The following is a 61,504-nucleotide window of genomic DNA, read 5'->3' on the forward strand; positions in this document are numbered from 1 at the left end:
CTGTATTGTGACCTGCACCACTTACCATTAATGGTAATATGGTCAATTTTGTTTATGGTTTTACCATCAGGTGATTTCCAGGTGAGCTTGTGAATGTACTTGTTGTATCCTAAGATGCTGGGTTCTTTTACTGAAGACTCCGAAGCGTACTTATAATAATCAGAACTGATTTATTTCATGTTCTCCTTATCACATTCCAATCAACTACTCTCTACAGTGTCTTCAGCCCAACTCCCCAATACATCGTTGAACTTTTCCCGTCCTTGCATCTCGTAATCCAATCACTTCAATGCAAGAACGGAAATCCAATTGTCATTTGTTAATTCAAATAACTCAACTCCTGCATACAAATCCCTTTGGCTATTTGCAACCATTTTAAATCTAAACTCATTAACACATAATACATTTCTCAATACACCACACTCCTCCCCGGAAATGCTCACTTCCTCTGATAACATCCTTGATGAACATCATGGGTTTTCCAAAACAGTTTTTCACTTATCAACTCATATACAACCTGTTTACTGATCCAATCGGTCCGGAGGCCTTCTGACCCTGATCTCATGATGCTCTGGACCCTCAGGCTCACGGCCTGGCACAATGTGTGTCTCTGCATTCGTGCCCGTCACAGTCGTGGTGTCCAAGTCCCAATCAGAGATGTTCCACTCTGACACATTCAGGTCTTCTCTTTCATTGTGTTGCATCATAATTTGATCCACATGCTTCTTAAACAATTTTCCCTCAGTCTGCACCAAGTAGGTTACAGGACCAAGTACCCTTTTCACAACCCCGGGTACCCATTTCTCTCTCTCTCCTCCCCGGCACTTTGTTCCGACTGAAAGAAACAACGCTTGCCCACCCCCTTGTCCTGTATCTTATACTGCATGTCAGCTGAAAAGCTGGGTTTAACCAGTGATAATCTTGTTCTAACCTGTCTTTTTAGGAACAACTCTGCTGGAGTTTTTCCAGTTGTGGCATGTGGCGTATTCCTGTAGACAAACAGAAAGTTAACCACACTATGCTGTACAGACCGTCCTGATGACTTGCCCTTCTCTAGAGCCTGTTTTAGATTCTGTACAAGTCGCTCTGCTGCGCCATTTGAAGCTGCATGAGACAGAGCCGACTTGATGTGTTTCACCCCATTCAACTGGAAGAATGTCTCCATCTCTTTTGACACCAGCTGCGGCCCATTGTCTGAAACACACTCCTCAATTAACCCGTAGGCTGAGAACATTCCCCGGAGTGTCTCTACAGTGGCTGTAGCTGAAATATTACCCATACAGTTTACTTCTGGCCAGCGTGAGTATGCATCCGTAACTACTAAGAACTGGTGCTTTCCCTTTTGAGCAAAATCGATATGGATGCGCTGCCAGGGCCTCTCAGGCCATTTCCAAGGATGCACTGGTGCAAGTTTAGGCATATGTCTAGTAGACTGACACACCTGGCATTTCCTTACCATGTATTCTATGTCTGAGTCTAACCTGGGCCACCAAAAATGGCTCCTTGCAAGAGCTTTCATTTTTACCATGCCCCAGTGGTTTTCATGTAGCTCCTTCAGTAGGTTCCTCTGTAGAGTAGCCAGCACCACCGCTCTCATACCCCATAACACACAATCACTTTCTACAGTGAGCTCATCACCCAATAAGGCTTTAGTTCAGGATCAGTAACATGGTTAGGCCACCCTGTAAGTGTGAAGTGCTTCACTTTAGCCAAACCCTTGTCCTTGGTAGTTTCCCTGGCTATGTCTTTAGCTAAAATGGGTACCACATCTAAAAATGACACTCGATAGTTTGGATTGCTATCTGCACCCACCCCATATGGTGAGGCATCACAAGCCAATATTACTGGCATGTGAGGGTCGTAGTGCACTAACACTGAGGAGGAAGACAGTTGCGTCTTCGTTGTTTCAAATGCCTGCTGACATTGTTCTGACCACACCCAAGGTCTATCTTTCTGTAAGAGCTCTGTCATAGGTTTGATGAGAGTAGAGAGATTCTCCATGAACTTGCCATAGTAGGTAAGTAAAGCCAGATATGCTCTGAGCGCTGTCACATTCGTTGGCACTGGATCCTTTGCTATGGCTTCAGTCTTGTCCTGCACTGGATGTAGCCCCTGTTCGTCTATCCTGTGACCTAAGTAAGTGACGCTAGACTGAAAAAATGCACACTTGTCCCGGTTTACTCTTAACCCACGCTCTTGCAGCCTCTGTAACACTGCTTCTACGTTCTGTAAGTGGTCCTCTGACGATTTCCCTGTGATAAGAATGTAATCCAGAAAGCACACAACCCCAGGTAAACCCTGTAAGACCTGGTCCATAATACGTTGGAATATAGCTGGAGTGCTTGATACTCCATAAAACAGTCTATTCATCTGGAATAATCCCTTGAGCGTGTTTATTGTCAGGAAATGCTTTGACTCTTGATCTACTTCCACTTGCTGGTAGGCCTGTGTAAGGTCTAACTTTGTGAACTGTTTACCCCCGGATAGAGTAGCAAACAAGTCCTGGGTCTTTGGTAAGAGGTACTGGTCCACATCCACCCATGCATTTACAGTCACCTTGTAATCATGACATATTCTGACATCCCCATTTGTCTTTGGAACGCAAACTATAGGTGCTGCCCATTCACTATATTCTATGGGTGTGATCACTCCTTGTTTTTCTAGCTCTGTAAGCTGTTTGTCTACTGCCTATCTGAGTGCGTAAGGCACAGGTCTAGCCTTACAAAACTTTGGAACAGCTTTCTCTGACACTTGGATTTTGGCTTTAACTCCCTTTACCACACCCATTTCACCACTAAACACCTCAGCATATTTATCGTACAGCTGTGCAACTGGGTCTGACACATGGTTCACTCTAGACCAATCTAATTTTAGGTGCTGAATCCAGTTTCTCCCCATTAGTGTAGGACCCTTCCCTTTTGACACTAATAGGGGTAGTGGTAACACCTGATCGCCACATTTCACTTTAACCTCCAGCTTTCCCAATAACTGAATAGGCTGAGCTGAGTAAGTTCTCAAAACAACATCACATGGTTGCAGTTTATGCTTCTTAAATCTGTTGTTGTACAGCTTCTCTGAGATAATAAACATGGCAGCCCCAGTATCTACCTCCATCTTTATCTTTTCCCAGTTACATCTCACCATGACCATATATGGTTTCACATACTCACGATCACTACACACAGTAAGAAGTCCCAAGTCCTTTTCTGACTGGTGATTTCCGACTGTGCTGGACCCTGCAGGCAATAGCAGTTCTGCCTCCTCAACTTGATCTGTCGTCAAGTAGCGTGTCCCCTTCACTGGATTAGAGTGCGTTGAGAGCGTTGCTTAGAAAACGCGCTGTTCCCCGCAGATACTCTTCCCCTGCAAGCCCTTTCAAGATGTCCAGTCTTCTGGCACACTCTGCATTGGAACTCCTTGTAGCGGCAAGTCTGCTGTGAATGTCCTGTCCCCAAACAGCGAAAACAGGGCTTTGACGTCTCCCCCCTCTGGTCTGACATCCACTGTTTCTCCCTGGAGGATCCGGGTCGATGCCCCTCCCGTTTAGTGGTCAACTGATCCGTTCTCAGCTGAGACGGTGTCTGCTGGAATTTCTGCATACTCTGGGCTGTGCACTCAAAGTTGTTGACAATGTCCAATACTTTTGCCCATGTTAAATTCTCCCCGTATGCCGTGCTTAACATCTTGTCCCGCAGCTCCTTACTGGCAACTCCATAAACTAGCTGGTCCCTCAGCTGCTCCTCTAGTGTCACGAGTTGCTAAGCCAGAACCCAGAAGCAGACCAGGACAAGGTAAGTTGAAACGAAGGTGAGTGTTTATTTACAAGTTCAAGAGTGATGCTGAATAATCCAGGGAACAGAGCGGGCGGCGTTGATTAGTTGTTGGGGGTGCAGTGGTTGATCCCATCCTGGGTCGGCAGCCGCCGACCACCAGGCAGAGGTTGGATGAAGGTTCCGGACGGGTGACTGCAGATGGAACAAAACGGGGGTAAGTAAGCAACAAACCAACAAGGTGCAAAAACAACAAAACTAACGCTAGGCTCTAAGACTGATACTCTGGTAAACCTACTGTTCATGGCTAACGATCCGGCAGGGAATGGATGTTAGGCCAGAGCCTAAGAAGGGTGATGATCAGGACCAGGTGTGCAGATTGCTGATGGGATGCAGGTGCGGAAATCAAGAGAGCTCCCCGGAGCGTTCCAGAACCCTCGGGAAACTGGAGATCACGAACATAACAACTAGTCCACAGACAGGACCCGACTCAGACTGCCGGGATCGTTACATCTAGTGCAGCCCCAAACTCACATGTAGCCGCCAGTCCCTTTAGCGATGCTATATACTCAGCTAACGTCTCTCCCGCCAACTGTTTCCTATTCCGAAAAACATACCTCTCGCTCAACACGTTCCGTTTTGGCACATAAAAGTCTCTCAGAGCTGAAATTAGCTCCTGGAAGCTAGCCTCTCCCGGCTTCTTCGGCGCTACCAAATCTTTCAGCAGCGTAAACGTCTTTGAACCCACGACTGATAGAAACACCGCTCTTCTTCGGTCGTCAGCTATCTCGTTGGCCTCCAAAAAATGGCCTCCAAAAATCTCTCCTCATATGTGCTGAAGCTCTCGTTAGCCTCCTGGAAACACAAACCGGTCTCACTACTGAAAAGTGCCATGGCTCTCATTAGCCCACGCGCCTTTTCTTTCCAGCTGACCAGTTAATCTAACTTTTTAGCTCGTTCCCTCAGTTGGTCATCAGCAGTCTGAGGATTTTGCCTCAGAATTCCGTTATCCTCGTCGCCAGTTGTTGCATCCTAAGATGCTGGGTTATTTTACTGAAGACTCCGAAGCGTACTTATAATAACCAGAACTGATTTATTTCATGTTCTCCTTATCACATTCCAATCAACTACTCTCTACAGTGTCTTCAGCCCAACTCCCCAATACATCATTGAACTTTTCCCACCCTTGCATCTCGTAATCCAATCACTTCAATGCAAGAATGGAAATCCCATTGTCATTTGTTAATTCAAATAACTCAACTCCTGCATACAAATCCCATTGGCTATTTGCAACCATTTTAAATCTAAACTCATTAACACATAATACATTTCTCATAACACCACAGTACTTATGTGGGGAGATGGTCCCGCCAATGAAACGGTGGTGGTCATGAAATTGTCAGTCTGTTATTGTCATGCTAAAGCCTGCCGGTCTCACGGTAATTGACTGTTCATTGACATAAACATGTTTAGCATCTCCAGGCCTCCACCCATATATATTTTAGGTAGGTCTAAAGAAACATTATGATATGAATAAAATGTATTTCAGATTAACAGAATATGAGTTGGCCTATTACTGTATGTTGTCTGGCTATGTGGCATGCTGTAGGCTTGTTCATTTAGCAGACAATATATAATTATAAGAGCAGTGTTATATGATTTTATTATAGTAAGAATAATATAATTGAACTTAACTGAATAAAATAGAAAGGATATTTTTCCCATTTCAGGAGTGAGTGCCCATATGAAGAATATGTTGAGCATAAAAGTGATAATTTCAAACAGATCCTACAGACTACCCTAGATTTAGAGTTATTTGGCAACTTTAGTTGTTAATTATACAAACCTTAGAATGTCTTAGAAATCAAAACATATATGGGCCGCATAATGGGACTATAGGCTATTGATGATTTGAGAATAAGCCTGCCTCAGGTAGCACACACTGTTCTCTCATCAAGTGATCATATTATCATCAGACTATCCTCAATTGAATATTGTCTTTACTAATATGTTAAATTAGTTTCGATTTAGAATGGCCCATTATCAAATGGGCAGGAATAGGGGCAGGGGAAACAAATACATGTCATCCGTCTATGCACTCAAATAGTGAATGGAATGGAAGCCGCTTTCCTGCCTGTTTGTTTGCGTAGGCTACTCCGGTTATTTCACTCCATGCATCAACCACTGTTTGAGGAGCATGCACTCTCTCGCTGCGCGGCAGGTGATATTCCCCCCAAACATTGTATGCCATGGGCTCCCCAAACCTGTTCCTGTAGCTACCAAGTGCTTAATTTGGGAAACCAAGTGAAATCTGTTTGGGAACATCGATAGTAACATGTTTTCACAACCAAACATATTTCCTTAAACTGATGACAGCTCCTCTCTCTGTGCACTTGAGAACGTAATGAAGGAGAGAGGGGAGGACAAGAAAACGCACGGTGGTGAGATATTCTGTAGCTAAAGGTAGCCTAATGTGTCACCCTAATAATTATGAAAATATACAAAATTCCCTATTACTAGGCTATTCAAAATCAAATACAAATTCACTATTGCAGGACAATCAATGAACCAACAGCATCGCCTAGGCCTATATGTTCTCTCACAGATTCATGAATTGAAACTTTGGAGTGTAGCAGGGGCTCAACTTTCACTGGGGACGGGGGTCATTTCCCCCCCACATTCTGAAATTGCATTTTTGTCCCCCCCCCCCAGTTTATTTATTGCAATGTGACACAAAAAGAAGCAACGGTATGCTTTAGGACCATGCGGACACCACAGAGCTGGCTGACAGGCTCTGTGAAAGCAAAGCTTCTGGAAGGCTGGCTGGAACAGCACAGGAGAGTTGAGCATAGTTCAGTATGTTTGTGTTGCGCTCTTTCACCGAGTTGTAAAAGCAAGCAGAGCAGAAACTGGCTACTATTTAGTTGACTGATGTAGCTGGAAAGGTAACTGCTGTTTAACTTAACAGAAGAAAAAAAACCTAGTGTTTATTCGCATTGCTGAGTTAGTATTGTAACTGATATGTAACGTTAGCTAATGTTTCATCCCCTCTTGGCTGAGTTGAATGAATAAGCTACACTAGTTAGTAGCTACCACAGCCAGGTCAGCTCTAGCCTTTAGTTATCTGTCAGACAGTAATACTAGCCACCTCATATCGCTAACAGCTTTAGTTTGTATGGAAATATTTTGTAGCCTTTGTTTTGTCCCATTTCAGAAGTAAATGAACGTGGCTAGCTTTCGCCAGTTGATGTACCGTTAGAGAGAGAGCTAGCCAAAAGTTGGCTAACATTTTGTCAGTGCAATGTGAGTTTTATTAGTCAGTATGGCAATGTAACAGTTTCATCTTGAATTGATAGGTAACATACAGTAGCTACGGGGCAGCAGTTTAAGCTTAAAGCTACAGTCTGGGATCTGGGAATAATGATCATTTCAGTTATTGAACCATTGATTCTATTCTTGGATAATAAAATGTATACAGTGCATTCGGAAAGTATTCAGACCCCTTCACTTTTTCCACATTTTGTTACCTTACAGCCTTATTCTAAAATTGATTGAATTGTTTTTTCCCCCTCATCAATCTACACACAATGCCCCATAATGACAAAGCAAAAACAGAATTTTTACATAAGTATTCAGACGATGTACTCAGTACTTTGTTGAAGCACCTTTGGCAGCAATTACAGCCTAGAGTCTTCTTGGATATGACACTACAAGCTTGGCACGCCTGTATTTGGGGAGTTTCTCCCAGATCCTCTCAAGCTCTATCAGGTTGGATGGGGAGTGTCTCTGCACAGCTATTTTCAGGTCTCTCCAGAGATGTTTATCTGGTTCAAGTCCGGGCTCTGGCTGGGCCACTCAAGGACATTTAGAGACTTGTCCCGAAGACACTCCTGCGTTGTCTTGGCTGTGTGCTTAGGGTTATTTTCCTGTTGGAAGGTGAACCTTCGCCCCAGTCTGAGGTCCTGAGCGCTCTGGAGCAGGTTTTCATCAAGGATCTCTCTGTACTTTGTTCCGTTCATCTTTCCCTCGATCCTGACAAGTCTCCCAGTCCCTGCTGCTGAAAAACATCCCTACAGCATCATTTAAGAATGATGGAGGCTACTGTGTTCTTGGGGACCTTCAATGCTGCAGACATTTTTTGGTACCCTCCCCCATCTAACAATTGCTTAACACTATGGGCTATTGTAAATGTAAGCTTAATCTTAATCTCTATTGGACCAGTTAGGTTCATACTGGACTCTGGAGCATTATGGTGAAATGAAGACCACACAACTGAATAATTTAGGAAAAGAATGCCGGCTTGTATTTTGTAAATAAATAAAAATATTCACCTTTAGTAAATATTGATATGTGAAATTTGTACAATGAGATCAATATGAATTCATTACATCAACAGTACAATAGATTTAGGTATCGGCCATATATCCTGCCTCAGCTTTCAATGTTCAATACAAATACAATAAACATGAATCCACCGAAAAACACAACTCAATTCACAAATACCGACTTATTAACCACTTTGAGATGGAATCAAATGTGAGTGACTGTGCATATCAATAAACACTGTAAGGTGTTTAAATGTGGTATGTGCTTATGACAGTCCCACTGCAATGTATGGTGCAATGATGTCTTGCAACAAAGAATCCTACCACACCATAGTATGGCAGTGCACATTCAGTGTCCTCCAAGGAAAAGGAAAAATAGATCTTCGCATGCAAATCTTCTTACGAATGTCCTGGGTTCGGACGGCTCGCCATCCTTGGTGGAACTGAATCCATACTAAAAAAATCTGACCTGTTTTACAAACAGGATCACACAATACAGTGGGGAAAAAAGTATTTAGTCAGCCACCAGTTGTGCAAGTTCTCCCACTTAAAAAGATGAGAGAGGCCTGTAATTTTCATCATAGGTACACGTCAACTATGACAGACAAATTGAGATTTTTTTTCCAGAAAATCACATTGTAGGATTTTTTATGAATTTATTTGGAAATTATGGTGGAAAATAAGTATTTGGTCACCTACAAACAAGCAAGATTTCTGGCTCTCACAGACCTGTAACTTCTTCTTTAAGAGGCTCCTCTGTCCTCCACTCGTTACCTGTATTAATGGCACCTGTTTGAACTTGTTATCAGTATAAAAGACAGCTGTCCACAACCTCAAACAGTCACACTCCAAACTCCACTATGGCCAAGACCAAAGAGCTGTCAAAGGACACCAGAAACAAAATTGTAGACCTGCACCAGGCTGGGAAGACTGAATCTGCAATAGGTAAGCAGCTTGGTTTGAAGAAATCAACTGTGGGAGCAATTATTAGGAAATGGAAGACATACAAGACCACTGATAATCTCCCTCGATCTGGGGCTCCACGCAAGATCTCACCCCGTGGGGTCAAAATGATCACAAGAACGGTGAGCAAAAATCCCAGAACCACACGGGTTGACCTAGTGAATGACCTGCAGAGAGCTGGGACCAAAGTAACAAAGCCTACCATCAGTAAAACACTACGCCGCCAGGGACTCAAATCCTGCAGTGCCAGACGTGTCCCCCTGCTTAAGCCAGTACATGTCCAGGCCCGTCTGAAGTTTGCTAGAGTGCATTTGGATGATCCAGAAGAGGATTGGGAGAATGTCATATGGTCAGATGAAACCAAAATATATAACTTTTTGGTAAAAACTCAACTCGTCGTGTTTGGAGGACAAAGAATGCTGAGTTGCATCCAAACAACACCATACCTACTGTGAAGCATGGGGTGGAAACATCATGCTTTGGGGCTGTTTTTCTGCAAAGGGACCAGGATGACTGATCCGTGTAAAGGAAAGAATGAATGGGGCCATGTATCGTGAGATTTTGAGTGAAAACCTCATTCCATCAGCAAGGGCATTGAAGATGAAACGTGGCTGGGTCTTTCAGCATGACAATGATCCCAAACACACCGCCCGGGCAACGAAGGAGTGGCTTCGTAAGAAGCATTTCAAGGTCCTGGAGTGGCCTAGCCAGTCTCCAGATCTCAACCCCATAGAAAATCTTTGGAGGGAGTTGAAAGTCCATGTTGCCCAGCGACAGCCCCAAAACATCACTGCTCTAGAGGAGATCTGCATGGAGGAATGGGCCAAAATACCAGCAACAGTGTGTGAAAACCTTGTGAAGACTTACAGAAAACATTTGACCTGTGTCATTGTAAACAAAGGGTATACAACAAAGTATTGAGAAACTTTTGTTATTGACCAAATACTTATTTTCCACCATAATTTGCAAATAAATTCATAAAAAATCCTACAATGTGATTTTCTGGATTTCTTTTTCTCATTTTGTCTGTCATAGTTGACGTGTACCTATGATGAAAATTACAGGCCTCTCTCATCTTTTTAAGTGGGAGAACTTGCACAATTGGTGGCTGACTAAATACTTTTTTTCCCCACTATATGTCAGTGAAACTGAATTACATGCACTCAGAAATGCAGCCAGAATTGCTTTGACCTGAGATTAAGCAGTAAATACATCTGACTCTCTCAGGTTGAAACGAAAACCACCCATAATATTTGTACCGCAGTGACGAGCGTGAGAGACATGGCTTGAAAACTTACCTCAATCCAGGAATGGAAGATGTCGCTGTACTCCTAATTACGTTGTCAAGCCATATCTCACGCTCATCGCTGCGGTGCAAACCTTATGGGTGGTGTTAATAACAACCTGAAAGAGTCAGATGTATTCATCTGCTGAATCTCAGGTCAAAACAATTATGTCTACATGGGGGATAATGAAAATGAATTTCTAGATATTACATGTTTATTTAAATGTTTAAATATATTAAATGAGTCAATGAATGTCACGACTTCCGCCGAGGCTGCCTCCCCTCCTTGTTCGGGCAGGTTTCGGCGTTCGTCGTCACCGGCTTACTAGCTACTGCCGATCCCATTCTCATCACTCCACTTGTCATGTCTTGTCTTGTCAATCACACACACCTGGTGCTCATTCCCCTAATTAGTATGTGTATAAGTGTTCCCTCTGTTCCCCTTGTCTTTGTGAGTGATTGTTTCTTTGTGAGAGCGAGTAGCTCGGTTGAGCTACTCTTCCATTTGTTATTGCCGTGCTCTACCTCTGTAGCTCAGCTGGTAGAGCACAGCGCTTGTAATGCCAAGGTAGTGGGTTCGATCCCCGGGACCACCCATACACAAAAAATGTATGCACGCATGACTGTAAGTCGCTTTGGATGAAAGCGTCTGCAAAATGGCATATTATTATTATATTGCCAAGGTGGAATATTTCCCTTGTGATAGTTTCGTTTTGATACTTGGTGCGTTTTATTGATGTAAACGGAATAAACTCTGGATTTTGGTGTTTTACCTCCTGCGCCTGACTCCTTCATTCACACCTCCTCACAATGAATCAATCAAAGAAAATCTATGTTTGCATTTCTGATTTCCTCACCACTGAGAAATAATTAAAAGTGTCAATCCACAAAAAGTGCCTTTTGGGTAGTGTAAAATTGTAATCTATTTTGGCATTCTATCATAAATGGCACATGTTTAATTTGATAACAAACATTTTTTCAAATCTCCAGGATCTCTCCCCTCTCTTCAAACAGGAATAACAACATAGTGTTTGATAACCACTTGAGTAACTGGATGCTTTGCAGGAAATCAGTGTTTTTGTGGTAACTATGGGAACATTGTTTGCATGTTTGTGCCATTACAGTGTAGCCTGCTTCCTCAACAGGTCCAACTACTCACACACCTTCACAGACACACAGACAGACACACACACGCTCGCACGCACACACACACACACACACTTTGGTGCCTTGGCAGCGTAGTAGAAGGGGAACCAGGAGAGGAAGATGTCAGAGAAAGCCTCGGTGACACTGAAGAATCCGTAGTCAACCACTGAGTGTCATCATCTTTCTTCTTACTCTCTATGGTCTGGATTCTGATTGGATGACAGGACAGGTGATTAATGGATTAATTAATGAAATAATGAAATATATATATTTTTTAACGCTTTTAGGCCCTCTTTACTTACGAGAGGTACGCTGGGTAGAGAAAGCCAATGAGGTTACAGTGGAGAGAGGCTCCATAGCACAACAGATACAGGCCAATCAGAGAGATCAACCTAGAGACAGAGAGAGAGATTCTTACCAGCCATCTGTCAATCTGCATACATGTCGAACGATCTTCATATCATGATACATCTCTCTCTCTCTATTTATATATTTCTCTCTCTCTCTCTCTTTCTCTCTCTCTGTCTCTCTCTCTGTATGTCAACATGTAAAATGGTACAGTATGAGAGAAAGAGGGGAGAGAGAGAAGGAGAGGGGGGAGAGAGACAGAGAGAGGTAGTTGGAGAGTGAGAGAGACAGAGAGAGGGAGTAGGAGAGGGAGAGAGATAGAGAGAGGGAGTAGGAAAGGGAGAGAGACAGGGAGAGGGAGTAGGAGAGGGAGAGGGAGAGAGAGAGAGAGAGAGAGAGAGAGAGAGAGAGAGAGAGAGAGAGAGAGAGAGAGAGAGAGGGAGAGAGCGAGAGAGCGAGAGAGAGAGAGAGAGAGAGAGAGGGGGGGTAGGAGAGGGAAAGAGAGAGAGAGAGAGAGGGAGTAGGAGAGGGAGAGCGACAGAGAGAGGGATAGGAGAGGGAGAGAGACAGAGAGAGGGAGAGAGACAGAGAGAGGGAGTAGGAGAGGGAGAGAGAGAGAGGGATAGGAGAGGGAGAGAGAGAGAGAGAGAGAGAGAGAGAGAGAGAGAGTAGGAGAGAGACAGAGAGAGGGAGAGAGACAGAGAGAGGGAGTAGGAGAGGGAGAAAGAGAGAGAGGGATAAAGAAAGGCTGCCCTGTGAAACTTTATTGATCAAACTTCATTTCATGTGCATTTGTAAAATCACAACACACTTCACAATAAAAGATAGCGAACATTAGGCTACGAAATAAATTCAGAGGACAACTTCAATCTCCAGGATCTTTCCCCTCTCTTCAAACAGGAATAACAACATAGTGTTTGATAACCACTTGAGTAACTGGACGCTTCGCAGGAAATCATTGTTTTTGTGGTATCTATGGGAACATTGTTTGCATGTTTGAGCAATTACAGTGTTTTATTAGACTACCGGGGTGTTTATTATTTAATTTTTTTGGTGGTCGGAGTACATAAGAATCTAAAAGTTAGGACCTCGTGAAGTCCGTTTGGAGTCAGAACGGGCGAGCAGTCAAAGGAACTCTGTTCAGGTCGCAGTCTCCCCTGGAGGCGTGGGTTCGAATCGCACTTCTGACAAGACTTTAGCGCCCGTCTGTCACTGGGAAGTCATTATGAGTCATGCTGCTTGGTAGTAAAAAAATAACCTGTTGATAAAATAATTTGATCAATGTAATAATGTAGTAAACTTCATATTGCGTTTGATAATACCTAAATAACAATAATAATAAACGGACAGTTAAATGAATTAAACACTTTATTATAGTATAAATGAAAAGTTATTACAATAGTTAAATTAGCCAGAAGTTACTTCTAGTATAGCCTAGATGGAGGAGATACTGACTGTTGGTGCAGTCGTGGCCGAGTGGTTAAGGCGATGGACTAGAAATCTATTGCGATTTTTCCCCGCAGCTTATCCTGTCGACAACGGTAGTTTTCCTCAGCTCATGTCAAAGGCACCTCCCCTGTCTACCAAACTCGAATTGCATGTGAAACACTTACCACATGATGGCGCCCTCCACTTTCACGCATCAGCTATGCACAAAACATTATGAACACCTTCTAAATATTGAGTTGCACCCCCCTTTTTTGCCCTCAGAACAGCCTCAATTAGTCAGGGCATGGACTCTACAAGGTATCGAAAGCATTCCGGAGGGATGCTGGCCCATGTTGACTCCAATGCTTCCCACAGTTGCGTCAAGTTGGCTGGATGTCCTTTGGGTGGTGGACCATTCTTTATACATATAGGGAAACTGTTGAGCGTGAAAAACCCAGCAGTGATTGCAGTTCTTGACACACTCAAACCAGTGCGCCTGGCACTTACTACCATACCCCATTCAAAGGCACTTGAATATTTTGTCTTGCCCATTCACCCTCTGAATGGCACACATACACAATCCATGTCTCAATTGTCTCAAGGCTTAAAAATCCTTCTTTAACCTGTCTCCTCCCCTTCATCTACACTGATTGAAGTGGATTTAACAAGTGACATCAATAAGGGATCATAGCTTTCACCTGGATTCATCAGTCATGGAATGAGCCGGTGTCCTTAGTGTTTTGTATACTCAGTCTACAGTCTACTGTTTATGGATATGGTATAGTATATGTGAGTCATCAACTGTATTCATTTGAGTAACTCTATGCCAGTGGAAGGTTGATTTGGTAAGCTGACGGTTAGTATTGGGGAAATATTATGTCACCCATAGCTACAGAATAATAATGTGTGTGTGTGTGTGTGTATGTGTGTGTGTTATGGCTTCTTCTGTGCATCTTCACATTTGAATTATAGAGTAGGCATTAATGGGAGCAGATTTCATGTACTGTAGCAAATGTTATGTTACACCCACCCCCTCCAGCATACACACACACACACACACACACACACACACACACACAGGAAATTTAGCCCAGAATCAATGATAAAATATTTAAACTCTGGGGTAATAATGTTTTTTTTTAACCCCCTATCCCCCTCTCTCTCCCCCGCTCTCTCCCCCTCTCTCCCCCTCTCTCCCCCCCTCTCTCCCTCTCTCACTCCCCTCTCCCCCCTCTCTCCCCCCCTCTCTCCCCCTCTCTCTCCCATGTCTCTGTCTCATTCTCTTTCTAGCTTTCTCTCTGTTTTTATGTGAAGGTATGTTGTTGTTGCACTCTGGGGAAAGAGGGCGCGACATGCTCAGGTGATTCATCGGAATAAAATGACACATGTAGGAAAACACACATGCACACATGCCTGCAGACACACTGTAACACCACACCCACACACGTACACACCCACACACACACTCACACTCACACACACACACACACACACACACACACACACACACACACACACACACACACACACACACACACACACACACACACACACATTGGCATTGGCTTTGATACCACTTTTAATTAAACTGTATGAATGACTAATAGTTCCTAAGAAGTTCGTGGGAAGACATGATAAACCTGTCTTTAGATTTCTCACCTGGATGAGTGGAGGCTTCTCTGGATGAATGGAAGGCTAGCCAATCTCTGGCTAACTGTGTATATTCCAAACTTCCAACCGTCCGCAATTCCAGGGGATTTCATTCTGTATCTGGGTTTTTGTTATCTGTGTAATCCTGTGGTGACGTTGATTCTTGACGGTTTAACTCAGACAGTTGCAGAGTATTTCTCTGCCTACAGTGAAAATAGCAAAGGGGGAGGTGGTGGTGGGGGTAATAGTGGGGGTAGACAGCATCTGCAGAGGCCAGGGATCTTCCCAGGAGCTGACAAAACATAAAACCATTGTCAGCAGGACTCAAACCTGCACTGGAAGATCCCAATGGACTTCTAGTCCATCACCGTAACCACTCGGCCACAACAACTTTTATGTATTGACTCAGTGTCCCCTTATCAGTGGCACTAGGAGTGAAGGCCCTGGCAGCCATATTGCATAGGGTATTATCTAGATAATGTAATAACTAATTTGAATGTACTAACTTCATATATATATATTTTTATAAAATGTTTGATTTCATAAATGTCCTATTAACATGTCTTCTATTGGTATAGTGAGTGTACAATCCAAACTTCCAATGGAGCACAAATCTAGTTCCTCTGCATGTGTTGTTTTGGCGTAATCCTTATAATCCTGATCTCCTACTCAGATAGTTCCAGAGAATTTCTCTGTCATAGTGATAGAACACAACAACACACCTCTAATCTGTTCTATTCTCAGGAAACATTTATACTGTTCTATTCTCAGGAAACATCTCTACTCTGTTCTATTCTCAGAAAACATTTATACTCTGTTCTATTCTCAGGAAACATTAATACTCTGTTCTATTCTCAGGAAACATTTCTACTCTGTTCTATTCTCAGCAAACATTTCTACTGTTCTATTCTCAGGAAACATTTCTACTGTTCTATTCTCAGGAAACATCTCTACTCTGTTCTATTCTCAGAAAACATTTATACTCTGTTCTATTCTCAGGAAACATTTATACTCTGTTCTATTCTCAGGAAACATTTCTACTCTGTTCTATTCTCAGGAAACATTTCTACTCTGTTCTATTCTCAGGAAACATTTATACTCTGTTCTATTCTCAGGAAACATTTCTACTCTGTTCTATTCTCAGGAAACATTTCTACTCTGTTCTATTCTCAGGAAACATTTCTACTCTGTTCTATTCTCAGGAAACATCTCTACTCTGTTCTATTCTCAGAAAACATTTATACTCTGTTCTATTCTCAGGAAACATTTCTACTCTGTTCTATTCTCAGCAAACATTTCTACTGTTCTATTCTCAGGAAACATTTCTACTGTTCTATTCTCAGGAAACATCTCTACTCTGTTCTATTCTCAGAAAACATTTATACTCTGTTCTATTCTCAGGAAACATTTCTACTCTGTTCTATTCTCAGCAAACATTTCTACTCTGTTCTATTCTCAGCAAACATTTCTACTGTTCTATTCTCAGGAAACATTTCTACTGTTCTATTCTCAGGAAACATTTATACTCTGTTCTATTCTCAGGAAACATTTCTACTCTGTTCTATTCTCAGGAAACATTTATACTCTGTTCTATTCTCAGGAAACATTTCTACTCTGTTCTATTCTCAGGAAACATCTATACTCTGTTCTATTCTCAGGAAACATTTCTACTCTGTTCTATTCTCAGGAAACATCTCTACTCTGTTCTATTCTCAGGAAACATTTATACTCTGTTCTATTCTCAGGAAACATTTCTACTCTGTTCTATTCTCAGCAAACATTTCTACTGTTCTATTCTCAGGAAACATTTCTACTGTTCTATTCTCAGGAAACATCTCTACTCTGTTCTATTCTCAGAAAACATTTATACTCTGTTCTATTCTCAGGAAACATTTATACTCTGTTCTATTCTCAGGAAACATTTCTACTCTGTTCTATTCTCAGCAAACATTTCTACTGTTCTATTCTCAGGAAACATTTATACGGTTCTATTCTCAGGAAACATCTCTACTCTGTTCTATTCTCAGAAAACATTTATACTCTGTTCTATTCTCAGGAAACATTTATACTCTGTTCTATTCTCAGGAAACATTTCTACTCTGTTCCATTCTCATGAAACATTTCTACTCTGTTCTATTCTCAGGAAAAAATTTCTACTCTGTTCTATTCTCAGGAAACATTTCTACTCTGTTCTATTCTCAGGAAACATTTCTACTCTGTTCTATTCTCAGAAAACATTTATACTCTGTTCTATTCTCAGGAAACATTTATACTCTGTTCTATTCTCAGGAAACATTTATACTCTGTTCTATTCTCAGCAAACATTTCTACTGTTCTATTCTCAGGAAACATTTCTACTGTTCTATTCTCAGGAAACATCTCTACTCTGTTCTATTCTCAGAAAACATTTCTACTGTTCTATTCTCAGGAAACATTTCTACTCTGTTCTATTCTCAGGAAACATTTCTACTCTGTTCTATTCTCAGGAAACATTTATACTCTGTTCTATTCTCAGGAAACATTTCTACTCTGTTCTATTCTCAGGAAACATTTCTACTCTGTTCTATTTATTCATTTCTACTCTATTCTATTGAATAATTTATATTCTGTTCTATTGAATCATCTCTACTCTGTTCTATTCTCAGGAATCATCTCAGTTCTGTTCTATTGAAACATTTCTATTCTGTTCTATTCTAATGAAAACATCTCTACTCTGTTCTATTCTAATGAAAACATCTCTACTCTGTTCTATTCTAATGAAAACATCTCTACTCTGTTCTATTCTCAGGAATCATCTCAGTTCTGTTCTATTGAAACATATCTACTCTGTTCTATTCTAATGAAAACATCTCTACTCTGTTCTATTCTAATGAAAACATCTTTACTCTGTTCTATTCTAATGAAAACATCTCTACTCTGTTCTATTCTAATGAAAACATCTCTACTCTGTTCTATTCTAATGAAAACATCTCTACTCTGTTCTATTCTCAGGAATCATCTATATTATATTCTCTATTATATTGCCTTTAGTGCTCTGTTCTAAAACACATGGTTATTCTCAATGGGATAAAGGACAAATAAACCAAAACAAAAAAGAACAAAATGGGCCACATTGAATTAAAAATCTCAACATCTGATTAGTTCCTATACACAGCACTATGTTTATAATTACATTTACCAGACGCTTTTATCCAGAGCAACATACAGTTAGTGAGTGCATACATTTTCAGTGCATGTGTCTCCACCCTCTCCTCATGAGAATAAAAATGGGCTTCTTTTACAGAAATAGGTCCTGCCTCTCCCTAAATAGAAGAAAGCAGATTATTCAGTCAACGTTCCTATTGGTCCTAGACTATGGCAACATCATGTACAGTGCTTTCGGAAAGTATTCAGACCCCTTCCCTTTTTCCACATTTTGTTACGTTACAGCCTTATTCTAAAATGGATTAAATAAGAAAATGTCCTCATCAACCTACACACAATGACCCATAATGACAAAGTGAAAACAGGTTTTTAGATTTAAAAAAAAAGATGTTTTTGCAAATGTATAAAGTATTCAGACCCTTTGCTATGAGACTCGAAATTGAGCTCAGGTGCATCTTGTTTCCATTGATCATCCTTGAGATGTTTGTACAACTTGATTGGAGTCCACCTGTGGTAAATTCAATTGACTGGACATGATTTGGAAAGGCACACACCTGTCTATATAAGGTCCCACAGTTGACATGCATGTCAGAGCAAATACAAAGCCATGAGGTTGAAGGAATTGTCCGTAGAGCTCCAAGACAGGATTGTGTCGAGGCACAGATCTGGGGAAGGGTACCAAAACATTTCTGCAGCATTGAAGGTCTCCAAGAACACAGTGGCCTCCATCATTCTTAAATGGAAGTAGTTTGCAACCACCAAGACTCTTCCTAGAGCTGGCCGCCCGGCCAAACTGAGCAATCGGGGGAGAAGGGCCTTGGTCAGGGAGCTGACCAAGAACCCGATGGTCACTTTGACAGAGCTCCAGAGTTCCTCTGTGAAGATGGGAGAACCTTCCAGAAGGACAACCATCTCTGCAGCACTCCACCAATCAGGCTTTTATGGTAGAGTGGCCAGACATAAGTCACTCCTCGGTAAAAGGCACATGACAGCCCGCTTGGAGTTTGCCAAAAGGCACCTAAAGGACTCAAACCATGAGAAACAAGATTCTCTGGTCTGATTAAGACCAAGATTGAAATCTTTAGCCTGAATGCCAAGCGTCATGTCTGGATGAAACCTGGCACCATCCCTACGGTGAAGCATGGTGGTGGGAGCATCATGCAAACCTGTTTTTGCTTTGTCATTACGGGGTATTGTGTGTAGATTGATGAGGAAGAAAAACAATTTAATCAATTTTAGAATAAGGCTGTAACTTAACAAAATGTGGAAAAAGTCAAGGTGTCTGAATACTTTCCGAAATTAAAAGACACTGCACCTTATTAGGGGCAAAATTTTAGTATAATTATGAATTCTCTACCAGAAAGTTGATTGGCCCTCTTTGATGTCATGATTTGATATTTTCTTTTAAAAAGTCCCACTGTACCTAACATCATTACTAAACTTTAGACATACCAGTTACCACATCCGGTATCAGGGATGGCGGGAGCATCATGTTGTGAGGAGGTTTTTCAGCTGCAGGTACTGGGATACTTGTCAGGATCGAGGGAAAGTACAGAGCGATCCTTGATGAAAACCTGCTCCAGAGCGCTCAGGACCTCAGACTGGGGCGAAGGTTCACCTTCCAACAGGACAACGACCCTAAGCACACATCCAAGACAACGCAGGAGTGGCTTCGGGACAAGTCTCTGAATGTCCTTGAGTGGCCAAGCCAAAGCCCGGACTTGAACCCAATCGAACATCTCTGGAGAGACCGGAAAATAGCTGTGCAGCGATGCTGCCCATTCAACCAACAGAGCTTGGGAGACTCTGCAGAGAAGAATGGGAGAAACTCCCCAAATACAGGTGTGCCAAGCTTGTAGCGTCATACCCAAGAAGACTCAAGGATGTAATCGCTGCTAAAGGTGCTTCAACAAAGTACTGAGCAAAGGGTCTGAATACTTAAATGTGATATTTCCGTGTTTTATTTAAATTTGCAAATATTTCTAAAAACCGGTTTTTGCTTTGTCATTATGGGGTATTGTGTGTAGATTGATGAGGAAGAAAAACAATTTAATCAATTTTAGAATAAGGCTGTAACTTAACAAAATGTGGAACAAGTCAAGGTGCCTGAATACTTTCCGAATGCACTGTATTTGAACACAGCTGCCACTTCACTAAATCCGTTAGATGCCGTTTATCATAGCACTCTGCGCTTTATTAGGGGCAACAATTTTAGTACTCATCACTGAATTCTCTACCAGAAAGTTGATTGGCCCTCTTTGATGTCATGTAGTTTGACACATTGCTATGTTTTCATTTATAAATCCCTTTTACAAAAAGTCCCACTGTACCTAACATCATTACTAAACTTTAGACATACCAGTTACCACACCCGGTGTCAGGGATGTGCAACTCTGGAAACTTCTTTGGTCGTTTGAAATACATTTAATTGGAAAATCCTCTGGAGTGGGCGTGATTTACATATTTGCCCCGCCCGCGTTGTCTTTGATTGACAAAGCTCGAGAGCAGCAGCCAGCAAACCAAACCTTGAGTTCTCGCTCTGTCGGTTGAACCTACAAACATGGATTCGGTGCTGCTGATTATGTTCACGTCCGTTATACTCACACACCAGCATCTCTGCTCTAGCACCGTTTTTTAACGTCGGTCACCTCCAAACCTACTGACGAACTGGGATATATTCTCTTTTTTATTTTCTGTCTTTCGTTCTCAGTCGCCATCTCTCCATCGCTTATCGGTGAGAGAGAGGTAGGCAGGCTTGTTTCCCCGCCGAAGAGGGCAGCCTATAGCGGTGGCCAAGGGCATTTTCTCCGTGGTCTCGTTGTCTGGATGATTTCTGATTCTGGTGATTTTTTAAATATTTTATTTTAATCATGGCGACTGATTCCCCTGCCCGGAGTCTGGATGAGATCGACCTGTCTGCTCTACGGGTAAGATAAAGCCGGGTCTACATCATGTATCTGTGTTTCAATATCAGAGATGGCTACTACTCTGTCTCTCGCTCTCTCTCTCTCTCTGTGTGAGACAACGCTTCTAAAATGGGTCAAATTCCCCATCCCTCTCTACAGCCACCAACATGGCAGACTGGCCTACCGATGTTTGTGCATGAGCAAAACATATCCAAATATCGAATTATGCAGGCCTTATAGACTTATAATATGCCATAGCAGACGTTCCAAGCGACTTACATCTGCGTGCATACATTTGTGTATGGGTGGTCCCGGGGATCGACATCCGCGGACCAGCTGAGCTACAGAGGACCACACTGTTAATAGCCTTATAGCAGGTGGTTATATAATGTAACACAAAAGATAAACATACTCAGTGGAAAAACGTCAACCAAGTTTTTCTCTTTCTACTGATTTACTAATGACTAACCTAGATAAACAAAGGTTAGATATGAAATAGCATGACAGAATAGCCATGTAATGGTTTGAGAGAGGGTTGGTTGGGGGGGAGTGTGACAGAGAGGGATTTGCTTTGGTGGTCTCGGCTTTTTGGTCTGAATATGTCGCTTTCATTGAGCCAGTCCGCGGTGGAATGTAGCCTACATATTTCCACATACCACACACACACACAAAGAGAATGGTGATGTGGGTCTATGAAAACAGCCTGATAGCCTTCATGGGCATTTACTCCATGCATACAGTGTGTGAGTGAACAACAAATGTCACTCACTGTGTGTGTGTGTGTGTGTGTGTGTGTGTGTGTGTGTGTGTGTGTGTGTGAACAACAAATGCCACTCACTGTTAAACACGGGTAGAGAGAGTCCTCTCTACAGAGGATCATATTAAATAATCACATTGTATCTATTTATATGTGATATATTGCCTATATTACATTACCTTGATATATTGCCTATATTACATTACCTTGATATATTGCCTATATTACATTACCTTGATATATTGCCTATGCCAATATGGTTATATGTTGGAATAACTATCAGTGTAGATGCTAAGCCAATAATGCTAGTGGCTAGGCTCCCTGTAGACTGTGTTGTCTGTGCACTCTTAGAAAAAAGTGTTCCAAATGTGTTCTGTGGCTATCCCCATAGGATAACTCTTTTTGGTTCCAGTTAGAACCCTTTTTGGTTCTAGGTAGAACTCTTTTGGTGGAAAGGGTTCTACATGGAACCCAAAAGGGTTCTACCTGGAACCAAAAGTGGTTTTTCAAAGGGTTCTCCTATGGGGACAGCCGAAGAACTCTTTATGGTTCTAGTTGGCACCTTTATTTCTAAGAGTGTGTACTGGGGCTGTAGGCTACCGTGGCTTTTGCTGCACGCTCTGGTTCTTTTGTTTACCCTGAGCCACACACACAAACACAAACACACACACACTGCATGAATGGATACATCTACTCTGCAAGATGGTGTGTGTGCGTTTGCTTTGTGTGTGTGTGGTCAGTTACTGTGTAGAGATGTAAGCTAATGCCATATGACCCACAGACAGGTAAACAGACTAGTATAAAGGATGATAGACAGTTTATTGATGAATCCTCAATACATAACAGAACTCACAATATGACATAGTAAACAACATAGTACTGTGCCGGATTGGGTAGGTGTCATGGTAAGGCTGAGGGCAGAGCCAGGGTTGCCATGTTGGTAGAGGGCAGAGCCAGTCTATAGCTGAACTCTACAGTAGCATGTTGAGGTTGCCAGGTTGGACAGAGCAAGTCTAGAACTGAGCTGTACAGTAGCATGATTAGGTTGCCAGGTTGGATAACAGTTCTCCACCAGTCAGTCACAGACATTAATCCACTGGTTAGTGGGTCACTGGCTAGACTGGGCTAGGAACCACTGGACAGACAAGTGTGTGTGTGTGTGGTTGTGTTGGGAAACCCTGACTGAGAACTGGTCAGAGAACTGGTGATACAGCACACACACACACACACACATGCACACATACACACACACACACATGCACAGTCAGAAGCCAGGCAGTCAGCTGATGACATTAACAGACAACAGATCAGCAGGACAGCACTGACCACACACACACACACACAAACATACATAGACACACACACAGTTTAGAGCCATAGAGATTGAAGAATGTATACAAGGCCTCGCGAGGAGCTAAACAGAGAATAAGATTCGGCAACAGAGAAAACAACGGTGTGTGTGTGTGTGTGTGTGTGTGTGTCATCCAATACAGTAGAGTCCTTCTCTCATGACAGTGGTTGTTTAGATATGACCAGTTACAGCGTGACCCCCATCATCCAGTAACCTCTTGTAATCTAATAATCACACACATTCTGTTGTATTAAATAGTCATGATATTGGAGTATTTTCTATCAGTTAGCCTGAGGAAATGAATGAACTGGAGCAGCAAAAACACTCTGTTTTACTCTGTTCACACACACACACACACACTCTCTTAGACACACTTGATCACTAACCCTTGTGTGGGCTTGTTTAGAAGAGTGAGTGTGTCTGTGTTTCTCATGGTACCACAGGAGGGAAGGAAAGATGAGGAGATGGCGAGAGAGGGAACATAAAAGAGGGTAGAAGTGCCACTGGGGCTTAGATACTGCTGGAATGGGAGAGGGAGAGAGAGAGAGAGTAAAAGGTAGTCAAAGCACCATAGCCAAAAGGCTCAAGACTGTTGGAATGAGAGAGTGATGGATAGAAAGAGATAATAAAAGAGAGTATGAGAGTGCCATAGCATTTCTCAGAGGGGCTGGAATGAGAGAGAACGAGAGAATGAAACTGAGAGAGATACATAGTGGGGAGAACAAGTATTTGATACACTGCTGATTTTGCAGGTTTTCCTACTTCCAAAGCATGTAGAGGTCTGTAATTTTTATCATAGGTACACTTCAACTGTGAGAGACGGAATCTAAAACAAAAATCCAGAAAATCACATTGTATGATTTTTAAGTAATTCATTTGCATTTTATTGCATGACATAAGTATTTGATACATCAGAAAAACAGAACTTAATATTTGGCACAGAAACCTTTGTTTGCAATTACAGAGATCATACGTTTCCTGTAGGTCTTGACCAGGTTTGCACACACTGCAGCAGGGATTTTGGCCCACTCCTCCATACAGACCTTCTCCAGATCCTTCAGGTTTCGGGGCTGTCGCTGGACAATACGGACTTTCAGCTCCCTCCAAAGATTTTCTATTGGGTTCAGGTCTGGAGACTGGCTAGGCCACTCCAGGACCTTGAGATGCTTCTTACGGAGCCACTCCTTAGTTGCCCTGGCTGTGTGTTTCGGGTCGTTGTCATGCTGGAAGACCCAGCCACGACCCATCTTCAATGCTCTTACTGAGGGAAGGAGGTTGTTGGCCAAGATCTCGCGATACATGGCCCCATCCATCCTCCCCTCAATACGGTGCAGTCGTCCTGTCCCCTTTGCAGAAAAGCATCCCCAAAGAATGATGTTTCCACCTCCATGCTTCACGGTTGGGATGGTGTTCTTGGGGTTGTACTCATCCTTCTTCTTCCTCCAAACACGGCGAGTGGAGTTTAGACCAAAAAACTCGATTTTTGTCTCATAAGACCACATGACCTTCTCCCATTCCTCCTCTGGATCATCCAGATGGTCATTGGCAAACTTCAGATGGGCCTGGACATGCGCTGGCTTGAGCAGGGGGACCTTGCGTGCGCTGCAGGATTTTAATCCATGACGGCGTAGTGTGTTACTAATGGTTTTCTTTGAGACTGTGGTCCCAGCTCTCTTCAGGTCATTGACCAGGGCCTGCCGTGTAGTTCTGGGCTGATCCCTCACCTTCTTCATGATCATTGATGCCCCACGAGGTGAGATCTTGCATGGAGCCCCAGACCGAGGGTGATTGACCGTCATCTTGAACTTCTTCCATTTTCTAATAATTGCGCCAACAGTTGTTGCCTTCTCACCAAGCTGCTTGCCTATTGTCCTGTAGCCCATCCCAGCCTTGTGCAGGTCTACAATTTTATCCCTGATGTCCTTACACAGCTCTCTGGTCTTGGCCATTGTGGAGAGGTTGGAGTCTGTTTGATTGAGTGTGTGGACAGGTGTCTTTTATACAGGTAACGAGTTCAAACAGGTGCAGTTAATACAGGTAATGAGTGGAGAACAGGAGGGCTTCTTAAAGAAAAACTAACAGATCTGTGAGAGCCGGAATTCTTACTGGTTGGTAGGTGATCAAATACTTATGTCATGCAATAAAATGCAAATTAATTACTTAAAAATCATACAATGTGATTTTCTGGATTTTTGTTTTAGATTCCGCCTCTCACAGTTGAAGTGTACCTAAGATAAATATTACAGACCTCTACATGCTTTGTAACTAGGAAAACCTGCAAAATCGGCAGTGTATCAAATACTTGTTCTCCCCACTGTATATCGACGCTGGCTGGAGATGAATGGAGAAAGAGAGAGTTGGAGTGAGAGAAAGAGAGTGAAAGAGAGAGTGAGGGCTAGGGAGGGGGAGTTGAATTCCAGCTATTGTTGGAATGCCTTAGCAACACAGCAAATAGGGAGGTGTGTGTGTGTGTGTGTGTGTGTGTGTGTGTGTGTGTGTGTGTGAGAGGTCACTGGGTTCTCTGCTGTGGTCTGGCGGCTCCTCTTCTAACTCTACTGTCTAATAAGCTAACCATTATGCAGCCACTTTAGCTAGCAATCGACAGTAGCAGTCTATTAGCATCAGCTAGCTTCAAGCTAACTGTCTGTAGCTTATCTCTGGGGGCTAGCATCAAGCTAATGGTCTATATGTTTTGGGGCTGGCATCAAGCTAACTGTCTATCTGTGCTAGCATCAAGATAACAGTTAATATGTCTGGGGTGGGGACTAGCATCAAGCTAACGGTCTAAAGCCTATGTCTGGGGGCTAGCATCACGCTAACGGTCTATAGCCTATGACTGGGGGCTAGCATCAAGCTAATACCTCTATAACTGCTAGCTTCAAGCTAAATGTCTGTACGCTCTGTGACTCCAAATCTGTCTCTCTTTAGGACCCGGCAGGCATCTTTGAGCTGGTGGAGTTGGTTGGCAATGGAACCTACGGACAGGTGTACAAGGTAAGACTTTCTTTCTCTCTCTCCCGGTCTCCCTCTCTCCCCCCCTATCTCTATCAGTAGGAAACAGTCTGTTGTATCTGACAAGTTGCAGAGGGATGTATGTTCAGGACACAGGATATGACTGAGCGATTTCCCGTGTCTGCCTCTGTCAGTGGTTTATGTTTGATTGGCGTAATGGTGGTTTGGGGTCTCAGTTGCTCCAGTGTGTGCCCAAGTGTCACTATCTTTGTGTCCAAACCTCCTCTCCTTTCCTTTCCTTTCCTTTCCTTTCCTTTCCTCTCCTGTGAAGTAATTCCTTTATAGATGCATCTTTGTATATGTTGTTCAACCATGTTCATTAGGGATGGGAATTGCCAGGGACCTCACGATATGATATTATCACGATACTTAGGTGCCAATACGATATGTATTGCGATTCTCACGAATCTATATGTATTGCGATTCGATACTGTGATTTGATTGCAATCCGATGTTCCAAACATATTGCTCACTATATGTCTGCTGCAGAGAGACGAGAGAGCCATGAGAAAACAAAATAAAAGTCATGGAAATAAAAGTTCTGAAAACAAATTGGCTCCATATTTAAAAAGAAGATGGAGAACGAGCTATGAAGGTAGAATACTGGAGTTTTGGTGCAGGTACAGCCAACTAGCGCAAAAATAGTATTGCTATATTGTCAAAACGATACGATATTCCGTCAAAAATAATATCCCGATTATGTAACTGTATCAATATTTTTCCCCCATCACTAGTGTTCATGTTTGAGTACAGTGCATTCGGAAAGTATTCAGACCCCTTCACTTTTTCCACATTTTGTTACGTCACAGCCTTATTCTAAAATTGATTAAATTAATTGTTTTCCTCATCAAACTACACACATTACCCCATAATGACAAAGCGAAAACAGGTTTTTAGAAAATGTTGCACATTTTATTACAAATAAAAAACAGAAATACCTTATTTACATAAGTATTAAGACCTTTTGCTATGACACCCAAAATTGAGCTCAGGTGGATCCTGTTTCCATTGATCATCCTTGAGATTTTTCAACAATTGATTGTAGTCCACCTGTGGTAAATTCAATTGATTGGACATGATTTGCAAAGGCACACACCTGTCTAAATAAGGTCCCACAGTTGACAGTGCATGTCAGAGCAAAAACAAAGCCGTGAGGTCGAAAGGAATTGTCCGTAGCGCTCCGAGACAGGATTGTGTTGAGGCACAGATCTGGGGAAGGGTACCAAAATAATTCAGCAGCATTGAAGGTCCCCAAGAACACCGTGGCCTCCATCATTCTTAAATGGAAGAAGTTTTGAACCACCAAGACTCTTCCTAGAGCTGGCCGCCCGGCCAAACTGAGCAATTGGGGGAGAAGTGCCTTTGTCAGGGAGGTGACCAAGAACCCGATGGTCTCTGACAGAGCTCCAGAGTTCCTCTGTGGAGATGGGAGAACCTTCCAGAAGGACAACCGTCTCTGCAGCACTCCACCAATCAGATGGAAGCCCCTCCTCAGTAAAATGCACATGACAGCCCACTTGGAGTTTGCCAAAAGGCACCTAAAGGACTCTCAGACCATGAAAAACAAGATTATCTGGCCTGATGAAACCAAAATTGAACTCTTTGGCCTGAATGCCAAGCGTCACATCTGGAGGAAACCAGGCATCGCTCATCACCTGGCCAATACCATCCCTACGGTGAAGAATGGTGGTGGCAGCATCATGCTGTGGGGATGTTTTTCAGCACATGGACTGGGAGACTAGTCAGGATCGAGGGAAAGATGAACGGAGCAAAGTACAGAGCGATCCTTGATGAAAACCTGCTCCAGAGCGCTCAGGACCTCAGACTGGGGCAAAGGTTCACCTTCCAACAGGAGAACAACCCTATGCACACAGCCAAGACAATGCAGGAGTGGCTTCGGGACAAGTCTCTGAATGTCCTTGAGTGGCCCAGCCAGAGCCTGTACTTGAACCCGATCGAACATCTTTGGAGAGACCTGAAAATAGCTGTGCAGCGACGCTCCCCATCCAACCTGACAGAGCTTGAGAGGATCTGCAAAGAAGAATGGGAGAAACTCCCCAAATACAGGTGTGCCAAGCTTGTAGGGTCATGCCCAAGAAGACTTGAGGCTGTAATCGCTGCCAAAGGTGCTTCAACAAAGTACTGAGTAAAGTGTCTTAATACTTACAGTATGTAAATGTGATATTTCAGTGCATATTATAATTTTTTATTTTTTTGCTTTGTCATTATGGGGTATTGTGTGTAGATTGAGGGGGAAAACAACTTAATCAATCTTAGAAAATTAGGCTGTAACGTAAAAAAATGTGAAAAAAGTCAAGGGGTCTGAATACTTTCTGAATGCACTGTATCATGGACTAGTGTGTGTGTGTGTGAAGGTCATGTTGTAATGTGGAGTAGAGTGTGCTCTGATTGGATAAACAAAAGAGGTCAGCTAGAGGTTAACACTGTTAGCCACAGATAAAGGTTTGACAGCCTCTTCCGTGTGTGTGTTTCTGTGCATTTGTGAGAGAGAGTGCGCAAGAGGTGTTTCTGTGAGACTGCTGCATCCTGTGCATGTGTGTTTGTGTGTGCACACATGCATTTGTGTGTCTGCGCGTGCTTGCGTGTGTGTGTGTGTGGGGGGGTGTGTGTGAGAGTTATGTGAGTTCAGTTATTGCTGACAATGCTCTCTGACTGAAAGTAACGCCTCATTTGCTGGATGACATTCAGCCTGTCTACAGGAATGCACTATCGCCATATAGGCTCACTGCTCTACTGCAGTATACTGTAGCTTTATACTAACCCTAACCGTGTCTGCTGTAATACACTATATCCATATAGGCTCACCATACAATGCTCTACTGCAATATACTGTAGCTATAGCTTTTGAACCCAGTGGAGAGGATCAAAAGCTTCAAGTTCCTCGGCGTGCACATTCCTGACAACCTGAAATGGTCCCGTCACACAGACAGCGTGGTGAAGAAGGCGCAACCTCAGGAGGTTGAAGAAATTTTGCTTAGCCCTTAAGACCCTCACAAACTTCTACAGATGCACCGCAGGGCTCTCCAGAGGGTGGTGCGGTCTGCCCAACGCATCATCGGGGGCACACTGCCTGCCCTCCAGGACATCTACAGCACCTGTTTGGGTATAATATGTATATTTATGTTGTACAGTTAAAGTCGGAAGTTTACATACACTTAGGTTGGAGTCATTAAAACTTGTTTTTCAACCATTCCACACATTTCTTGTTAACAAACTATAGTTTTGGCAAGTCGGTTAGGACATCTACTTTGTGCATGACACAAGTAACTTTTCCAACAATTGTTTACAGACAGATTATTTCGCTTATAATTCACTGTATCACAATTCCAGTGGGTCAGAAGTTTACATACACTAAGTTGACTGTGCCTTTAAACAGCTTGGAAAATTCCAGAAAATTATGTCATGGCTTTAGAAGCTTCTGATAGGCTAATTGACATCATTTGAGTCAATTGGAGGTGTACCTGTGGATGTATTTCAAGGCCTACCTTCAAACTCAGTGCCTCTTTGCTTGACATCATGGGAAAATCAAAAGAAATCAGCCAAGACCTCAGAATAAATATTGCAGACCTCCACAAGTCTGGTTCATCCTTGGGAGCAATTTCCAAACGCCTGAAGGTACCACATTCATCTGTACAAACAATAGTACGCAAGTATAAACACCATGGGACCACGCAGCCATCATACCGCTCAGGAAGGAGTTCTGTCTCCTAGAGATGAACGTACTTTGGTGCGAAAGTGAAAATCAATCCCAGAACAACAGCAAAGGACCTTGTGAAAATGCTGGAGGAAACGGGTACAAAAGTATCTATATCCACAGTTAAACAAGTCCTATATCGACATAACCTGAAAGGCCTGCTCAGCAAGGAAGAAACCACTGCTCCAAAACCGCCATAAAAAAGCCAGACTACGGTTTACAACTGCACATGAGGACAAAGATCGTACTTTTTGAAGAAATGTCCTCTGGTCTGATGAAACAAAAATAGAACTGTTTGGCCATAATGACCATCGTTATGTTTGGAGGGAAAGGGGGGAACACCATCCCAACCATGAAGCACGGGGTTGGCAGCCTCATGCTGTGGGGGTGCTTTGCTGCAGGAGGGACTTGTGCACTTCACAAAATAGATGGCATCATGAGGAAGGAAAATTATGTGGATATATTGAAGCAACATCTCAAGACATCAGTAAGGAAGTTAAAGCTTGGTCGCAAATGGGTCTTCCAAATAGACAATGACACCAAGCATACTTCCAAAGTTGTGGCAAAATGCCTTAAGGACAACAAAGTCAAGGTATTGGAGTGGCCATCACAAAGCCCTGACCTCAATCCTATAGAACATTTGTGGGCAGAACTGAAAAAGCGTGTGCGAGCAAGGAGGCCTACAAACCTGACTCAGTTACACCAGCTCTGTCAGGAGGAATGGGCCAAAATGCACCCAACTTATTGTGGGAAGCTTGTGGAAGGCTACCCAAAACGTTTGACCCAAGTTAAACAATTTAAAGGCAATGCTACCTAATACTAATTGAGTGTATGTAAACTTCTGACCCACTGGGAATGTGATGAAATAAATAAAAGCTGAAATAAATCATTCTCTCTACTATTATTCTGACATTTCACATTCTTAAAATAAAGTGGGCATGAGATGCGACTGAAATTTTGCGGGTGGGGAGAAAGCAGTGACTGAGAGCGAGAGAGGGTGGAGGAGGAGGCTTGACTTGACACGCTGGGCATCTTGTTATGACATGCTTTATATGGATTAGGCCCAGAGAATTATACCTACGGAGGAGCAGCTTCTGTCTGAACTTTAAATGTCCTTTGAACATTCAAAGGCACACTGCCTGCCCTCCAGGACATCTACAACACCGGGTGTCACAGGAAGGCCAGAAAGATCATCAAAGACCTCAACCACCCGAGCCACGGCCTGTTCACCCAACTACCATCTAGAAGGCGGAGACCGTACAGGTGCATCAAAGCTGGGACAGAGAGACTGAGAAACTGCTTCTATCTCCAGGCCATGAGACTGTTAACAGTCACCACTAGCCAGCCTCCGCCCCAGCACCCTGCCCTGAAACTTAGTCACTGTTACTAGCCAGCTACCACCCGGTACTCTACCCTGCACCTTAGAGACTGCTGCCCAATGTAAATAGGCATGGAACACTAGTCACTTTAATAATGTTTACATGCTGTATTCTAGTCAAGGCTCATCCTATATAACTACTGCTGTACACACCTTTTCTATTCATTTACTGTCCATACTGTCTATACACACCATTATGTATGTATATATATATATATTCCGTTCTCTGACATTGCTCGTTCTGATATTGTTTAATATTTACAGTTGAAGTCGGAAGTTTACATACACCTTAGCCAAATACATTTAAACTCAGTTTTTCACAATTCCTGACATTTAATCCTAGTAAAAATTCCATGTCTTAGGTCAGTTACGATCACCATTTTATTTTAAGAATGTGAAATGTCAGAATAATAGTAGAGAGAATTATTTATTTCAGTTTTTATTTCTTTCATCACATTCCCAGTGGGTCAAAAGTTTACATACACTCAATTAGTATTTGGTAGCATTGCCTTTAAATTGTTTCACTTGGGTCAAACGTTTTGGGTAGCCTTCCACAAGCTTCCAACAATAAGTTGTGTGAATTTTGGCCCATTCCTCCTGACAGAGCTGGTGTAACTGAGTCAGGTTTGTAGGCCTCCTTGCTCGCACACGCTTTTTCAGTTCTGCCCACAAATCTTCTATGAATTGAGGTCAGGGTTTTGTGATGACCACTCCAATACCTTGACATTGTTGTCCTTAAGCCATTTTGCCACAACTTTGGAAGTATGCTTGGGGTCATTGTCCATTTGGAAGATCCATTTGCGACCAAGCTTTAACTTCCTGACTGATGTCTTGAGATGTTGCTTCAATATATCCACATCATTTGACTTCCTCATGATGCCATCTATTTTGTGAAGTGCACCAGTCCCTCCTGCAGCAAAGCACCCCCACAGCATGAGGCTGCCACCCCTGTCCTTCACAGTTGGGATGGTGTTCTTCAGCTTGCAAGCATCCCCCTTTTTTCCTCCAAACATAACGATGGTCATTATGGCCAAACAGTTCTATTTTTGTTTCTTCAGACCAGTGGACATTTCTCCAAAAAGTACGATCTTTGTCCCCATGTGCAGTTGTAAACCGTAGTCTGGCTTTTTTATGGCGGTTTTGGAGCAGTGGCTTCTTCCTTGCTGAGCGGCCTTTCAGGTTATGTCGATATAGAACTAATTTTACTGTGGCTATAGATACTTTTGTACCTGTTTCCTCCAGCATCTTCACAAGGTCCTTTGCTGTTGTTCTGGGATGGATTTGCACTTTTCGCATCCAAGGATGAACCAGACTTGTGGAGGTCTACAATTATTTTTCTGAGGTCTTGGCTGATTTCTTTTGATTTTCCCATGATGTCAAGCAAAGTGACACTGAGTTTGAAGTTATGCCTTGAAATACATCCACAGGTACACCTCCAATTGACTCAAATTACGTCAATTAGCCAATCAGAAGCTTCTAAAGCCATGACATCGTTTTCTGGAATTTTCCAAGCTGTTTAAAGGCACAGTCTCAATTTAGTGTATGTAAACTTCTGCTTTTTTAGTTTTTTCATTGCTAGGTATTACTGCACGGTTGAAGCCAGAAACACCAACATTTTGCTGCACCTGTGATAACATCTGCAAATCTGGGTACACAAACAATAAAATATGATTAGATTTTATATGCTAACCTTGTTTACTGTAATACACTATTGCCATATAGGCTCACTATACACTGCTCTACTGTAATATACTGTAGCTACTGTACTAACCAGGGATTAGAACCGACATGCTTCATTCCGAACAGAACCACTATTTTTTTCGTCCATTCCACTGTTCCGACCAGCAAAATAGTTCTGAACCGGTTTGAACCCCCCAAAAGTGCTGGTTTGTATAGTCCCTTTGTGTTTCTTTTTTAACATGTGAAATTGCAGCCTGGTCTCATAGACTAGACATAGCATATTACAAGTAAATCCGGGATACTCAAATTAGTATGATATGTTTGGTATGGTTACATAAGACAAAAGGTTACTTAAGTCAAAAACAAAAGTAGGGTGGTTGGTCGGGGTGGATGATGGATGTATAACGCTAACATCTAGCAACCCAAAAGTTGTTTGTTTGAATTTCATCACGGACAACTTTAGCATTTTAGCTAATTAGCAACTTTGCAACTACTTACTACTTTTTAGTTACTTTGCAACTACTTAGCATGTTAGCTAACCCGTACTTTAACCCTTTAACCTTAACCCTAAACTTAACCCCTAACGCCTAGCCTAGCTAACGTCAGCTGGTTGGTGCTAGACATGAAGGCCTACACTAAAAGCTTTTCACAGCACAGTTGAACTGAACCTGCTAACTGTAATGTACTATAACGGAACCTGCAATGTACTATAACGGAACCTGCTAACTGTAATGTACTAAAACGGAACCTGCTAACTGTAATGTACTATAACGGAACCTGCTAACTGTAATGTACTATAACGGAACCTGCTAACTGTAATGTACTGTAACGGAACCTGCTAACTGTAATGGACTGTAACGGAACCTGTTAACTGTAATGGACTGTAACGGAACCTGCTAACTGTAATGGACTGTAACGGAACCTGCAATGTACTATAACGGAACCTGCTAACTGTAATGGACTGTAACAGAACCTGCTAACTGTAATGGACTGTAACGGAACCTGCTAACTGTAATGGACTGTAACGGAACCTGCTAACTGTAATGTACTGTAATGGAACCTGCTAACTGTAATGTACTGTAACGGAACCTGCTAACTGTAATGGACTGTAACGGAACCTGCTAACTGTAATGGACTGTAACGGAACCTGCTAACTGTAATGTACTGTAATGGAACCTGCTAACTGTATTGTACTATAACGGAACCTGCTAATTGTAATGTATTGTACTATAACAGAACCTGCTAACTGTAATGGACTGTAACAGAACCTGCTAACTGTAATGGACTGTAACGGAACCTGCTAACTGTAATGGACTGTAACGGAACCTGCTAACTGTAATGTACTGTAATGGAACCTGCTAACTGTAATGGACTGTAACGGAACCTGCTAACTGTAATGGATTGTAACGGAACCTGCTAACTGTAATGGACTGTAACGGAACCTGCTAACTGTAATGTACTGTAATGGAACCTGCTTACTGTATTGTACTATAACGGAACCTGCTAATTGTAATGTATTGTACTATAACGGAACCTGCTAACTGTAATGGAACCTGCTAACTGTAATGTACTATAACGGAACCTGCTAACTGTAATGGACTGTAACGGAACCTGCTAACTGTAATGGACTGTAACGGAACCTGCTAACTGTAATGGACTGTAACGGAACCTGCTAACTGTAATGTACTGTAACGGAACCTGCTAACTGTAATGTACTGTAACGGAACCTGCTAACTATAATGGAACCTGCTAACTGTAATGTACTGTAATGGAACCTGCTAACTGTATTGTACTATAACTAAACCTGCTAACTGTAATGTACTGTAATGGTGCCTGCTAACTGTAATGTACTGTAATGGAACCTGCTAACTGTATTGTACTAAAATGGAACCTGCTAACTGTATTGTACTAAAATGGAACCTGCTAACTGTATCGTTCTATAACGGAACCTGCTAACTGTAATGTTCTATAGTTCATCTCTTCTCTTTCTTTTTCTTCTTCTCCCTTGGTATTCTAGAGCCATCAACACTCCCTCTTTCCATCTCTCTCTTATTCTCGCTCTCGCCCTTGCAAATTAAGGTTATTTTTTCACCTCTCTCTCCCCCCTTGGGAATCCATCTACTCTCTCTCTCGCTCTCTCTCTCTCCACTCCACTCCACTCCAATCCACTCCACTCTGCATGCAGTTCTTATCAATATACAATAACATTTTTCCATCATGTATTTTTTTTGTGTGTGTAAATCTTTCCATACATCTCTATGTACTATATAGAGCCTTAATGCCGTGTGTGTGTGTGTGTGTGTGTGTGTATGTACCCTTAGACCTGATAAAAGTTCCAGAAATAGAGAACATACTGAATAATTTCTCTCTATCTTTTCATCTTTCACCCTCGCCCCCTATCTCTTTTTCTCTTGCTTTATGAATATTTGAAGGGGGCTATGGGAGTTGTTGTTTTCTACTGTAAACTCAGACTGACTAAGGAGAGACACAGTCAGGCACAGAGAACAGTACTGATGGATTTATGTGTTGCTTGACCATAGCAGTTTGTGGCAATACCAGTATTTAAAAATAGAAGACACACACATGATGACACTGTAGAGTAGGATACACACACACACACACACGGCACCATGTGGACTGACACCCAGGTCCTGGCAGGACTGTAGAGTGATCTCTCTGTGTGTGTGAACAGTATGTGGTACATGACATGTGCTTGTGGTTTGTGCATCTCTGACGATTACTGGTCGACTAAAAACAGAACTGGAGTGGAAGCGGTGTTATCAAGTGAGTTAGGTAAAGGGGCGGGTCTTAATCAAACAGATTAGATTGGGATTAGGAACCATGAAAAGAACACCACCCCTTTACCTAATCTCACCTGTCCTCTAGCACTCTCTTTTCTCTCTCCTTGTTATTCTTTCCCCTCTCTCTCTCCCACCCTCCCCCCTCTCTCCCACCCTCCCCTCTCTCTCTCCCTCCTCCTTCCTTTTCTGTGGAAAGACTTTAAAGATGGTTTAAAGATCTCTTCACCTACCATGAGTCATGATGCTAAGGATTATCAGTGATCTCTTGCTGTTGACACACACAAACCCACAAGCTCACACGCACACACACACACACACACACACACACACACACACACACACACACACACACACACACACACACACCTGGCAGTGTGTTCATTAGGCCACTCCTCCCCCGAGACTACACGCTCCACTTACCCACAATGCACCCCTCACTCAGACCTCACCGGGTCAATAAACCTGATATCAATAATGACTTCAGTGTGTGAGAGAGAGACAGGATTAGTGATGTCTGATGTATGTCAATAATGATGTGCATCTCCTCTCCGTAGCCTTCTCTCCTCTCTGTAGCCTTCTCTCCTCTCCTCTCCGTAGCCTTCTCTCCTCTCTGTAGCCTTTCCTCTCCGTAGCCTTCTCTCCTTTCCGTAGCCTTCTCTCCTCTCCATAGCTTTCTCTCCTCTCTGTAGCCTTTCCTCTCCGTAGCCTTCTCTCCTTTCCGTAGCCTTCTCTCCTTTCCTCTCCGTAGCCTCCTCTCCTTTCCTCTCCGTAGCCTTCTCTCCTCTCCGTAGCCTTCTCTCCTCTCTGTAGCCTTTCCTCTCCGTAGCCTTCTCTCCTTTCCGTAGCCTTCTCTCCTCTCCGTAGCTTTCTCTCCTCTCTGTAGCCTTTCCTCTCCGTAGCCTTCTCTCCTTTCCGTAGCCTTCTCTCCTTTCCTTTCCGTAGCCTTCTCTCCTTTCCTCTCCGTAGCCACCTCTCCTTTCCTCTCCGTAGCCTTCTCTCCTCTCCATAGCCTTCTTTCCTCTCTGTAGCCTTCTCTCCTCTCCGTAGCCTTCTCTCTTCTCCGTAGCCTTCTCTCCTCTCCGTAGCTTTCTCTCCTCTCCGTAGCCTTCTCTTCTCTCCGTAGCCTTCTCTCCTCTCCGTAGACTTCTTTCCTCTCTGTAGCCTTCTCTCCTCTCCTCTCCTTTCCTCTCTGTAGCCTTCTCTCCTTCCCGTAGCCTTCTCTCCTTCCCGTAGCCTTCTTTCCTCTCCGTAGCCTTCTCTCCTCTCCGTAGACTTCTCTCCTCTCCATAGCCTCCTCTCCTCTCCTTTCCTCTCCGTAGCCTTCTCTTCTCTCCATAGCCTTCTCTTCTCTCCGTAGCCTTCTCTCCTCTCCGTAGCCTTCTTTCCTCTCTGTAGCCTTCTCTCCTCTCCGTAGCCTTCTCTCCTCTCCTCTCCTTTCCTCTCCGTAGCCTCCTCTGCTCTCCTCTCCTTTCCTCTCCGTAGCCTTCTCTTCTCTCCGTAGCCTTCTCTTCTCTCCATAGCCTTCTCTCATCTCCGTAGCCTTCTCTCATCTCCGTAGCCTTCTCTCATCTCCGTAGCCTTCTCTCCTCTCCGTAGCCTTCTCTCCTCTCCGTAGCCTTCTCTCCTCTCCTCTCCTTTCCTCTCTGTAGCCTTCTCTCCTTCCCGTAGCCTTCTTTCCTTCCCGTAGCCTTCTTTCCTCTCCGTAGCCTTCTTTCCTCTCCGTAGCCTTCTCTCCTCTCCGTAGTCTTCTCTCCTCTCCGTAGCCTTCTCTCCTCTCCTCTCCTTTCCTCTCCGTAGCCTTCTCTTCTCTCCATAGCCTTCTCTTCTCTCCGTAGCCTTCTCTCCTCTCCGTAGCCTTCTTTCCTCTCTGTAGCCTTCTCTCCTCTCCGTAGCCTTCTCTCCTCTCCTCTCCTTTCCTCTCCGTAGCCTCCTCTCCTTTCCTCTCCGTAGCCTTCTCTTCTCTCCATAGCCTTCTCTTCTCTCTGTAGCCTTCTCTCCTCTCCGTAGCCTTCTCTCTTCTCCGTAGCCTTCTCTCCTCTCCGTAGCCTTCTCTCCTCTCCGTAGCCTTCTCTCCTTCCCCGTAGCCTTCTCTCCTCTCCTTAGCCTTCTCTCATCTCCGTAGCCTTCTCTCATCTCCGTAGCCTTCTCTCATCTCCGTAGCCTTCTCTCCTCTCCGTAGCCTTTTCTCCTCTCAGTAGCCTTCTCTCCTCTCCTCTCCTTTCCTCTCTGTAGCCTTCTCTCCTCTCCGTAGCCTTTTTTCCACTCAGTAGCCTTCTCTCCTTCCCGTAGCCTTCTTTCCTCTCCGTAGCCTTCTCTCCTCTCCGTAGCCTCCTCTCCTCTCCTTTCCTCTCCGTAGCCTTCTCTCCTCTCCGTAGCCTCCTCTCCTTTCCTCTCCGTAGCCTTCTCTCCTCTCCGTAGCATTCTCTCCTCTCCGTAGCCTTCTCTCCTCTCCGTAGCCTTCTCTCCTCTCCTCTCCTTTCCTCTCTGTAGCCTTCTCTCCTTCCCGTAGCCTTCTTTCCTCTCCGTAGCCTTCTTTCCTCTCCGTAGCCTTCTCTCCTCTCCGTAGCCTTCTCTCCTCTCCGTAGCCTTCTCTCCTCTCCTCTCCTTTCCTCTCCGTAGCCTTCTCTTCTCTCCATATCCTTCTCTTCTCTCCGTAGCCTTCTCTCCTCTCCATAGCCTTCTCTTCTCTCTGTAGCCTTCTCTCCTCTCCGTAGCCTTCTCTCCTCTCCGTAGCCTTCTCTCCTCTCCTCTCCTTTCCTCTCTGTAGCCTTCTCTCCTTCCCGTAGCCTTCTTTCCTCTCCGTAGCCTTCTTTCCTCTCCGTAGCCTTCTCTCCTCTCCGTAGCCTTCTCTCCTCTCCGTAGCCTTCTCTCCTCTCCTCTCCTTTCCTCTCCGTAGCCTTCTCTTCTCTCCGTAGCCTTCTCTCCTCTCCGTAGCCTTCTTTCCTCTCCGTAGCCTTCTTTCCTCTCTGTAGCCTTCTCTCCTCTCCGTAGCCTTCTCTCCTCTCCTCTCCTTTCCTCTCCGTAGCCTCCTCTCCTTTCCTCTCCGTAGCCTTCTCTTCTCTCCATAGCCTTCTCTTCTCTCTGTAGCCTTCTCTCCTCTCCGTAGCCTTCTCTCTTCTCCGTAGCCTTCTCTCCTCTCCGTAGCCTTCTCTCCTCTCCGTAGCCTTCTCTCCTTTCCCGTAGCCTTCTCTCCTCTCCTTAGCCTTCTCTCATCTCCGTAGCCTTCTCTCATCTCCGTAGCCTTCTCTCATCTCCGTAGCCTTTTCTCCTCTCCGTAGCCTTTTCTCCTCTCCGTAGCCTTCTCTCCTCTCCTCTCCTTTCCTCTCTGTAGCCTTCTCTCCTCTCCGTAGCCTTTTTTCCACTCAGTAGCCTTCTCTCCTTCCCGTAGCCTTCTTTCCTCTCCGTAGCCTTCTCTCCTCTCCGTAGCCTTGCCTCCTCTCCTCTCCTTTCCTCTCCGTAGCCTTCTCTCCTCTCCGTAGCCTCCTCTCCTCTCCTTTCCTCTCCGTAGCCTTCTCTCCTCTCCGTAGCCTTCTCTCATCTCCTCTCCATAGCCTTCTCTCCTCTCTGTAGCCTTCTCTCATCTCCTCTCCATAGCCTTCTCTCCTCTCCAAAGCCTTCTCTCCTCTCCTCTGTTTTCCTCTCCGTAGCCTCCTCTCCTCTCCTTTCCTCTCCGTAGCCTTCTCTCCTCTCCGTAGCCTTCTCCCATCTCCTCTCCTTTCCTCTCCATTGCCTTCTCTTCTCTCCGTAGCCTTCTCTCCTCTCCGTAGCCTTCTCTCCTCTCCATAGCCTTCTCTCCTCTCCAAAGCCTTCTCTCCTCTCCTCTGTTTTCCTCTCCGTAGCCTCCTCTCCTCTCCTTTCCTCTCCGTAGCCTTCTCTCCTCTCCGTAGCCTCCTCATCTCCTCTCCTTTCCTCTCCATAGCCTTCTCTTCTCTCCATAGTCTTCTCTTCTCTACGTAGCCTTCTCTCCTCTCCGTAGCCTTCTCTCCTCTCCGTAGCCTTCTCTCCTCTCCGTAGCCTTCTCTCCTCTCCGTAGCCTTCTCTCCTCTCCAAAGCCTTCTCTCCTCTCCAAAGCCTTCTCTCCTCTCCTCTCTTTTCCTCTCCGTAGCCTCCTCTCCTTTCCTCTCCGTAGCCTTCTCTCCTCTCCGTAGCCTCCTCATCTCCTCTCCTTTCCTCTCCATAGCCTTCTCTTCTCTCCATAGTCTTCTCTTCTCTACGTAGCCTTCTCTCCTCTCCGTAGCCTTCTCTCCTCTCCGTAGCCTTCTTTCCTCTCCGTAGCCTTCTCTCCTCTCCTCTCCTTTCCTCTCTGTAGCCTTCTCTCCTTCCCGTAGCCTTCTTTCCTCTCCGTAGCCTTCTTTCCTCTCCGTAGCCTTCTCTCCTCTCCGTAGCCTTCTCTCCTCTCCGTAGCCTTCTCTCCTCTCCTTTCCTCTCCGTAGCCTTCTCTTCTCTCCATAGCCTTCTCTTCTCTCCGTAGCCTTCTCTCCTCTCCGTAGCCTTCTTTCCTCTCTGTAGCCTTCTCTCCTCTCCGTAGCCTTCTCTCCTCTCCTCTCCTTTCCTCTCCGTAGCCTCCTCTGCTCTCCTCTCCTTTCCTCTCCGTAGCCTTCTCTTCTCTCCATAGCCTTCTCTTCTCTCTGTAGCCTTCTCTCCTCTCCGTAGCCTTCTCTCTTCTCCGTAGCCTTCTCTCCTCTCCGTAGCCTTCTCTCCTCTCCGTAGCCTTCTCTCCTTCCCGTAGCCTTCTCTCCTCTCCTTAGCCTTCTCTCATCTCCGTAGCCTTCTCTCATCTCCGTAGCCTTCTCTCCTCTCCGTAGCCTTCTCTCCTCTCCGTAGCCTCCTCTCCTCTCCTTTTCTCTCTGTAGCCTTCTCTCCTCTCCGTAGCCTTTTTTCCACTCAGTAGCCTTCTTTCCTCTCCGTAGCCTTCTCTCCTCTCCGTTGCCTTCTCTCCTCTCCGTAGCCTCCTCTCCTCTCCTTTCCTCTCCGTAGCCTTCTCTCCTCTCCGTAGCCTCCTCTCCTCTCCTTTCCTCTCCGTAGCCTTCTCTCCTCTCCGTAGCCTTCACTCATCTCCTCTCCATAGCCTTCTCTCCTCTCTGTAGCCTTCTCTCATCTCCTCTACATAGCCTTCTCTCCTCTCCAAAGCCTTCTCTCCTCTCCTCTGTTTTCCTCTCCGTAGCCTCCTCTCCTCTCCTTTCCTCTCCGTAGCCTTCTCTCCTCTCCGTAGCCTTCTCCCATCTCCTCTCCTTTCCTCTCCATAGCCTTCTCTTCTCTCCATAGCCTTCTCTCCTCTCCGTAGCCTTCTCTCCTCTCCATAGCCTTCTCTCCTCTCCAAAGCCTTCTCTCCTCTCCAAAGCCTTCTCTCCTCTCCTCTCTTTTCCTCTCCGTAGCCTCCTCTCCTTTCCTCTCCGTAGCCTTCTCTCCTCTCCGTAGCCTCCTCATCTCCTCTCCTTTCCTCTCCATAGCCTTCTCTTCTCTCCATAGTCTTCTCTTCTCTACGTAGCCTTCTCTCCTCTCCGTAGCCTTCTTTCCTCTCTGTAGCCTTCTCTCCTCTCCGTAGCCTTATCTCCTCTCCGTAGCCTTATCTCCTCTCCGTAGCCTTATCTCCTCTCCGTAGCCTTATCTCCTCTCCGTAGCCTTATCTCCTCTCCGTAGCCTTATCTCCTCTCCGTAGCCTTCTCTCCTCTCCGCAGCCTTCTCTCCTCTCTGTAGCCTTCTCTCCTCTCCGTAGCCTTTTCTCTTATCCGTAGCCTTCTCTCCTCTCCTTGCCTCTCCGTAGCCTTCTCTCCTCTCCGTAGCCTTTTTTCCTCTCAGTAGTCTTCTCTCCTCTCCGTAGCCTTCTCTCCTTCCCGTAGCCTTCTCTCCTCTCCGTAGCCTTCTCTCGTCTCCGTAGCCTTCTCTCTTCTCCGTAGCCTTCTCTCCTCTCCGTAGCCTTCTCTCCTCTCCGTAGCCTTTTCTCCTCTCCTCTCATTTCCTCTCCATAGCCTTCTCTCCTCTCTGTAGCCTTTTTTCCTCTCAGTAGCCTTCTTTCCTCTCCGTAGCCTTCTTTCCTCTCCGTAGCCTTCTCTCCTCTCCGTAGCCTTCTCTCCTCTCCGTAGCCTCCTCTCCTTTCCTCTCTGTAGCCTTCTCTCCTCTCCGTAGCCTCCTCTCCTCTCCTTTCCTCTCCGTAGCCTTCTCTCCTCTCCGTAGCCTTCTCTCATCTCCTCTCCATAGTCTTCTCTCCTCTCCAAAGCCTTCTCTCCTCTCCTCTCTTTTCCTCTCAGTAGCCTTCTCTCCTTCCCGTAGCCTTCTTTCCTCTCCGTAGCCTTCTCTCCTCTCCGTAGCCTCCTGTCCTCTCCTCTTTTCCTCTCCGTAGCCTTCTCTCCTCTCCGTAGCCTTCTCATCTCCTCTCCATAGCCTTCTCTCCTCTCCAAAGCCTTCTCTCCTCTCCTCTCTTTTCCTCTCAGTAGCCTTCTCTCCTTCCCGTAGCCTTCTTTCCTCTCCGTAGCCTTCTCTCCTCTCCGTAGCCTCCTCTCCTCTCCTCTCTTTTCCTCTCCATAGCCTTCTCTCCTCTCCGTAGCCTTCTCTCCTCTCCGTAGCCTTCTCTCCACTCCGTAGCCTTCTCTCCTCTCCGTACCCTCCTCTCCTGTCTTGTCCTGTCCTCTCCTCTCTATCCTTATTCTCTCTTATTCCTTCCTACTGCATTTGATCCATTTTTTCCACTTGCCTAGTTTTCTCTCTCTCTCTCTCTCTCTCTCTCTCTCTCTCTCTCTCTCTCTCTCAGTAAATCTCTTCTGTCGTTCATTTGACCTCCAGAACTGCTGGAGCGAGACGCTGATTTGCTGAACCTGTCTCTTCAGCTCACACTGCAGACTGTGTGTGTGTGCATGCTTTTGTGTGTGTTTACGTGTGCACATCTCATTTTCAGAGTGGATACTAAACACAGCCTGTGTAGCTCCAGAGCATGGGCCTGGATTATGCTGCTCTGCCCGCTCAGGGTTTACTATGGCTGGGTTGGGCTGCTAGGATAATCCCAGGCTTCAGGCCCAGACGTATATGGCGAGAGAGTGGCTCTTTGATGCCTGGGGAATCATATAGGATAGAGAGGGGAGTGGACGATTTTTGGGTTCTATGAGAAGGATGGGGGGCTTGGTGTGTGTAACTGTGGTGGGGTAGGTTTACATTTTGGAATGTGTGAGGCAGATGTGTCACAGATTTACGTGAAGGTTAACGTTTTTTTGTTATGAATCTTGTTCTGTAGGCAGTTTGCAGACTGGTCACTAGCTGGCACAGCCACAAAGTCATACAATCTGATTTTGAACCTAACCTTAACCACTCTGCCTAACCTTAGGTTAAGACCAAAAAGCAAATGAATGAAATGAATTTGTACAATATAGTCAATTTTTACTTTGCAGCTGGCCTATCTAGAGGAAATTGCTCAGTTCTGCCTCCAGGACATGACTCATCCCAATAAACGTCAACATGTGATTTTACATTGGTATATAGAGAGGAGAGTGGTGTGTGTGTTTGTATGTGTGCAGATTACCGTGACATGGATTAGGATTAGGCTATAACCCATTTACTCCCCAACCGCTGTTTGACTGCATGCAACCCCTTCTTTGCAGTGTTTGTGTGTGTGTCTGTTTGGCACAATATGCAAACAGTATGCATTTCGTAGACTGGCTAGTCAGTGCAGGAGAGGAGGGAGGGAGAGGAGGGTGAGAGAAAGCGCTTTCTTTTCAGCTTTCTCTCCTCCAGGGAAGAGATTGCTGTGGTCATGGAAATAGCCTCAAACCTTCAGTCATTCTGTCCATCCCCTCACCCCTCAACCCTAGCAGGACAATGCTCACTTCTTCTCCTCTCCTGATGTGTGTGTGTGTGTGTGTGTGTGTGTGTGTGTGTGTGTGTGTGTGTTGGCCACTGTACGTTGGTTGACCAGGCCTGTTGCTAGGCTACGGACAGGAAGTGTCCTGCATAGTAAATGTGTCTGAGGGGATCTTGTGTAATGGAGTTGGCAGTGGACGCACAAACACACACACACACACACACACACACACAAGCAATTGCGCACACACTGACGAGCCTCACGTGCGCACACACACTCGTCAGCTGGTTGGTGCTATGAGGCGTGAGACTGCAGATCTAGGTCAGGAAGGCATGCGAGAGAATGAATAAACGAATGAAAGAAGGAATGAAGCTTCACATTCTGAATGAGTCGGCTTAGGGAAGAGAAGGGCTTTCCTTGCTACGAGAGCTGACACACACCCCACCAACGTGTGTGTGTTGGTGTGGACTTTGAGGTCCATAGACTGCTGTATTCTGGGAGTAATTCTATTGTTTTTCTCAAACAAAGAGTCTTTGTAGTTGTGGAATTGGGGCAGACTGATCCTAAAAGAAAATAATCTCCCCAAGAACGTGTGTGTGTGTGTGTGTGCGTGTGCGCGCTTGTGGTCAAACTTATGGGCTCTACTGTAGACTGTGTGAGTCAGAGTGCTAGCTCATTGGCCTGTGACTAGTCATTGCTTAATTCCCCACATCCTCCCCTCCCCTCTTCCCCTCCTCCCCTCTTCTCTTCATTCATGTCTCTTCTATTATGATTCTGTGCTTTATTCTCTCCCAGAAATATGATCATTAAAATAAAAAATGTTTCCTCTTGTGTCTGGTTCCTGCTGCTATTCTGGTTAATGATCAACATTAGGTCATTAAAAGGACAATTCCACCCCAAAACAGTATTATGGTATTAGTTTCATTAGTCCATTGTTGACATAGTCCCAAAATGTTTTGCTTGTCAGTGATCACGTTTTCAAGATATGCAACTTTCAAAATACGGAAGTCATCCCTGTATGATGCATTTTGGAACATATGATGCTGTGTTTTGCGTTATATGATGCATCATATTTCTTTTTAAAGTTACATATCTTGAAAACATGATTTCTGACAGTCTCAAAATGTTTTGCTTATGTCATCAATGGACTAATGAAACAAATACCAAAAGATCGTTTTTGGGTGGAATTCTCCTTTATGATTAGGTCAATTAATTAACAATCTTCTCTCTGTCTCAGGGTCGTCATGTCAAGACAGGGCAACTTGCGGCCATCAAGGTCATGGATGTCACCGGGGTAAGTGACACACATACATATACACACATTCTAAGGTGCATATGTGTGTGTGTGTGTGTGTAGAATTGTAATGTGTGTGTGAGCATCATTGTAATCTGTGTGTGTGTGTTCCAGGATGAGGAGGAGGAGATTAAAGGAGAGATCAACATGTTGAAGAAGTACAGCCACCATCGGAACATCGCTACCTACTACGGTGCCTTCGTCAAGAAGAACCCACCTGGCATCGACGACCAGCTATGGGTATGTGTGTGTGTGAGTGTATGTGTGTGAGTGTATGTGTATTTGCATCCTTGTGCTCCTGTGTGTGTGTGTGTGTGTGTGTGTGTGTGGTAACCCTCTCTCTCTCTCTCTCTCTCTCTCTTCTCTCTGTCTCTCTGTCTCTCTCTCTGTGTAGTTGGTGATGGAGTTCTGTGGGGCAGGCTCAATAACAGATCTGATTAAGAACACCAAGGGGAACTCACTGAAAGAGGAGTGGACTGCCTACATCTGCAGAGAGATCCTCAGGGTAAGTATTACTAATATTTAGTGCTGAGAGATTAACCAACATTTTGGTTATTTTTCGGTTTTTAAACAACTAATTGACCAACATCAGTTCAATTATTTTAATAACATTTAATTCAATGCGCACATTGCGCAGTTTCTCTAGCGATAAATCAGATCAAGCCCGAACTGTGCGATGTAGTAGGGAGTTGTAGTTTCCAACAGGCCAATATTCTATATAGTTTAGCATAGAAAACGTGGTAATTAACTACAATGACCATAATCCACTGCGCGCCAACTTGTCCGGTCTGTGTTTCTTTTACGCTTGCTATGTAAAAAACAGAAGAATGCACGATGGAGAGGGGATAGAAAGTAGTTGCTTTGCGAGTTATCTCTACCTGAAAATACATGATCTAAGTGATTGATAGTTGGTATTCAGCAGTCAGAAAAGTATGCCTTATTTACTTTGAAGAACTACTAAAATAGTGATTTTGTCAGACTGCATAGACGGCAGCTCTATAGAGATGAGATGATGACTTGGAATGAAATAATAAAGTCATCAAATACAACAAATGAACTATTTAATAAGTAAAGTAATGTGAATAAATGATGGTTAAGAAGTGATAAGCAGTAATGGGCAGTCACTACCATCATGGGACGTTTATTCTGTGTTCAACCCACATAATACATTCAACCCACATAATGCATAGTGCATTTAATGTTTAAAAAATAATTGAAATCGAAAACCGTGATATTTTTTTTAATAATCGACCTCAAAAAGCACATCGCTCAGCACTACTACTATTATACTATTACAGTAGTGAAGTACTTTTAATACTACATAATATTACTACTGGTATACTACTATAGAACAACACAACCAACACATTCAGAGTGATCTGAAATGAACAACCATATCTCTCTCTTTCTCTTCATCATATTCTGTCATCCTTCTCTCTCTCTCTCTCTCTCTCTCTCTCTCTCTCTCTCTCTCTCTACCTCTCTCTCTCTCTCTCTACCTCTCTCTCTCTCTCTCTCTCTCTCTCTCTCTCTCTCTCTCTCTCTCTCTCTCTCTCTCTCTCTCTCTCTCTCTCTCTCTCTCTCTCTCTCTCTACCCTCTCTCTCTCTCTCTCCAGGGTCTGGCCCATCTCCACCAGCACAAGGTCATCCACAGAGACATCAAGGGTCAGAACGTCCTGCTGACAGAGAACGCAGAGGTCAAACTGGGTGAGACAGACCGACTGACACAATGGCATTTGTTGGTTTTAAGAGAAATTCCATTGTCCTACCCAGAGTTGCTGAACATGTTATCTTCTTCAGTTTCCACATTGGTCATGCACCAGACAGGCAGAACGGTCAATTATTTAATTGACTGACTGACTGACTGAGTAATTGATTGATATGTTGATTGGTCTCTGGTCAGTGGACTTTGGTGTGAGTGCCCAGTTAGACCGAACGGTGGGGAGGAGGAACACCTTCATCGGGACTCCCTATTGGATGGCTCCAGAGGTCATTGCCTGCGACGAGAACCCTGAGGCCACCTACGACTTCAAGGTACCCAGAATACTCTGCTTCACACAGTATGTGTTTTGTCCCTGCATGTATTTATTTCCTCCTCCTAACTCAGTGCTCTCACTTGTCCTCTCGCTCTCTCGCTCTCTCTGTCTCTGTCACTCACTCTCTCTGTCTCTCTTAGAGTGACCTGTGGTCTCTGGGTATAACAGCTATAGAGATGGCAGAAGGAGCCCCTCGTAAGTATGGACACACACACACACACACACACACACACACACACACACACACTGGTATTAACCCTTTTCTGTCCCTCTCTGCAGCGCTGTGTGACATGCACCCAATGAGAGCTCTCTTCCTCATCCCACGAAACCCCGCCCCCAAACTCAAGTCCAAGAAGTGGTGAGTCTGCATCACACACACACACACACACACACACACTAATATCCCTATTATTAGGATAATATAACAATAATAATTACTTCCAGGTCTAAGAAGTTCCAGTCGTTCATCGAGAGTTGCTTGGTGAAGAGTCATGGTCAGAGACCCAGCACAGAACAGCTGTTGAAGCATCCCTTCATCAGAGAGCTGCCCAACGAACGACAGATCCGCATCCAACTGAAGGACCACATCGACAGAACCAAGAAGAAACGTGGCGAGAGAGGTGAGACCGACATCAGTAGCCTGGATCAGAAATAGATGGCCCTGTTTCTGTGTTAACCCACTTCTCCTCCTGAGAGATCTGATGTGCTAGGTCACTAAAACCAGGTGGTGTGTTCTTCTGCAGATGAGACAGAATATGAGTACAGCGGGAGTGAAGAGGAGGAAGAGGAGAGAGACGTGGGGGAGCCAAGGTAACACACACACGGAAAAAAACACAGTCAGCACAAACTCCAGGCTCTCATTGGCCCATTTTCCACTAACACTCTCTTCTGATTGCTCCTTCCCCAGCTCCATCATCAACATCCCTGGTGAGTCGACGTTAAGGCGGGACTTCCTGCGTTTGCAGCTGGCCAATAAGGAACGCTCTGAGGCTCTGAGGAGGCAGCAGTTGGAACAACAGCAGAACGAGGAACACAAACGCCTCCTACTGGCCGAACGACAGAAACGCATAGAGGAGCAGAAAGAACAGAGGAGGAGACTGGAGGAGGTAGGACACACCCACACACACACCCACGCACACCCACGCACACACACATGTTTAACTCTCTTTTTCTCTCTAACAGCAACAGCGAAGGGAGCGTGAGTTGAGGAAGCAGCAGGAGAGAGAACAGAGGAGACGCTATGAAGAGATGGAACAACTACGGAGAGATGAGGAGAGGAGGCACACGGAGAGAGAACAGGTACACACTTTCTCTTTGACTTCCTCCTTAAGTTCTCTTGTTCTCCCTCTTCCTGCTGCTACAGTGTATAGGAGTATCTCTCTCTTCCTGCTGCTACAGTGTATAGGAGTATCTCTCTCTTCCTGCTGCTACAGTGTATAGGAGTATCTCTCTCTTCCTGCTGCTACAGTGTATAGGAGTATCTCTCTCTTCCTGCTGCTACAGTGTATAGGAGTATCTCTCTTCCTACTGCTACAGTGTATAGGAGTATCTCTCTCTCTTTCTCTTTGTTCTTGTTTTCTCTGTGCCTCGGTCTCCTTCCCTCTATGCTGCATTAGGACTATATCTCTGTCTTACACTCTTTCTTTCTCCCTTTCTCTCGTTCCCTCCATGCTGCGTTGTGATAGGAGTATATCCGTAGACAGCTGGAGGAGGAACAGAGACAGTTAGAGATTCTACAGCAACAGCTTCTACAGGAGCAGGCTCTACTGCTGGTAACACTGTTACCCCTGCATGTCTATGTATATATACCCCTGACCTCTCACCCCTGACCTCTCAATAACTTCTACAGGAGTAGGCCCATTGTATACCTGCATGTATACATCTACCTACCCCCACCCTCTCATGGCTCACCCCTCAACCCTGTGAAAGTACAGCTACAGAGCCTGTGGTGTAAACCTGTACCTTGTCCCTGTGTCCAGTGTTTGTTGTTCCTCGGTCCTTTCTGCCTCCCCTCTCTCTAAGTCCTTACCCTGCAAGGAACCCCACTCCCCAGCCCGATCATGGAACATCCCTGTGAGCGCTGTCCTGTATGGATCCTATTGGTCAACTTGTCCTGTATGGAGTGATGCTATTGGTCATGTGTGTCATGTGTCTGTCTGTTGCATGGCTCGTGCTGTCATGATAGGGATTTGGTTAAGATCAGATAATAACAATCTTCCACGTGTGTGTGTGTGTGTGTGTGTGTGTGTGTGTGTGTGTGTGTGTGTGTGTGTGTGTGTGTGTGTTTGTCTCCATAGGAATATAAGCGTAAGCAGATTGAGGAACAACGTCAAGCAGAGAGGCTACAGAGACAGTTACAACAAGAGGTAGCACTTAGTTCTTATGATGATGTCATATAACAATGTTGTTGAATAGTTGAAGAGATGGTAAACTGTTGTCTATTTGTTTTATAGAGAGCCTACCTGGTGTCTCTACAGCAGCAGCAGCAACAACAGCAACAACAACAAAACCAAGATGGCCGACCAGGCGAGAAGAAACTGTATCACTATAAAGACTCAGCTAGTCCTACTGACAAACCTGCATGGGCTAAAGAGGTACACACACACACACACACACACACACACACACACGCTGGCCTGTGTCTACACTGATAGTTTCTACAGACAGAAGCAGAAGGGTTTGAGAGAAGATGCCGATAAAAGAAAGCTGTAGAGACTCTAGTCTCTGGACATTCATAACTGAAGTTCATAAGTTCAGTCTCAGTCTAACTACAACATTGTCTGTATGGAGGTGGTGGTGCATACAGCTGAGCGGATTGGAACAAGATACTGTGTTTTTCTGTTACAGTTCTTCTGTGTGTTTTTATATTTGATGTGTGTGGTGTTTGAAGAGTTTGCATGTGTGAATTGGTCTGTCTGTTCACGTGTGTACGTCTGCGCGGTGTGTGTGTGTGTGTGTGTGTGTGTGTGTGTGTGTGTGTGCTTGTTTAACTTCTGCCCCACCTTGTCTCCAGGTCCCGAAGCAGCAGACACACCACCAGAGCCACTCACCCCGCCCATTCCTCAGACAAAGCCACTCCTTCAACCAACCTTCATCCTCCATTCCTTCCCACGCCAACCCCCCTCGCCGATCCCCCTCCAACCCCACCCGCCCCCCTCACATCCATATATCCCTGGAGACTAGTGATCCAGTAGATCCCTTTCTGAAACAGGAGATTAGCCAGCAGGTTAGAGAGATGAGAGCTCAGAAAGCCAGTCAGAGGGTGTTCAGACACAAAGAAAAAGGACCCAATACCAGAGTAGTACAACACATCAACCAGGGGCCAAAATGGCCTAGCCGAGTCGATCAGAAGGCTAGTCAGCAAGACCGAGGGCGCAGTCCCAGGCCTAGACACCAAGGGCCGCAACACAACCCCAACCAGGGGCCACAGCATAATGGGCAGGGGCAACAGGCTGGCTTTAACCGAGGCTCCAGCCCTAACCCCAACCCCAACCAAGCCCCAAAAGAGAGCCCCATGTCTAATCACCAAGCCCCTAACCAAGAGGCCAACAATGGGCCAGTCTGGGCACCCAGCTCCAGACCCAACCAGGGACCTAACCTGGGGGTAAAAGACCAGGGGCCGATATGGGTCAGTGGCCGTAGTGGCAGCTCCATCTCCCCCTGTCGTAGAATAGACGTAGAAGTAAATGACATAGATGTAGAAATAGACTCCTCCTCCTCCTCTCATTCTAATTCTTCTTTCCTCTACCCCTCTCCTGATCATGATCTTGGAGGCAGCTTTCTGTTTCCCTGTCGCATAGTAGATGTAGAAATAGATGAACTAGATATAGAAATGGAGGAACTAGAAAAGTGGGAGTTGGACTGTTGGAGGTATGGAGAGGAGGAGAAGGAATGGAGAGAAAGGGGTAGAGAGGGAAGTGTGGGGAGGTTGGGGATGGCTTCCAGCCATGAGAGTCTGTTGGGATCCTATGGGGGCCATACGAACTCTGACCTCTACCCTCGATCCCTAACCCCTGACCTCTCAGCCTCTGCACCGGCAGGCCGGCTACGCCCTTTCCTGTCCTCCAATCACAATCACTTCCCGGCTCCTGAATCCTCCAAGCAGAGTCCGTTCCTCCAAGTCCCCGGTTGGGCTCCTCCCCCTCTCAACAGAGTGAGGTCAGGGGTCAGTGATGATGATGATGATGAGGTCGTGACCTCTAACCTGGACCTGGCCTCCTCTGCACCAGCTAACATGCTCAGATCACACCTGGCCCAGGCCATGCCCATCAGACCCAAGCAGTCATCCCTCTCTCGGTCCTCCCTCTCTGTCTCTCGTTCTCCTGGTAAGAGATCAGGTCCTCTGAAACAGTTAGTTTCAGCCTTAAATTGGATGGGCCTCTCGCCCCGAGGGTCACCCAGAACCTCACCCCAAACCTCAGCCAGAATCTCCCCCTCACACTCCCGACCTGAGTCCCCCAATTATTTATCCCCCAATCCCTCTCCAGCTCCATTCTACCACTCCCAGTATCTCACACCCTACTCCTCCCCCTACCTCACCCCTAAGTGTTCTCCTCACACCTGCTCCCCCTTCGGCTCCCAGTCCCAGCTCACTATCAGACCACAAGCTGCTAGCCACTAGCTGCAAGCGCGCACACACACACACACACACACACACACACACACACACACACACACACACACACATATATATATATATATATATATATATATATATATATATATATATATATATATATATTCTTTATTATAAAAAATATTATTTTATACTCTTTTGTACTACGAAAATTGTTCTACTTGTTTTGTTGACTAAAAGTCATTCATATAGCTCAATTGGTTCATCCTTACCCTACTACCTCCCATAGTCACCAATCCAATCAAAACAGATATCAAGAAGAACCAGGTCCCCCCTCCCCTGTTAGGCTGCCTCACCTCCCCCTACCTCTAACACCCCACAACCCCTTGGAGCCACCTTTCCCCAACCGCCCCTCGATCTGGAGGGTGATGATGTCACAGGAAGGTCTCCATACGTGTCACATCCTGTTTACGGTCAGTTAGCTAGTTGCAGTTCTGCTTGGTGATGGGTGCTGGCCAATCAGGTCTCAGCTTGGTGCTGGGTGGAGGCCAATCAGGACTCACTTCAGTGCTTGCTAATTGGCGGTGGACTATCTTTTCTCTGGGATCACATACCAACATGGATTCTCAACATTTCAGATACTCTTTTCTGCTAGAACGATACCCTCCAACTCCGCCTCTCCTCCGTCCCCCTCTCCATCCTCTCTTTGTCAGTCTGTCTGTCTGTCTATCAGTTTAAAACTTTGTTTAGATGCAGCAGCTGGCGCAATTAACCTTTCTCTCTCGCTCGCTCTCTCGCTCCCCCTCTCTCTCCATCTCTCTGTTACAGCTTGTACCAGTTGATTCTAACCAGTAATTGCATGACTGATTGCTCAGATCAACATGCAATGATGAGCCTGTAGAACACAGGGACCTGCCTCAGTGCCTCTAGAACACCGTAGACAACGCTGTATTAACATGTTGGTCATGTCCTAATAATAATAATGTGTGTCAGGTGGAGGATCGGTCCAAGCTGAACAGACAGAGTTCTCCAGCGCTGCAGCATAAGGCTGTCTCCAGCCGGGTCTCTGAGGCCTCCCTGCCCCCCCACTCCGAGTCCTTTAGCACTGCAGGGATGCAGCCAGCCCGCACCCCACCCACACACCGCCCAGTTGAACCACAGGTGTGTGTCTGTCCCTCTGTCTGTCTCTCTCTGTGTGTGTGTGTGTGTGTGTGTGGACAATTACCAATATACACACAACATATAATGATATTCGATATTGCATACTAGTATGCTGTAGCCTTTAGTACAGTCAACAAGCAATATGTCTATCTGTTGGAATTAGAAAATGGATATTCCCATAATTCCCTGTTTTATCTCCTTCTTTCGCTCTCTCTCTAGATGGCCCACCTGATTCCAGTGAAGACCATGACAGGCTCTCAGTCTCTGCAGGAGAGCACAGGAGGAGAGGGGGGGGGGGTGGGAAGGAGAAGGGGGGAGGGTGGAGGAATGCCACCCCGTCAGAACTCTGACCCCACCTCTGACTCTAACCCCGCCCCTCCACCTCGTACCACTAGCCGAGAGGACGATGAGCTTCCCCCTAAGGTCCCTCAAAGAACCACCTCAATCTCCCCAGCCCTGATGAGGAAAAACTCTCCCAACGGACAGGGACTCATACAAGCCAGGTGTGTGTGTGTGTGTGTGTGTGTGTGTGTGTGTGTGTGTCTCAGGGTCGGGCTCAATTCCATTTGAATTCCAGTAAATTCAGGAAGTGCACTGAAATTTCTATTCACTTCAATGCTTTTCAATGGGGAAAATGGTGAATTGGAATTTGGTTTACTTTCTGAATTGAAATAGCATTTACCGCAACCCTGGTGTGTGTACTGTGTATGTATTAACAGTGTTTGTGTGTGTGTGTGTGTGTGTGTGTGTGTGTGTGTATTAACAGTGTGTGTGTTCTTTCAGTAATCCAGACCTGAGAGCATCAGAGCTGTTTCTGGATACTGCTCTACAGAGGAGGTCCTCTCACTCCTCCTCCTCATCCTCACCTTCATCACAGAGAGGTACAACACACACACACACACACACACACACACACACACACACACACATATATGTGACTGATAAAAAAAGTGTATTCGTCTATTGATACGCTTTGTGAATATTGATGCTGACTCCTCCCTTATGCTGTGATAGGTCCACCAGTCCAGGAGACCTCCCCCCCAGCAGAAGCCAATCAGGAGGTCAGGATCAGACCGGAGGAGGGGCGAGACGCAGCCAGACCCAGCAGACCAGCTGTGAGTAACACACACCTCTCTTCTTTCTGGGAGTCAGGCTTTCTCCTCTTCTGCTACTTATCTGTTTCTCTCTTTTTCTCCCTCCCTTTCTCTTTCTCCTTCCTTCTCTCCTCCTCAATCTCTTCTGCTGTTGATCCCCTTCTCCTATCAGAGCTATAAGAAAGCCATAGATGAGGTTAGTGACCTCCCCCTTTTATATCTCTCTGTTTCTATCTCTCTCTCAGTAGAACCAGTATGGCCCATTCATTCAAGGTTTTAGTGGGACGTGTGTAAGCTCAACTTAACATCACTTTGGAGGTCTGACCAAGTCAGACTTTTGGAATTCTGAAGTGTGTGAATTGAAGTGTCCGGTGTGTGTGTGTGTGTGGTTACTGTGGTTTAGGAAGAGCTTGAGGAGGTCCACCCTGTCTGCATGAATTGGTTTGGTCCAGTGGTTGGGGGGAATGGGGCTGTGGGACTGGACCATCTGGTTGCATGGGGGTGTTTGCTAGATGGAGGCAGACATGGATGTTACCCCTTTTTTTATTTTTTAGAAGTTTTTTATTTTTTATTATTGGCTTATGACATCTTTGTTTTAGCTGGTCTTTTACTAGGAAATCTTTCTCCAGAGTTCACAAATGTTTGTTGATGCGGATGGTTTATCTTGTTCTGTCCTTCTCTCAGTTCCCCCCATGTCTCTGTTAAATGGACTCTCCCTTGACTGTTAGACAATTCGAAGTGATCACTGCATTAATGAATATTTGGGTTCAAATATGTATTTATTCTCTCTCTCTCTCTCTCTCTCTCTCTCTCTCTCTCTCTCTCTCTGTCTCTGTCTGTCTGTCTCTAGGACCTAAGTGCGCTGGCTAAGGAGCTGAGAGAGTTGAGGGTAGAGGAGGGCAGTAGACCTCCAGTGAAGGTGAGAAAGGTAATGTTTGTGACAAAGCATATCCACACTATTACCTTCATAGTTCATAGTGTATACTTTCAGACAGTATACCTTCATAGTGTGTACTTTCAGATAGTATACCTTCATAGTGTGTACTTTCAGACAGTATACCTTCATAGTGTGTACTTTCAGACAGTATACCTTCATAGTGTATACTTTCAGACAGTATACCTTCATAGTGTGTACTTTCAGACAGTATACTTTCCAAATAAAGGTCATTGATGGGATTTCTGTTATTCCTGTTTCCAAGGTGACAGACTACTCATCCTCGAGTGACGAGCGATCAGAGAGCAGCGACGAGGACGGAGAGACGGGGCAAGATGGGACTGTGGCTGTCATGTAAGTGTGTGTGTACTAGGCCATGGATTTACAGGTGTAGTGAGTTGTATGTAGGGGGTCTGACTGTGCGTGTGTTGCAGGCCACAGCAGGGTGAAGCATATGGAGGTTTGACTGAAGAACCTCTGGCAGGCTCCTTCAACACAACACAGGACAGCACTCTGATCATGAGAGAGGTGCGACACGCACACACACACACACACACACCACACACGCACACGCACACGGACATACAGCTAAGCTTTCTTTCTCTGTCTCTCTCTCAGGCAGAGGAGAGGAGGAGGGCAGCAGGCCATGGTGAGAGTAACGGGTTCCATAGCAACCATCACGGCAGCGGTAACCATGGCAACCTCCCTGACCTGGTCCAGCAGAGCTCCTCCTCTTCACCCTCAACCCTGGACGCACTGAAAGAGGTAACACACTCACACTCACACACACACTCACACACACACACACACAATTATTGTTTAATTTTTTTCTACAGATGTGCTCATTGGTTGTTTTCTTTCCAGCAATTTGGATCTAAAGCCTCCTTCTCCCCATTCGGCGATCCACGGTCCTATCAGACCTCCCCTACTGAAGATGAGGATGAGAGCTCAGCTGGTAATGTTGTGTTAATGTTATTGTAAGGTTATTCTTTGGTTGCTGTTATGTTGTGTTTATGTTATTGTAAGGTTTTAATGTAGTGTAAACGTTACAAACAAACAGTGCTTATATTTGTCCTATTTTACATGTGTACAAGTGTGTATTAATACACGTGTGAATTGGAAATGTGTTTTTGCATATCCCAACTCTCCCTGCGACACCCTCTGTGAGTGGGGTCACGGCCAGGGTCAACCCTAGAGCAATTAGGGTTAAGTGCCTTGCTCAAGGGCACAGCAACAGATTTTTCACCTTGTCGGCTCGGGGATTCAAACAAGCAACCTTTTGGTTAATGGCCCAACCGGCTACCTGCCCCCCCCTATACTATAACGTTGTTCTGTGGTTCCAGGTCTGTTCACCAGTGAGTTGCTGCATCAGGAGCAGGCCAGACTAGCCGAGGCCAGAAAGATCAGCGTGGTCAACGTGAACCCAACCAACATACGACCTCACAGTGACACGCCTGAGATACGCAAATACAAGAAGCGCTTCAACTCTGAGATACTGTGTGCTGCTCTCTGGGGTAAGAAACCCCAGATATTCTCACACAAATCTGAACACATACACACATGCAAAGTTTCTCACACATAGGAATGCAACTTAGTCATGTCTATGCACACATACACACTGACAATGAATAATCTCTCTCTTTCTCTTTCTCTCTCTCTCTCTCTTTCTCTTTGAGTCTCTCTCCCTCTCCTCTCTTCTCTCCCTCTCTCTCACTCGCTGTCTAGGTGTGAACCTGTTGGTGGGGACAGAGAATGGTTTGATGTTGCTTGACCGTAGCGGTCAGGGGAAGGTGTATAACCTGATTACCAGGAGACGTTTCCTACAGATGGATGTCCTGGAGGGACTTAATGTCCTGGTTACTATATCAGGTATTACCAACTGACCGCAATATGACCATTACATAACCGCAACATGACCACAGAGGGAAAACATTGCTCTGTTAGTTAAAAAACTGGAGGCCTGTAGAGCTTTACTCTGTTCTGATAAAGAGACATCTCTGTTCTGATAAAGAGACATCTCTGTTCTGATAAAGAGACATCTCTGTTGACAGGATAAAGATACATCTCTGTTCTGATAAAGAGACATCTCTGTTGACAGGATAAAGAGACATCTCTGTTCTGATAAAGAGACATCTCTGTTCTGATAAAGAGACATCTCTGTTCTGATAAAGAGACACCTCTGTTCTGATAAAGAGACATCTCTGTTCTGATAAAGAGACATCTCTGTTCTGATAAAGAGACACCTCTGTTGACAGGATAAAGAGACATCTCTGTTGACAGGTTAAATATACATCTCTGTTCTGATACATCTGTTTTCTCTCTCCACCTCCCTCCTTTCTCTCTCTCTCTCTTTTACCTTATCTCTCCCCCCTTATCTATCGCCTCTCTCTCTCTTTCCCTCTACCCTCCCTCCCTGTCCCCTCTCTTTCTCCCCTCCCTCCATCTCTCCCCCTCCCAGGGAAGAAGAATAAGTTGCGTGTGTACTACCTGTCCTGGCTGAGGAACAGGATATTACACAACGACCCAGAGGTTGAGAAGAAGCAGGGCTGGGTCACTGTAGGAGAGTTGGAGGGCTGCGTACACTACAAAGTCGGTACGGATCTCTCTCTCTGTTTCTGTCTCTCTCTCTCTCTGTCTCTGTGTGTGTGTGTGTGTGGGACTGACCCTCCTTTGTGTGTGTGTTGCCATCTCTTCTTTGTGTGTTATTGACTCTTCTGTGTATGTTGTTTCCAGTAAAGTACGAGAGGATCAAGTTCCTGGTGATCGCTCAGAAGAACGCAGTGGAGATCTATGCCTGGGCCCCCAAACCCTACCACAAGTTCATGGCCTTTAAGGTAACACACACACCATGTTGAGATGTGACGTTCTAGTTAGGTAGACATCTTGGAAGTACAGGGACTCCTTGAGAGAAAATGTTGCAGCGTTGTCTGTGACAATACTATGGGGTCTGTCACGTTGTTTGATACTGGTTACTCTGGGGTCAATAGCAACCCCCCTATCTCTCTCTCTCTCTCCCCCCTCTCCCAGTCGTTCACTGACCTGCAGCACCGCCCCCAGCTGGTTGACCTGACGGTGGAGGAGGGGCAGAGGTTAAAGGTAATCTACGGCTCCAGCCTGGGCTTCCATGTCATCGACGTCGACTCTGGCAACCCTTACGACATCTACGTCCCGTCACACGTAAGTCTGTGTGGTGTGATGTATAGTTATTCTTCCTGACTGACAGGTTGATAGACAGTAGATAACAATTCACATCCCTCTCTCTCTCCTGTCTATAGATTCAGACCCAGGTGACTCCCCATGCCATCGTGGTTCTTCCTAAGACAGACGGGATGGAGATGTTGTTGTGTTATGAAGATGAGGGAGTTTACGTCAATACCTACGGACGCATCACTAAAGACGTTGTGCTGCAGTGGGGAGAGATGCCTACTTCTGTTGGTGAGTGTGTGTGTGTGTGTGTGTGTGTGTGTGTGTGTGAGCGAGCGAGCCCAGCTTTGTTTTAGGCCTGTGGGAGCTTGTTTAGGTTAATGTAAAGTTTAATCAGATTCAATCTCAACTTTGTTGTGTTCCATAATAGAACAGTGTAGTCTATACAGTGAAACTAATACTGTCTGTTTTTAACTTCTCTCTGTCTCTCTCGCTATCCTTACTCCTCCAGCCTATATCCACTCTAGCCAGATCATGGGCTGGGGGGAGAAGGCCATAGAGATCAGGTCTGTGGAGACAGGACACCTGGACGGGGTCTTCATGCACAAGAGAGCCCAGAGACTCAAGTTCCTGTGTGAGAGGAACGACAAGGTAAACAACATGCGCACACACACACACACACACACACACATTCATATTCTCTATTGCCTGCAACAATCATGTATTTTAATGCTTTGTTGTGTGTGTGTGTGTTTGTGTGTGTCTAGGTGTTCTTTGCGTCGGTTAGGTCTGGAGGCAGCAGTCAGGTCTTCTTCATGACCCTCAACCGTAGCTCCATGATGAACTGGTGAAACTAACTCCTCCCACTGTCTTCCCATTGGCCTGCTCAGCTGTCCATCACAGGCCAAGACTAATTTCATAAGCCAATTAAAACAATGGACCAAGAGAATCAAATCGCACCCTGAATCAAACAAGTGAGTTGAATATTGGGAGAGTCCAACACTGAATTTAACTGAGAGAACACACTGGAAGGACAGTGAAACACTGAGAGACTACAACACTGTAACAGACCTAAAGGACTATAAAGAATAAAATAATAAAAAGATACATGACTATTAAGAAGAGGAGTGGGAAGGCAGGTGAGTGTTTGGATCAACGGGAGCGCTGGTTTTCCAAGATCTCGACTACCCTCTGTGGAGACGAACCGGTACTTCCTGAAACTGTTCTTTCTTTCTCTCCTCCACTTCACCCTTCCCCTCCCCTCTCTCTCCACCACTCCCATACCATCTCTCTCCACCACTCCCCTCCCCTCTCTCTCCACCACTCCACCCCTCTTCTCTAAAATATGGGCTGTGTCCCTTTAAAATAAAATCCCAGCCTCTGTCTCTCTCCTCTACTCCATTCCTTCTTTCCTCTCCTCCTCCTATCCCTCCACTCTAAAGTCTTTAAATTCTCAAGGTGCTGCATCAGATCAACTGTAATGTTATTAAAAAAGAATAACAACATTCTGCTGTTTACTAGAAATATGCTTTCTTTCTGTCTTTTAAATAACACATTGTTCAGGTTTTGTTTCTTGTTTTAGGTACTTTTATAAATAATTACTTTTGAATTGTAATGTTAAGAGCTTGATAACTTGCACAGCACATTGTTAGTTTCTGTCGTTCAGTTTGTGTGTTTTATTTTATGCTGAAATGCCAGAGAAAAACCTGATTCAACTGAGAATCATTTGAGAATCGTCTGAGAATGAACCAATCTGTGTCTGTCTGTCTTATCTGTCTCTGTGTGTAAAGAATCATTGTGTAAAGCTGTCTCCCACCTGAGTCTGATTTGATTGGTCTGGTCTGATTGTGACTACTTCCTGTTTGGACAGTGCCTAGCATGATGAAGCAAACATCACACAGGTCAACTAATTTATCTACCATTGTTTTGTTCACACTTTTCTGTTGGTTTACCATTTTATTTTAACACTTTGATAGCATCTTATGTCCATAGATTAAACATTATAATTTCAATTTAACCAATACTTAATTTATAAAAATAAAAAAAATAATGTTTAAGAGTTTTTATGAAATACATTTGCATTTATGAAAACAAAGATGAGAACATCTGAAGCTGTTGTCCTTTATGCTGTCGAAGCCATTCTGTAGAACTCCATTACCCAGAATACAACAGTTATGTAAGGCGTGTGTGTGTGTGTATATTTAGTAACTACAAACACATTCATCCAAGAAACAAAACTAAAACAAGCGCTTACATTCACCAAGACCCACTCCCTCAAATTACAAACAAGTGCAGGGGCAACACTTTTGTCCGGAAATTAAACTTCCAGACTGCTCCTTTAAGTTTCATGCTTAAGTTACTAATGAAGTTACTGTTCTGTAGGCAGGTTGCTTTTTAGAATGTTAGCAATAAAGAGCTGTGCTGATTGAACTACAGTCTTCCCCGCGCACACGTGTGTGTGTGTGTGTGTGTGTGTGTGTGTGTGTGCACGCGTGCGTGTGTGTGTGTCCGTGATACACACCTCTGTCATGGTCTTCTCTCTATCTGGTGAACAGACTGCTGATCCCACTGCTGTTGGGTTTCTGTCTTTAAAAGAAAAACTCTACACCCCTCTTTCTTCTGTTTGTTTCTGAACGACAAACTCTTCACTAACGTTTTGGTTTCTTTGTTTTGTAAAACAGAAAAATAAATGATACTAGAACATTTTTCAGTTTTTAACGTATTTCTTTATTTAGATTCTGTGGTGTGTGTGTGTGTGTGTGTGTGTGTAGGGGTTGCAGTGTAAGTTATCAGCTGAGGCCACCGACCCTCAGACTTTGTCCCTGTAGAAGGTATATCATTAACCCTACCTAATACTGTCCCTCACTGTGTGTGTGTGTGTGTGTGTGTGTGTGCGCGTCTGAACGTGTGTATGTGTCTTAGATCTTCCCCCTCATTTAGAGCTAATGTGCTGAGCTCAGGATGACCAGGGTGTGTGTGAACAGTGGAAACCAGCCCAGATACTGTGTGTTCACTAATCACTACACAGAGTTTAACCACCATGAAAACAGGGTGACAAACACAACCTAAGACAGGAGGTGAAGTATGTTAGGCACCATGTGTGATGTTAATGACGTTAATGACGTTAATGATATGAATGATAAACGCCCAACAATATGGTGTACAGATAGAGGTGCTTTGCTCTGGTGTGTCTTTCTATCCAGTGCTGTGTGTATGTCGAGATGAGTGCATGGACACAGCGTGATCCCAGCGATTGATGATTACCCTGGAAGTGTGTGTGTTTGCGTACGTGTGTGTGATCAGTTCATGTTGTTGGAGCTGGTGTCAAGACTCTGAACCCATCATGGAGTCGGGAAAGGTAAGATCTCTCTCCGTACACTTTTACACACTATCTCACACACACACACACACATGCTCGTTTTGAGGTATCTAATCCATTTATTAAACAAACGTTGAAAGCCAAGCTGCTGGTTTTATAATGTAGTAAAATCTCCGACTGTTCAATCCTGACTGAACGATGCTCTGTAGCTACACACAAGGACAGGAGTGTGTGTGACAGGTGTGTGTGTGTGTGAGAGAGAGTGTGTGTGTGTGTGTGGGCATCGTGTGTCATGATTAAACCGAGGTAGGGAGAGTACCATTGATTTGACAGTTCATTTGTTGATGGCATGACAGAGCTGGTTATATCAGTGATTCATCATATTTTACGTCTGTTTTTATTTCTGAGAAAAGCACGTCTGTAAACAGGAACAGTAACAAGCAGTATGTATTGTATTCCATCATTGACAGATCAGCTTTAAAATTGCAGATACAGTGG

General features: G+C 44.7%; 1 protein-coding gene across 11 annotated transcripts; it reads left to right on the forward strand.

Annotated features, from left to right (window-relative positions):
- The first annotated feature begins 20,570 nt into the window (after positions 1-20,570).
- LOC121587445 (TRAF2 and NCK-interacting protein kinase-like) lies at positions 20,571-60,392 on the forward strand. 11 transcript variants are annotated; one of them, XM_045219375.1, is made up of 35 exons: positions 20,571-20,986; positions 26,002-26,067; positions 44,686-44,742; positions 44,857-44,982; positions 45,137-45,247; positions 46,359-46,449; positions 46,646-46,776; positions 46,919-46,973; positions 47,058-47,136; positions 47,223-47,398; positions 47,522-47,588; positions 47,686-47,884; positions 47,961-48,077; positions 48,464-48,550; positions 49,076-49,144; positions 49,232-49,372; positions 49,792-50,406; positions 52,348-52,515; positions 52,735-53,018; positions 53,299-53,396; positions 53,530-53,630; positions 53,782-53,805; positions 54,460-54,537; positions 54,809-54,897; positions 54,978-55,071; positions 55,162-55,308; positions 55,408-55,498; positions 55,887-56,057; positions 56,269-56,412; positions 57,002-57,136; positions 57,277-57,377; positions 57,571-57,720; positions 57,819-57,978; positions 58,199-58,338; positions 58,455-60,392. In XM_045219375.1, exons 1-35 carry the CDS (start codon positions 20,930-20,932, stop codon positions 58,536-58,538), a joined length of 4,503 nt encoding a protein of 1,500 aa, XP_045075310.1. In that variant the 5' UTR covers positions 20,571-20,929; the 3' UTR covers positions 58,539-60,392. The 11 variants fall into 11 exon arrangements, with proteins under 11 accessions (XP_045075310.1, XP_045075311.1, XP_045075312.1 ...); XM_045219376.1 differs by having other exon boundaries at positions 54,460-54,528; XM_045219377.1 differs by lacking the exon at positions 53,782-53,805.
- Positions 60,393-61,504: the final 1,112 nt, after the last annotated feature.

Source organism: Coregonus clupeaformis, unplaced genomic scaffold (genome assembly GCF_020615455.1).
Source record: "Coregonus clupeaformis isolate EN_2021a unplaced genomic scaffold, ASM2061545v1 scaf2329, whole genome shotgun sequence".
NCBI lineage: Eukaryota > Metazoa > Chordata > Actinopteri > Salmoniformes > Salmonidae > Coregonus > Coregonus clupeaformis.

Coding starts and splice junctions, on each gene's coding strand:
- LOC121587445 (XM_045219375.1), top strand. CDS start 20,930: ATGGCGACTGATTCCCCTGCCCGGAGTCTGGATGAGATCGACCTGTCT. Junction 54,898..54,977: donor GATGGGACTGTGGCTGTCAT/GTAAGTGTGTGT, acceptor CGTGTGTTGCAG/GCCACAGCAGGGTGAAGCAT. Junction 57,378..57,570: donor ACAAGTTCATGGCCTTTAAG/GTAACACACACA, acceptor CCCCTCTCCCAG/TCGTTCACTGACCTGCAGCA.